We start from the raw sequence: 72,089 nt of genomic DNA, 5'->3' as shown, positions 1-72,089 counted from the left end.
TTCAATCATTTTACAAATTGCCTCCTGTATCATATATATATATATATATATATGACACAAGGAGTAAGGGAGACAATACAAAGCAATACATGTAACAATCAATACAATACATTGCCGATTCCCATTCTGACTGGACGTGATTACGTACTTGTACATCCCACAAAGCTAAACGCGTGACCCACTTCGATCAGGTTTTTACTGCCAGTCGGAAAAAGACTAACTGAGCGAACATATCTATATTTCCCAGTCACTCTTCACCATTTTTTTCATAGATAAAAAAAGATTTGGCTACAATGTAGAAAGTTTTTCTGTACTCGTGAGATCGTACATTTTCTCGATACTGTTGACTTATATATTTGGCAAGTTCGTGTGTTTTTATTACGTATTTATCTAAATCTGTTGGATATATATTGACTGATATTTTAGTCTCGTCTTGAATAACATGATTTACCTTTTAGTTGTAAGTTGTAATTTGCTATGAAATAACTCAGTTACTACAATATTGCTCTTCAAGTATTTCGCTGATATTTTATGTTTATTGTTTTTGTGTCTTGTACCCGCGATATTTTGAGTTGAGCCAATTGCAACTGTTAAGTCATCTTTTTAAAATGAGAAAAAAAATGTAGCGAACATCAATTTCTTTAAAAGAATAAAAGTAAGGCATGGACTGATGGCAAATTGTTCTAAATATTTGAAGAAATAAAACAAAATTCTGTCACTAGTATTCGATTTTAAAGGGTGTGAAATTAATCATACATGCAATTTAGGTACTCATAATCATGGATCGTTTGGAGGTTGGTTAAAACCATTTTTCTATGATTAAATACGGATTCAAAATCAAATTGATGGAACTATTGAACTACATGTATACGTAAAGTAGACTCTATAAGAATGCATCTACAATTTGTCAAATAAAAACAAAATGGAAACTTTAGTTAAAATCTTAAAAAGGTGAGAAAACTGTCAAAATGGCAATTTGGGTACCCTGGAGTTTTTATTGCCGGAAAATTTCTGTTGTATTTATTTTACTAACCCGACTTGAATGATCTTCATGCAAATAGTATCATCTTATAACGGTTATATAAGGGGGAGTCATATAAGTGTGTCAGTATCTAACGCTGTCAAAAGGTTAATTTGGTTCATAATATGTTTTATTGACACTTAAATTTCGGTTTGTGGTCTTTTAAGCTAAAAAGATCATGTGAAATTTTTTGACATGCAAGTTCACAAGAAAGTCCTAATGGTAATGTGTCACCCTATCCCAGACTCAATATTTCGAGTCCAAACACTAGCATTCGTAGCGTAAGAACCAGCATATACCAATTTAAGTCTAGTTCCACTTTGCTGTGCTTCAAACACTGACAGGAGCACTGAGGCTGTTTTTTTAAAGTTTAAAAGAGACTTGGATATAAAATGATGCATGCACTTATAGAACGGCTTAGTGACCCATTTGGTATTTTGCTTGTGATCTGCACCCTACACACTATTTCAGCAATCTAAGACTGATAAAACGCATATGATGATAATGAACTACAAACATGACAGCAAAGATACGGAAGAACAATTAGACCAAGAAATTTATATAAGACTGGAAAGCAAATGTTCTCAGAAATAAAAGAAACATTAATATAGTGTAAGTGTGCAAATCACTGCATCTATAACTGTGAGATAATGCTGTTAAAATTGATGCAAAGCTGCAACCCTATCAAGTCACTGAGAAGTGCTACAATGTTTATATATATAAGCAGCACATAATCAGTAACAAAAAAGGCTGTTAATTTGTTAATTTTTACAGTAGTACTTTTAGAAGTTAAAATGTTTACTTCATATTTTTGAAGAAAATAAGAACTACACAAGAGAAAAAAGAAAACTGCACTTCCATTAGACCAGTACATCAAGCCCTTATAAAGAAATTAACATTCTCTCCCTAACTACTTTACATACAACTCTCATTATTTACCCTCATCCTCCCTCCATTTCTCTCTTATCCATATCAACCTTAACCACCTATATTAGCCTACTCTGCGTGTTAAATACCCCAATGAAAGTGTTAGTTGATGAAAAGATTTTAATCATGAAGTACCAGGCATGGAAGAATGAAAAATTTCAATACTGAAAAGAAGATCTAAACTTTTCATGTTTTTTTTTAATATTGAGCTAATTTGGAGTTGTAGTTTCTATTTCAATATTAAATGGTTATCATTATTCTTAAAATTAAGGTAACAGCCAAAGTTACAATAAGCCAAATGTGTGATGTAAATTTTATTTAAAGAAATTATCCTTGGATAACCATTTTGCAGCCAAAATATGTATTTAATTGAAAGGTGTAAAAAATATTTAAAAAAAAAATGAAAACAATTATAAAAATTACAATAGAAAAAAGTTATCTGGACTTTAAGGTGCTAGTTCACCGAAACAAATGGCCGCAGTGACCACCAGTCTCTTCCTTTCGGAGTACCAATTTTAGAGTCTCTGATTTTACAAAAGCATGGCTTATACAGCCAATATGAAAAAAACCTGATCCATTTAACAAATTAAAAAACCCATCCCCAATTAAAATTTAAATAAAAAGTAAAAAACACACCCAATTAAAATATGGATAAAAATTTTAAACTTTCCCAATTAAAATTTGAATAAAAGATAAAAACATTCCCAATTAGAATTTGGATAAAAAGTTAAAAACATCCCCAATTAAAAAAAAATTGAATAAAAAATTAAAAAAACATCCTCAATTAAAATATAAATAAAAAGTTAAAAATATCCCCAATTAAAATTTAAATAAAAGATAAAAACATTCCCAATTAAAATATGGATAAAAACATAAAAACATATCCAATCAAAATTTGGATAAAAAGTTAAAAACATCCCCAATTAAAATTTGAATAAAAGATAAAAACACCCCCAATTAAAATATGGATAAAAATTGTTAACTTCCCCAATTAAAATTTGAATAAAAGATAAAAACATATCCAATCAAAATTTGGATAAAAAGTTAAAAACATCCCAAATTAAAATTTGAATAAAAGATAAAAACACCCCCAATTAAAATATGGATAAAAATTTTAAACTTTCCCAATTAAAATTTGAATAAAAGATAAAAACATTCCCAATTAGAATTTGGATAAAAAGTTAAAAACATCCCCAATTAAAAAAATTTGAATAAAAAATAAAAAAAATCCCTAATTAAAATATGGATAAAAAGATAAAAACATCCCCAATTAAAAAAATTGGAATAAAAAATAAAAAAAATCCCTAATTAAAATATGGATAAAAAGATAAAAACATCCCCAATTAAAATTTGAATAAAAGATAAAAACAGCCCCAATTAAAATTTGAATAAAAGATAAATACATCCCCAATACAAATTTGATTAAAAGATGAAAATATTTCCAAATAAAATATGGATAAAATGATAAAAACAACCCCTATAAAAATTTGAATAGAAGATAAAAACATTTCACAATAAAAATTTGAATAAAAGATAAAAACATCCCCAATAAGAATTTGATTAAAAGATAAAAACATTCCCAAATAAAATATGGATAAAAAGATAAAAACATCCCCAATAAGAATTTGAATAAAAGATAAAAACATCCCCAATAAAAATTGGATTAAAGATAAAAACATCCCCAATTAAAATATGAATGAAAAGATAAAAAAAAAACATCCCCAATAGAAATTTGAATAAAAGATAAAAACATCCCCAATAAAATTTTTATTAAAAGATGAAAACATTCCCAAATTAAAATTTGATTAAAAGATAAAAACATTCCCAATTAAAATATGGATAAAAAGATAAAAACATCCCCAATTAAAATTTGAATAAAAGATAAAAACAGCCCCAATTAAAATATGGATAAAAAGATAAAAACATTCCCAATTAAAATATGGATAAAAAGATAAAAACATCCCCAATAAAAATTTGAATAGAAGATAAAAACATTCCCCAATAAAAATTTGATTAAAAGATAAAAACATCCCCAATAAGAATTTGATTAAAAGATAAAAACATTCCCAAATAAAATATGGATAAAAAGATAAAAACATCCCCAATAAAAATTTGAATAAAAGATAAAAACATCCCCAATAAAAATTGGATTAAAGATAAAAACATCCCCAATTAAAATATGAATAAAAAGATTAAAAAAAAACATCCCCAATAAAAATTTGAATAAAAGATAAAAACATCCCCAATAAAATTTTTATTAAAAGATGAAAACATTCCCAAATTAAAATTTGATTAAAGATAAAAACATTCCCAAATAAGATATGGATAAAAAGATAAAAACATCCCCAATAAAAATTTGAATAAAAGATAAAAACATTCCCAATTAAAATATGGATAAAAAGATAAAAACATCCCCAATTAAAATTTGAATAAAAGATAAAAACAGCCCCAATTAAAATATGGATAAAAAGATAAAAACATTCCCAATTAAAATATGGATAAAAAGATAAAAACATCCCCAATAAAAATTTGATTAAAAGATAAAAACAGTCACGGTCCAACTGAGTGATCGATCTCACTCAGTTCATGCATGGTTGAAAGAAAAGGTTTAGACCACGACTCGGTCGCAGTCTGGCCAAGTCACCCTTGGTCTGACGGTCAGGGTCCAACTGAGTGATCTATCTCCCTCAGTTCATACCAGTACTATCAGATACTTGATATGTATGGCGGGGACGTTACTATACCTAAATGGAAGGTATAGTATCTGTGAACTCTAAACACAGATGGCGACTTAACTTCCCATACATGTAATCAAGTATACAATGCTATTACTGACAAGTTATATTATGTCTATAAAATAACTAATAAAAAACCTACAACAATAATAAGATAAAAACATAATGCATCCAAGTTTCCAGTGGCAAGAAGTGAAATATTTTTTTTAAACAAGTTCAAATGTACTAAGTAGTCCAGTTTTAGTTGGTTTCCTTGAAGGTTTTCAAAAGGCTCAAAGATGTCACCTTTTGGGTAAATGTGACAGTAACTCAACAATAGAGTAAAACCAAAAAAAGCTAAGAAAATTTCAAAGTACAGTCTTTCCCAATAAACGATAACAACTAATGGTATCTTAATCTTTTTGCCTTGCAAGTCTTTGCATGAAAAATGTCACATTTATGTCATACAAATGCTAGTCAAATTACCTCCACATAGCTTTGAAATAACTATCAAATATTGATCATTGTCTAATGACAATGTACCTTCATTTTAAAGGTATATTGTGCACAAAACATAACAGGTCACCATATTCTTGATCCGAGGTTACACAAGAGTCAGATGACAGACAGTGTTATTACTGCATAGAGAAATTTATCGGGAACAACGTAAAAGTGCTTTCTGTTGGTATTAACATTGACGGCAATGAGACAGATATTCTTTTCATTTCTATTGGTTAGATGTTAACTTTTAACATTAAATTTTAATTTTTAATTACTAAATAAAAAATATCACAATAAATCGTATTAATATGTCAATAATCATATTTCCGGTCAGTTTATGACACCTCGGGTGTTTCCGTTCTTACTCGGGTATGTAATTAGGACAAAATCTCCCTCTGTGACAGAGTCGATCTCAAGTAATTAACACCCACTCTCAGAATAGTCGGTAACATTTTATGTGTAATTATCTTCTTTCGTCCTCTCTCCTTCTAATATAACCTCCTTGCAGGAACGTTAATTTTTTATAAAATTTAAATTTAATTTTTGTTTGTTTGTTTTAATAGTTTAACCGTATAGCATCTACATATTTGTACTATATGTAACGGTTTTGAAAATTGTATTCATTGTGTTGACCAACTATCCTACACCTCTTGATTTATTCACATTATAGATCACATTTCAAAAGCACACTATCGGTTTGCGTTCTCAAAAAATCCGGATAAAATGTCAATGAATCCGGAGTCAAAACATTTATTGTAGGCCGTTTGGCATTCGAATTCAACTATCAGATTAAGATATGTGATGATGCAAATGCGTATTCTTTTCCTGAGTATCAGTGAGATGCTTTCTATTTAATATTTCGTGCGCTAAGATACTACTTGCATGCAATACTATTAAATTCACTCGTGAAAGCTTATTTTCGTTTTTGTTATCTAAATTCAGGACACGACAGAAAGAGCTTCACATGTGACTTTCAAGCACGGTCATCATTTTTAACGGTATTCTGACCTCGATTTGTTTCTCTTTTGTTTCTTTTTCGAGTCACTGTCCTATTATAAACTTTGACCTTTTCGAAAAGCTAAGGATTGTCTACCCAAGGAATAGATTCCTTAACTTTGTAATGTATTTAGCCTTTTAAACTGTTTCATTCGAGCGTCACTGATGCTTTTTTTTTTGTATCTACTGAACTCGTGTCTCGCGTACATCATTTTAATTCTGGTATCTTTTTATATCTACATACCTTTTTATATAAATTGGTTATTTTGAAAGTGTGTACAGGTATTCATAAACTTCTGAATTAAGAAATTCTTCGGCAAAACTAAGTTTCCCTGTAGAATGTTTGAATTGAGTAAAATCAGGAAATCCTTAAAAGATCTTAAAATTTGAGATGTTTTATTGGACCAAAATAAGTCTCTTCATGAGAGGTCCCAATCAATTGCATGCCACAGGTTTCACCGCATACAACATCTACCATGAGTAAAGACAGCTTCAAATACGAGTTGAGAATATAAAGGCATTCATCTAGGAAACCGTTGAAAAATATAAAGATATGATAGATAAAATAAATGCATCCAGATTTCCACATTATACGGCAAACTGAGTAGGTATGTGCAATTTGCATAAGTCATCCGGTTAGTAGAAATTAGGATTTGCCAAAGGGTTATAATCGGAAAAATTATGTACATTCCCAAGTAATAAATAAAATAGTCGAGCTTTAAAATAACTATTCAAATAGAAGCTGTAAATATATACTTTCCACTGGCTTCTTATATTCACAGTCAATTATTTCAATTTAAAAGCAAACACAAATTCAGCAACAATCTTTTGGTGACCCGACAGTCAGCGGTCTTAGGTTCATGTATTGCTTTTCTTTTTTTAAAAAGAAAGCAACTTGTTTTTTATTTGACCATCCCGAGTTTGTTCCGATTTACCAAGTTTGATATTTATGTACAAGGTGCGCAATTTTTGTATAAAAAAAACCAACATAATCGTGCCTGTGTTTAAAAGTTGTCGGAATGAAGAATGAAAGAGGAATGCATATACACGGCCGACACTCGGCTAACCGAAAGATTAGTCGGTTAATCTATATTGAGTATGCGGCTATATCGGCGGTTGATCTGTTAATCGGGTTGGCTAAAGTCTGTTAATCAGGTGTTATCGAGAAAATCATTACAAGTTCAGTATGTTTCATTGTATAACTTTTTAATTATAATTATAGTTATATCATAAAAACTATTCATGTCTAACAAAACGATTTGGAGTACTGAATCCAGTGGTGTAATTAATTTTTTTCTAGCTTCAATAAACGATCTATAAAAGGAAAAGGCGAGTTACTCATCAGTAAATTTATACACATTTTACACACACACAATGTACACAAAAATGACAAGTTGGTTGAGTTTACTTGCATGCAATATTTTGAACATCGAAAAAAGACAGGCATTATGTTTGTTTACCATAATATTAACATCAATATGTGAAAAATCTACACGAAAAACTGTATTTTGGTGACATAAATCAATTTTTGATAAAAATGTGGTCTGTTAATGGGTCGGATGTATAAAACCCGGTCTGTTAAGAGTTATGAATGACATTACAAGTATAATTTAATTTTTAAGTCATTATTTAAAATCAAGTGTGATCTAATCACTTCAAGTTGCTACTTGATCTTAATCTACAATAAACTATGGTGATATGTTGCCATTGATGAATCTGATATTACATGCATTGTATCATCACATTAAGTTCCCACACGTTTTCCTAAAGTACTGATAAATCGATTGGTAGTTACTTTGTAGTGATCATACATCGCGGAAAACTCAAATTAAACGTTTAATATTATAAGACCATGTGTAACAGATGCATAATTTAGTTTTCACTTTCTCTACACCACCGTGAAGGTCAGTCATTAGAAAAACAAGCACGTTCGCGGACTGCGAGTCGGCTAAATGACTTACGATATCATAGGAATACATCATTACTCGAAAAATAAAATTAATATTATGCATTTATTGTGATTTCCAGGAATATAAATTTTTCTTTTTGTTACACATTAAATCAGCACCCAACACAAATAAAAAAAAAATCTTACTAATGTCAATTTCTTGTTTAGAACCACGTCTTACCAACGATTAGAAAAGAACGGTCATTCCGTACTTGGTACAGACATTTCCTTAGGCGGCAGAAAATGAAAATGATGACTTGGTACAAAAGACAATATACATACCGGAAATAAACTCCTTATAGATACCAGGATTGAAATTATATATTTACGCCTTATATTTACGCCAGACACGCGTTTCGTCTACGAAAAAGTCATCAGTGACGCTCGAAAAAAATGTTTAAAAGGCCAAATAAAATACGAAGTTGAAAAGCATTGAGGAAACACAACTAATACCGGCGTCACACATCAGCGTATAACTCCGGCGTGTTCAAAATCATTTACGCTGCCAATACGCTAGTAATTTTGGATGCATTTAACCTGTCAATCATATTTGTAACGTGTGAAAAACGAGATTTAGGCGTGTATTGGGCGTACTAGAAGCGTACCTAAGCGTTTATCCGGCGTTCAAGAAACGTATGTTGGCGTATGTTGTCTGCTGCATAAAAATTTCCTCGGGTTGTAGGGTTCATCAAGCGTATTTACTTCATTGGCTAGAGGTATAGGAGGAGGGTTGATATCTCATAAACATGTTTATCCCCGCGGCAATTTTGCGCCTGTCCCACGTCAGGAGCCTCTGGCCTTTGTTAGTCTTATATGATTTTTAATATTAGTGTCTTAAGTATAATTCGGTGTTTATTATGACGTCTATTATAACTGATCTAATATACATATTTTTAAGGGGCCAGCTGAAGGACGCCTACGGGTGCGGGAGTTTCTCTCTACATTGAAGACCCATTGGTGGCCTTTGTCTGTTGCCTGCTCTATGGTCGGGTTGTTGTCGCTTTGACACATTCCCCATTTCCCAATTTCTCAATTTTACCTTTGTATTTCGACGTACTTCAAACTTATGCAACGCGCTTTGAAAGATTGCTAAGCGTTCATATGGCGTGCAACTAACGTATACCGACTTTGTCAATTTTCTCTGTACGTTTGGTGCACGCCGGTCTATACGCCAATGTGTGTGACGCCGGCATAAGGTAATCTATTTCTGAGGTAGAAAAGTCTTAGTATTTCAAAGAAAACGCATTGAATTTAATCAGCTGCATTGCAACACATGACAGATTCATAGATGTTACAGACTTTGAACAGACAAAAAAAAGGCTGATTGATAACTTGGCGTAAATAATAAATTCGTGCGAATTCGAGCGGCCAATCAGTCAATATAACGCTATATTGAAGTGACACACCCTTCAATGAAATGCAAAGAAATAAAATCAAAATAAAAGTGCTCTTTCTATAAGGATACTGTTGCACCGTATTGTAATTTTTTCGTCACAAGTACATCTCATTTTTTTCAATGTGAAAATATAAACTAAAGGTAGTAAGACTATTGTCGTGGCTAAATAACTCTCAACTGACACGATTTAAATTGTCCAACCCATTAACAGACTGTATTCCCCTAATATTCATTTACATTTGGTATTACTCAACTTATATAACAATTAGGAAATATTTATTAATGACAATTAATTTTTTAGAACCAAAATACTTTTTTGTGTCCTTTAAATCATATCTAAAAATGTTTTTTAGCCTTTTATTCAAAATATTGCTATGCGTACAAGCATAAAATTCACATACTTGCGAGACGCCTTTTCGTTTTACTTAAAACTGCGCAGGCTATGCATTTTGTTTACTGGTGGAAAATGTTCTATGATAGATATCATTTTGTCAGACACTTTTCTTTTTTTGAAGTGGTTCTCATAATATGCCAAAAATCTGTATATTTAACAGAGTTTAACATTAAATTGAGTTTTACTCTTAACAGACGTATAACCAACCCGATTAACAGACCAACCGCCGATATAGCCGCATACTCAATATAGATTAACAGACCAATCTCTCGGTTAGCCGAGTGTCGGCCGTGATATAGATAAAAATCAATTAACAGGAGATTTGAGAAAAGAGGTCGGACTAGGTTCTATTTATAATCACGGTATGACAGCTGTATTATAGTGCCTAACAAGATTTTGTGAGGTAGACGAAATTGACTTTAAAACGATCGTATTGACTTTTGATGTGCAGAAATAGGCAGATCGGACATATTTTGACTTTAGTTACTTACTTCTTAAGTTTGGGATTAATTGTAATCAACATATTCCAATGAGACTGAAAAATGTTTTTTTTTATTATGATAAATAATAATTTTACCTGCCGTAGTCGTGCGTAAAATATATTTCGGTATTTCTCTTACGAAAATGACTTGTTTAATGGAACAAAACGTATTATTTGTAAACTTTCTCTTTACTCTTCACAATAGGCTTTTAAAAAATAACCTTTCAACTGTATATTACGAAAATTTTGTGAAAATCGAATAAGTGGCAATTCTTACCTTTCATACCTTAACTTTCATTGATAAAACATAATATTGACTCGTCCAGTGTCCAGTTTGAAGGTCATTTTAGTTACCGTACACATTCATGCACGTTCTAATTAATCAATTGTCATGTATGAAAAGCATAAACAAGTTTGAAGGTAAACAAATAACAACTTAATCCAATCAAATTGCCTACGATTCAATAACAATGACCAGTCCACATCATAAAAATGTATAGGGGTAAACTGGGTAGGGAGAAAATGTCAGATATATTAAGTTCATTATTTTGCAATAACGAGTAAAAATTTGTTAACCAATAGATTTGTTATAATTTCATAAACATGTCGTTATGTATTGGTATAGTTTTTGGATCTTTCATTAGCGTATTTAAGGCTGTAGAAAGTTTGGCCTTCAAAAGTCAACATAATCATTGACTTTATAAAGAAAATTCGCCTTTTTAAAACATTGAATGTTTCACAAATAATACGCGACAACAAAGCAAAATCATTTCTTAAAACACTGCAAAAAAATAATTCTGATTGATGCAGTGGTATTGTCATAAATTGCACTGGAGTGAACAGTGGTACATCAAACGTCGAATTCCCTCACACAATGTTATCACACACTTTTTTTTTTTTATAGTATACATACTTAGACTGAGTTTTTAGCAACATTATGGAATACTTCGATATTCATATATGCCTAAGGATGAATGGTCAAAACATAAATTATGTTAATAAGACCCCATTAACACTTGCACGAAATTGAAATTAAATCGATCTTTGAAGAGCATCTCGTGTTTACGATCTTTGAAGAGCATCTCGTGTTTACGATCTTTGAAGAGCATCTCGTGTTTACGATCTTTGAAGATCATCTCGTGTTTACGATCTTTTTAAAACTTGTGCGTTTACATGTAGTCTACATTGCATACCTAAGATAATCGGTCTAACAATTTCGTTAACAAAAAACATGTATACTTCTGCATTTATTAATTTAATTTTTGATTAACATGTCATAAATCATTAAAAACCAAGAAAAGTCAGAACAAAGTTTCCTGTAACGGTCGTTCCGTTTGAAGATTAATAATTTACAGAAAATTAAAAAAAATAATGAACAAATACAATTGAAAAGATATATTGAAAGGTGCACCGATTAACACACGTAGAGTAAGCGAATAAGGAACGAATAAGTAACGGAGCATCAGTCGAGCACAGAAACGAGTATCTATGCCCTAGTAGAGTTATTTTACCTCTTAGAACCAATAGCTAGCATCAGAGGCAAGACAGCAATGGAAAAGATTTGTTTTAAAAGGTGCGACCTATAACACACATATTATAAGCGAATAAGTAATAGGTCATGGGTCTACTTTAGCGCTAAAAACTGGTACATACGCGCTTATAGGTAGGAACCCATAGCTACCACCAGAGACAAGAAACCAACTCTTAATACGTGCAATGTCACAAGTTTATAACGTATAAGCAAATAAGGAACGAATAAGTAACGGTATATATATCAGTCGAGCGCTAAAACGGGTCCTGTCTCAAATCAGGAGTCTGTAATAAAGTGGTTGTCGTTTGTAAAAGAGTTACATATTTGTTTTTCATTCATTTTTTTGATTATAGTCTCGTTTGAATTGTTTTACATTTGTCATTTCGGGACCTTTTATTGCTGTATATATGCGGTATGGGATTTGCTCATTGTTGTAGGCAGTACGGTGACCTATAGTTAATAATTTCCTGTGTCAATTGGTCTCTTGTGGAGAATTGTGTTATTAGCAATCACACCACATCTCCTTATTTTATTATTCATTTTAGAAGAATGACGCAAAAACTTCGAATACATCTATTTGTTTTTTTTTAATAATCTCCACGTTCTGTCAAATCATTTAAGAATTGAATGCTTTTTTTTGTAACTTTATTGGGGTGTAAAAGCATTGACCGAAGTACATTTTGTATGAAGCGCGGAAGCGATTCATTCTAAAAATGTACGCACGGTCAACGCTTTTACAACCCTATAAATGTACAAAAAGAAGCATTCAATACTTAAATTACATTTTTTAGCTTTGATCATGAAAACACGAATTTTATATTTTTTTTATTTAATTCACCTGTGCACTTTATTGTGGGACCACGTGTTATCATGAATGAAAAGTTTTATTGAGTAATGTAATTGCTTTAGGAATAACATGTGATGTGCAGTTAGCCAATCAGAATAAAGTATTATAACGAAACATACATCTAATGTAATTATTTGAGAATAAACACTGAAATCAGCTTTTTATAAGAATATTTTTAAACTAACCATGCGCAGATTTATTTTCATATCTACATAAAGCGAACACGGTACTATCACGTTATTCTACCATAGACGACACTACTACTATTTTCTAAATTTACCACTTTATATAAATATATTGTACCCTTACATCCAATCACAGCGCTTCTTATTTCCTTATTTGACTTATAGGCAACCTAATGCAAGGAAAATGTAATAGTATCGTTTTCCCTATTACACTTTGAGCTAAACACATTTATTTAAAAAAAACTGTTGTTGGCATGACACGGGTTATGTTCTTCTCACATAGTTTAAGATAGTATGACACTAAACACCTAACGGGAGGGATTGTGCCTAATATTCATATATGATGAAGATATAATCCATAGGCGGATTCAGGGGGGGGGGGGGGCTGGGTGAAAAATTTGGTTGATCTATATAGGGAATCATTGAAGCATGACTGGAGCGGGCCCCCCTTAGGTCAGTCAGCGGGCCCCTTTAGGAAAAGTTCTAGATCCGCCACTGATAATCCTTCAATCAGTTTAAATGAGGTCTGGAGCAGCTGGCATGTCAGTTAACTGCTATAGTAGTCTGTTGTTATTTATGTATTATTGTCATTTCATTTATTTTCTTTTGTTACATCTTCTGTCATCGGACTCGGACTTCTCTTGAACTGAATTTTAATGTGCGTATTGTCATGCGTTTACTTTTTTACATTGGCTAGAGGTATAGGGGGGGGAGGGTTGAGATATCATAAACATGTTTAACTCCGCCGCAATTTTGTGCCTGTCCCAAGTCAGGAGCCTCTGACCTTTGTTAGTCTTGTATGATTTTTAATTTTAGTTTTTTGTGTATAATTCGGAGTTTAGTATGACGTCCATTATCACTGTACTAGTATACATATTTTTAAGGGGTCACCTGAAGGACGCCTCCGTGTGCGGGATTTTTTCGCTACATTGAAGACTCATTGGTGGCCTTAGGCTGTTGTCTACTCTATGGTCGGGTTGTTGCCGCTTTGACACATTCCCCATTTCCTTTCCCTATTTTATGCTTTGACTGTTTTATCGATTGAAAAGACGATCGCGATGTATCTACGCGTTTTCACTTGAAGAAAGATCGGTTATTTTATTGTTGTTGTTACTTTTGTTTATGTCACAAGTATAATGTTACTTATATGACAAATAAAGATTATATATAACATATCGGGAAATGATGCATTTTTCGACTGATTTTTATCATTCAAACTGATTTAATTTGAAAACGAGTGCATGGACCCCTATTTTTTAAAACGGCAATTTGTTTCATTTTGCAAGGAGATTATGTGACCCAAATTTTATAAAACTGTAAATAGCGCAATTTTTTTAATTTTGATAAACATGCAGAAAAAAATGACGTTTTTTTTCCTCTATTCATGGACATTTGATAAATATGAGTTATTTCTGAATAAAAATTGCATAATTTTCAATGATACTTATATAATACAGAAATTACCGATTATTTAACAAAAAACAATTTGTGTTTATCTTTTAGAACAAAAAAGTTAGGTCTTTCTTTCGAAAAAGAAAATACGGCCACAAATCTAAATTTTGAGCGAATATAGTTAGACAATTTCGACCTCATTTTACTCAAAAAGTAGCACATGAAGGTATATTTTTTATTACATATTTGATTTAATCAGGTAAAAAATAGCCTATATGCAAATTTTCATCAACTTGTAAATACAGGTTCAAAACTGTATCGTATGCCCTTAAATACGTGGAATCAATGATTTTCTCGAGGGTAACTAGAGAAATATTATATTATTGGTAGATCTACGTATTACCAAAGATTTCGCGTATAGGTCTCTGAATCGAAGTTATCAGCTTTTGTTTTACCAAAAAAATTTATGCACCCCTACAAAACAAATGGTTGCTTCTTTTTTGGAGAAGTTCACTCTCCGGATAACGTGACGTAACGCCCAGTGACGTAAAATTAAATGAAAAAACAGACGTTGTAAACAGACGCTCTCCACGTTCTTCCTAGCACCAGCAATTAAAGCACTTTACTTTTCCCGCTGGATTAACATTTATATTTCACTAAAAATAATCGTAAGTAAACTTGATAAGTGACTAGACTGTAATAACATAATCCAATTGATAAAATTGAAGTACTAGAAACACAGAAATCAAAATAGTTATCGTAAAAGTATACTGTGAATCAGCTGATTTTGACACTGTACTGTTTTTAACAGGTCTCGTGCATATTTGCGTCAATAATTTATACAAATGTGATTTTGCTCTATATATTTATACGACCCTTAGCTCTTATATGCCATGGATTCATTTTGTATCTTCTGAAGAAAAAAAAAGCTTAACCATCAACATGAAAGTACGTATATTTGATCACTACTTTCAGACATTAAAGTATAATACGGATTTCCAATTTAATTTTATACTATTTCCAGATTCTTGTTTACATGTTTTATTGTTTAAAGAAAAAAATGTTAATTTTAATCTCTTATTTTCACAGCTTCTCACATGGAAAAGCGTTCGATTTCGTCTGATAGAGCAGGTGCTCGTCGGACAACAGCAGACGATAAGACAACATCATGGATTTTAGTTCAAGATAGTAGTGGCGAAACAAGATTGATGACACAGGATGAACTTGAAAGATGTCACAATGTTCCCAGTTTTATAGGGTATGCAAATAAATAATTATAATGTTTGACCTCGAAATTTTTTAGAAAGTTTGAGAGAGCATGATGTTGATCCGGTCGACGTGTTTTTTCAATATTACAACGTACCCTGTTACTGGCACATGTGGTATTGTACAGCTAGCATATCTATTTATCCTGTCTATTGGAAGTCAATGGACTTTGAATAAACACTTTATTCAATAAGCTTTCTTAACATTGATTCAAAATTATGGTTTTGATGTACATGTTTTAGTGAACTAAGGGAGATAATTTGCTTCTTCCAGATAACATGTGATATTTTGAACCCTAGGAAGAATTCACTCCTTTGGCGAAAATTAACTCATGGATAATTATGTTAAGAAGTGATAAGGTCAAGTAAAGAAAGGTAAAAAAGTATCATGTCGAAGCTGTCAAACTGAATTTTAGCTTAATAACATAAAATTGTCAATATTTAAGTTTAGAGCTGGAAGACTATTCTATGATTTTAATTTAGTTTGTCCCAATAGTTGACGGTTGTACAGCTAGTATACTTTCAAAATCTGAATTTATTGTCTAAAAGATTGCACTATGTCATAACTGGGTCAGTATGTGTATTAATTGTTTTCCATAGGCGGTAATGGTAATGTTTTCCTCTGTAGCTCAGTCCATATTTTATATTTGGCTTTTCAAGGTTGAAACGTTGACACTTTTAAAAAATTTAATTATGGTTTGTGCATTGTCTAATGTCTAATGATTGAATATTGCTTTTCTTCAAAAAGTTATAAAATAAAGTCTATAAATCCAACTCAAATATAGAAAAGTATCCAAACAACACATTAATTCAATGACCTTGACCTTCGACCAATTATTCCTTATTGTTTGACCAAGAACCTCAGATCAAAATACCCGTCTTTTTATCTTAAAGTTCATGAGTTGCACTTACATATCACTTATGTCAAATAACTCGATCATATGGAGTATGAATCACGTCAGTCAAATTGAACAGAACATCCAGAAGATATATATATGGCTAAATATTCAGTATAGTGCTGACAGTGTGTGACAAAATGTGTGATTTTAAAAGTAGCTGTTTCAATCATAATAACATAATTTTCTGAAAGGAGAATGATTCTAGTTTAGGGTTTTACATGTAAAAAGATAGTTATTTAATCAGAAAACATAAAATTAGACCTAAATAGCATGTTGGACACAGGTTATGTTGGACGTAACAGGACATTGAAAAATGAATATTTTCCTTTTATATGAAGGCTTTGTTAATAAATATATTAATTTTTCTCTGACAGTTCATAAGATCTTCAATTAAAGTATATCATTTTGTTAAATGTTTCAAAAACTAACTTATAAGTTTGAAAAATCTTAAAATATGTCGGACAAACGGGGACATTTTTGGATGAGAATTTGTTCCATTTGCATCATTCAAAGTCAAAAACAAAATCAAAACTTTGCTGTTTATACTAATATCTACAGCTGGTGTTCCTCAGCAAGAGGTAAAATGGTTCATTATTAAATAAATGGATAAAATGAAACCATAAAAAACTGTTGGATGAACAGCGTACAGAATTCATTCATGTAGGACAAACATAGGACAGATTATATTCCCTGTTGGACAAACATAGGACAGAATTCATTATTTTACTGATCCTAATGGCAATTTAAAAATGGGCACCTCTGTAGAAGAGACGAGGAAGGGTCTGAGAACTATTTTTAAATTTATGTGGACTTGCTAGTTGTTAACAAGTTTCTTTTTACTTTTAAAAAGCTGTTACGTCCGACATTAGAGATTTTGTCCTAAGGTTCATCCAACAGAACATTATAGGACTCTTGTTATGTCCTAATTTTCAAAATTATGTCAAATTTACGCTGTCAACAGTTTAAAACCTCTTTATTTTTCATATATACGGTAGTATTTAAGGTTAAGTTATTGTCAAAGTGGAAGTGAAATTGATTCCGTGACTTGTGGTAGCCATTGTAGAGAATATCTTGGATGTTGGATGTAACATTAATTCGAATGTAACTTCCATCTCTTGGTTGGACAGAAAGAGCGTTCACCCCTTCGATGTCGTTGACCTCGAATAAAAAGGAACAGTTGACAGCAATACCAAATGCACAATGCGATTGTCTTAAAATATGTTGTCATAAACATTAAAAAACTTAAACCGAGTTGGCAACTTGCAAATGAAAATTGAAATTTTCGCCCGTTACGGTTGGACAGATTTTTCAAGAGTAAACTTTAATGACAATTCCTGAAAAAAATAAAAGTTTCTGCTGTATCTTCATGATGAATTATCACATTTTAGTTAATAAGCTGAAGCCTCAAGATATTTTGTGCATTTAATTGCCCTCTATTGTTACATAACTTATATTTCATTTTCTCTTAGGAAGAAGACAGAAAATGTTAGTCCGACAACATGACCATTTAAAATTGTTTTTAATCCTTATTTTTCGAAGATTTTTCATGTTTTAGTGTCCTAAACCTTGCCAACCCTATTGTATTACCTGAAAATCCTTTTTACCTAGTTGCCATTCATAAAAAAAGGTTTTTAAAACAATTTTGATTTTGGGTCATTCAACCATGTCACAAAATAAGCATGCACAACAATTCAACACTTCATTTATAAAATAATTTTAATCAACAATAAACTTTTCATATGAGACTGTTTATATTATCTCTTCATCATACAGTGGATTGATTAGCTACCTGCATTTAAACTCAAAATAATTTAAAATATGAAAAAAATGCATTTTTCTGGGACACCCATTGAAACAGGACTTTACTGAATACTTAGCCATATAATAAGTAATTAAGAAAAATAAAATGATAAATATGTAACAAAAAAATTAAGATATTAAAATATAAATATATGGTTAGGAAGAAAAACAGTGTTTAGGAAAAAATGTATATCAAACAAAAATACTGAACTCCAATGCAAATTAAAAAATTACCAGACAAAATCAAATGCTGTCAATGCACTCAAAGAAAAGTGTTTGGTCATACAGGGTGAGATTGTTAATATCATTAACAGGATGATATCAGGCCTTGAAGTCACAAAACTTTTTAGTCAGTTTTTTTGTACTCAACAAACTCCAAAATCAACCAATCAAAATGCTGGATTATATGTTTCGAGCCTGATTTTTGTGCTCCTTGCACTGAGCAAAGGTTTATGACTTCAACCCCAGATCTTCTTCCTTATTTGTATTATTTTAGTACGTTTTCTCTTTACAAATTAGATTTTGAATAAAAAAATATTTCACTGCACTGAACATTCCTGTACGAAGTGTGACATTTGTATATGACATGGAAACAAGGCGTAAAAATCATACTATATGCGAGTGGCATTGCAATGTTTACAAAACGCATGTCCAGGCGTCAACCAGGCGTAAACCAAGTAATAGAACCCAGCAAGTAAACATTTGCAATGTTAATTCTGATAAAAAAGATGTGAAATTTGATGTCCCCCAAGGATCTATACTAGGTCCTCTATTATTTGTCTTATTTATAAATGACCTTCCCCTTTGCATTAAAAATTGTAAAACAGACTTGTATGCTGATGATACTACTCTTCATAAATCCAGGAAAAGTATTGAAGATTTACATGATGATGTTCAAGAAGAATTTTAATATGCAAAGTTGATTAATGGTGCAAAATGAATAATATGTTCATCAATACCAAAAAAACTAAATGTTTGGTTACTGGAACAACTGACAACCCAATCATTTCAACCAAATTTAGTAATAAATTTAGAAACACTACAAAATTCATCATGTGAGAAATTATTAGGTGTTAAAATTGACTTGACAGCACACTTAGCTGGAAAAATCAAATTGATCAAATTTGTGCTAGCATTTCATCAAGAATATACCTTCTTCCTAAATTAAAGAAATTTTTAGATATTAATGCCAGGAAAGCATATTATAATGGGTATATTCTGCCTCTCATCGATTAATGCTGTATTGTTTGGGGAGAATGCAAGCTCGTGCAATATAAAATTCTACTTGGGACAATATTCCCCAATATTCGTGCAATAACCCTATAATACTGCAATTATAATAATAATAATAATAAATTCTTTATTTAAAGAGGGTAAACACAGTTAGTTACAATTACTAATCTTCCCTGAGGCCCTCATATACATGTATGCAATACAATTAAAAATTAATTGATAATAATAAGAGAAAAAAAAGCAAACATACAACATATAAACACAATTGTATAGCCATAATAGTTCTATGTACATGTACCATGATTAAAAGATATAAAACAGTTACAGATTGCATGTAGTAAATAGACATAGTATATACAAATCATTAAAATCATACATTCTAAGAGTAATAGTTGCAATCATTTCAGACTGAAAATTCGGACTGTCTCAAGTATTGTTTTATAATTTGTTTAAAAGAATAAGTGTTTTGCACTTTACGCATTTCATAAGGTTACATAGTCCGTTCCATAAAACTGATCCAGAATAAGCAAAAGATTTTTTAAACAGTTCAGTTTTTGGCTTTGGAACTATCAAATTACCTTGAGTAACACCCCTTAAAGCATAAGGATTATTTACAGATATAAGTTGAAACTTTTGAATTAGGTACTGTGGTGCTTCTTTTCGCATACATTTAAATAGCAATAAATATTTGTGGTATTTGATTCTGTTTTTTACTGTCATCCATCCAAGTTCTTTAAATAAGGGGGCTGATGAGGATAATGGGTCTGCATCAAGAATTATTCTTGCTGCTCTTTTTTGAAGTTTTAATATTCTTACTATCCCTTCATTTTTACATTCTCCCCAAATAATACAGCAGTAATCGATGAGAGGCAGAATATACCCATTATAATATGCTTTCCTGGCATTAATATTTAAAAATTTCTTTAATTTAGAAAGAAGGTATATTCTTGATGAAATGTTAGCACAAATTTGATCAATTTGGTTTTTCCAGCTAAGTGTGCTGTCAATTTTAACACCTAATAATTTCTCACATGATGAATTTTGTAGTCTTTCTGAATTTATTACTAAATTTGGTTGAAAAGATTGGGTTGATAACTTCTGACTTGTTCCAGTAACCAAACATTTAGTTTTTTTTGGTATTGATGAACATATTATTCATTTTGCACCATTCTTCAACTTTGCATAAATCTTCTTGAACATCATCATGTAAATTTTCTATACTTTTCCCGGATTTATGAAGAGTAGTATCATCAGCATACAAGTCTGTTTTACAATTTTTAATGCAAAGGGGAAGGTCATTTATAAATAAGACAAATAATAGAGGACCTAGTATAGATCCTTGGGGGACACCAAATTTCACATCTTTTTTATCAGAATTAACATTGCAAATGTTTACTTGCTGTGTTCTATTACTTAGGTATGACCTGAAAAAACCTACTGCAGACTCACTGAATCCGTAAATAGCAAGCTTTAAGCAAAGAATGTCATGATCTTATTAGACTTTAATTAAAATTTTTAATGTTATTATCCAAGGATAAAGGTTTTTGGATTTCAAAATTTCTGAAAGAACATAAAACTTAATAACTTACATTCAATTATACTCACATAATTATTATTTACCATGTATACTACTACCCTTTATTTCACAATTTTCATTAATCAATTTAATTCCAATTTCAAATTCATCCAAAAAGCACAAAACAAGCTAGTTATCCCTGAATATGTGAAGCTGCCATTAGTCCAACTTTTGCACTAAAACCAAAGAGCCAAATTTTGAAAAAAAATCCCATGATCCTTTAAACAAAGCATTATGGTATTTTTATTTACGCATACCAACAGTTTTACGCCCGAAAGAAAATTTACACCTTGGTTATTTCAATTTACGCCAGGTTTATCACTTTTTTCTATGCCCGTAAGGACTTCAAATTTATGTTTCCTGCTCCCTTACGCCCTGATCTAGATGCGTAACTACCACTCACGCCTGGTTTACGCCATATTTCCAGGCGTAATACGCCTTATAATTTCGTACAGGTTTATACACGCTTTTACTTGTAGCTTGTAACAGTATGGTGAAATGGTTGATATATAATTGGCTTTGGTAATTACTAATTATTTGACATCAAATACATTTTTTTTTCTTGGAAATGGAATCAAACAGATAACTGTCTTAGTTTCTGTGAATATATGTTGTTTAGTTGACTTTAGAAAAATTGATATTCACCTCGACAGTTGACCTCTTTAATGCTTCCTCAACAAATGTACAACTCATTGTAATGTAAAATTACTAGTATGTTTTTCTGTATACCTTTGTTCAAGTTAGGTGATACCAGAATAAAATGATATATGCTGAACAGTAAGTGAATATGAATCGATCATTTTTTTCAAAAGTAATAAAAACACATATATTACCTCATCAAAAGATAGTAATTGCATAATATTAGGCCACAATTAAAAAAAAAATGGTTTGCCCAAACCCTACCCAAAGGTTGAGACAGTGGGTAGGTAGGTAGGCATTTTCTTTTTTTTTTTCAAAAAGAGAAATTGAAGTATCAGGTGTTAATTAGTCTTCATGCCTATCTGATTAAAAAAAAACTTCTTCAAATCAGGACAAAAAAAGAATTTGAGTAGGCAGCTTTTTTCTGGGTAGGTAGCGTTTGGGCAAACAAACCTATTCTTTTTTATGGCCTTATACATGTTTTTTGCAAGTGAAAAAAGCTATTTAAAATTAAAGTCTTTAAATATACAAATATAATATACTATAGATAATGTTATGTACTAGCCGATTGAGAACTGTTTTGGAGTACAAATGTATTTGATTGTGGTCTCAATGGGCTGATTAAGCTTTGCATATATATATATCTCAAATGGCAATACTTGTTTTTCAGTTCTGGCTTACCAGTGAATATAAGTTTACCAATACATGAACAAAATAATAACAGTGATTGTAATATTGAGGAACCATCAGAAAATGCACCAGATATCAACAATAACCACATCCATCAAATGGTCAGTACAACTTATACAGATGACAGCATTGAAACATTACGATCACAACAACACAATATGTCCATGGAAAGACCGTGCGAGACTGGGCTAAGTTACAAAAATCCACCCATAGAGCTTGTCATGGATGAGGATTTAGATTCCTCTTTAACACATGATGGAAGTTTGTTAGAGCATATATCTCGACAGATAGCTATCCAACAGCCCTATTTAAACCCCGATAACAAGTAAGCATATATATATATATATATACCGTCATTATACTGAACAAAACTGATTTCACGAAACAATTAAGATATAATTATGCATGTACATAAAGTTAACAGGTTAAATGGGTTAATTCTTGATGACATTGATATTTATTTTAATGTGTCTGCTCTAATGTGTTATACTTATTAAGTAGTAATAGATTATACACATAGAATTATTAAAAGATGTTGTATAATATAGTTCCTTATAATATATTGTTTGGAAAACTTGAAATATGAATTAAAATGTTCTGATCTATTAAAACATGATTCTTCTCTGAAACAAATGGAAAAAAACATGGCCACTGTGGTAAAAAATAAAACATGGTTAGATGGGAGTTAATAGATATAGGAAGATGTGGTATCTGATATATGGACCATAATTTGGTATTCGGCCTTTGGTTTCTTTTTGTATCCTTTTTTATAAGTTCTAAAACTTTAACTTTTATTCTGTGGGTTGTGTTGATGTTAGAATAGTATTAATGGAACAATTGAGTTTTTCGAGAAAAAATTAATACATTTTGATTCACCGTTTACGTGACAGGAAACAAAACAGGAAACCAATCTTTATTTTCTTTATTTTGCACAATATATTTCAAAAGACATAAATGAACACCATTACTAGTGTTACTTGCTTCATGTTAATATTTAAAATCTATTTTCAATGTTAAATTAAAGTTTTTTTTAAACGTGACAGGAAACCATAAGAAACCGAAAGCGTTTTTTTAGTTTTATTTTATTGCAAAATCTGCTTAAAATGATCTGAACAGTATACTTTTTCTTAAAATCCATCTTAAATGTAACAGTATTATAAAACTCCTAAATATGTGCTTGTTTTGAAAACAATTAGTACAATTTATTCAGGAATTTCCGTATTTTCTTCATTGATACAGGATACCATAATTGTTGTATCTTGATGTTTTAGCCAAAAAAATGTATTTATATTTGGTTTTGAAATTCCAGTTATATACAATTTATTTCCAAATCATTGGTAATGTAAAATTCTTTAAATCCAGTAAAGAAAACAACTTTTAACTTGGAATTAGCATCTTTAAAATAGGCACCATGTGATATTTGTGACCTGTACACCATCTACATGGTTTCCACATTTTAACCTACATTTACTTTAGTGGGCTAAAATCAATAAAGTACTTCCTTTCAAGTCATGCATGGTAAAAGTTTACTTTTCCTTTGACAAGTTTATTGCGTTTCTGATAAGTGTTTGCAGAACATGAATAAAAAAAATTAATTAAAAATTGTGACAAAGATACCAACTTTGTACATTCCAAGTGTAAAGTTACATTAACATTTATTTTTTATTAAATTATTTTTATTCACCTAAAATATCCAATAATATTTACTGTTGAAGCTAAATCAATCCAACGAACATCGGCAACATGATAGGAGACGTAATTTCGATTGAATTTTCCAAGGACCCTTTACATCGTTATTGGGAAACGAAGTGTGTTAAAACATCGGTCAAATCTGAAATCGATTTTGTCAAGTCATTGGGCATTTATTTTCACACAAGATCGTATGTAACATTATGCACATAGGAAAAATAATAGACCCCCGGCGCAATCTCTTTGAAAATTGTATTTTCCTTTTTTAAACAAGATGAAACAAGCCTACAGATTATGTTTGCTTACATCCCGTTGGAAACAAAAACAATGTTTAGACCTAGTATTTCGTATATCCGGCTGTAAGGGCGTGATCACATGTTAGTCACATGTTTCACGTATGACCGGAAATGATTAGAACTTAACGACAAAAACAATTTTAATAAATAAATGGACTTCTGTTACGTGTGAAATGTAACGCATAACGATAACGTCATTTTCTAACTTAATTATTACGAAGAACAAAACAAGAATGTAAATCATCTCTGATTTACCTGTTTGAACATCTCGCGAGAGTTCGTATTTGCATATTGTTGCAAAGAATTCTTTTACAACAAAGCAGATTAAACCATCTAAAATGTGCGTTACGAAATGGGAAACCAAAATAACAACAGTGTTCTTACACCTGCTACAGAAATACTTATAGTTCTCGGCATTTTCTTCTCACTATTCTTATTGGTCGATGTTCTTTGTTATTTTAAAGCAAAATTTATGAATTTGCCGGTGACGATTATCTATAAATTAGTCAGCGTTATGCACTTCGGACGCGAAAAGTAACGCGAGAAACGACACACAAATACGGTCGTATAATCTTTGAAATTTGTTAATTTCAATTTTTTTTTTTTTTTCTAGGGAAGAGTAGCATACACTTGTATGTTGATAAAAATAATGGCATCTTTAGATGTAGTTACAACTTTTCTTACAGTAATTCACATTTTATCACTTTTCTATAGTTATAGGAAACGGAGCCCAATAGCAAATTATGGTCCATATGCCAATGAGACAACTTAACATGTTCTTGTTATTAAGCCTCAAAACTACAACATAAAAAAAAAAGTTCCCCTCAAATCAATGTGAAGTTTTAATTTTAGAAGTTATTGTCCTTAAATGAATATTATTAACTATTAGATTTTTTTTAAACATTGGAAGACAGAAAAAGCTTTTCCTGCAAAATTGATCAGCAAAACATAAGCTTCAAAAATTCTAAATGTCAGACTGGACACATCAACAATGGGGGGGGGGGGGGTTCAATAAGGGTCCGTTATCATGTTAACAACACCTCAATTTTGGCAAAAACAGTTAACAAAAAATGCGAAAATGCTGATAACAATTAACAAAGTGGGTTGAAAACAGTAAACAGCTTAAATTGATCTCAGGTAAAAGTTAACAACACCTTGAAAAGGGCAATAACAGATTAACACAAAAAGATATTGCTCCCCTCATCAACTGAATCCCTATAGAAGTTTCATTCTTATAGCTAAAGAATGATAGAAAGACAGTGATTGCTAAAGCATTTGATGAACAATACAAAAGTGCTCTTTGAATGAAATAATCATCTGCCAGCCATATGAGGCTTCAACATGACAAATGCAAGACAATTCAACAAACTATAACAACTGAATTGCATGCTCCTGACTTGGAACATATATACATAATGTGGCAGGGATAAACATGTTAGTGGGTTTGAACAGGGACATACATAATGTGGCAGGGATAAACATGTTTGTGGGTTTGAACAGGCACACAGATAACGTTGGGGGGGGGGGGGGGAGAGGAGGGGATAAACATGTTTGAGGGTTGGAACAGGCACATACATAATGTGGCAGTGATAAACGGTTTGAACAGGTACATAGATAATGTGTGTGTGTGGGGGGAGGGGGGACATGTTTGTTGGTTGAAACAGGCACATAGATAATGTGGGGGGGGGGATAAACATGTTTGTGGGTAGGAACAGGCAAATACATAATGTGGCAGGGATAAACATGTTTGTGGGTTTGAACAGGGACATACATAAAGTGACAGGGATAAACATGTTTGTGGGTTTGAACAGGCACACAGATAACGTTGGGGGGGGGGGGGGGGGGGGGATAAACATGTTTGAGGGTTGGAACAGGCACATACATAATGTGACAGTGATAAACGGTTTGAACAGGTACATAGATTATGTGTGTGTGTGGGGGGGGGGGGGGGGGGGGGGGGGACATGTTTGTTGTTTGAAACGGGCACATAGATAATGTGGGGTGGGGGATAAACATGTTTGTGGGTTGGAACAGGGACATACATAATGTGGCAGGGATAAACATGTTTGTGGGTTAGAACAGGCACATACATTATATGGCTGGGATAAACATGTTTGTGTGTTAGAACAGGCACATACATTATAAGGATGGGATAAACATGTTTGTGTGTTAGAACAGGCACTTATAAAGTAATGTGGCGGGGATAAATATGTTTGTTGGTTGGAACAGGCACATACTTAATATGGCAGGGAAAAACATGTTTGTGGGTAGGAACAGGCACAAAGATAATGTGGCAGGGAAAAATATGTTTGTGGGTTGGAACAGGCACATAGATAATGTAGAAGGGGGTGGGAGGGTAAACATGCATGTTTGTGGGTAGGGACAGGCACAAAGATAATGTGGCAGGGATAAACATGTTTATGGATTCAACCCTTGGAACAGGCACATTCATAATGTGGCGGGGATAAACATGTAGAATCCTCATTTCCACAGAAGTTAACAACCCAACCCAAGAAAAAACTATAAAATCAGTTGAATAGGGCTAAACTAATCAGATAGTTTTAAAAAAAAAAGCCATTAAAAGTAGAGATCTGCATGAGAGTACCAACAGGCCTAGGTACTGAAAGCTAATTCAAAGCCTGGTATAACAACTAATAACATCATAAATCTAAGACTAAAATTTCAGTACACATCAAATTCAGTGTAAAACGTTCTTGATAATAAAAATTGTCGTAATGGTATCACATCATCGTCAGCGTCGTCCGAAGACGGATTGTTTCTGGATAATAACTTTTGAATAAGTAAAAGTAAATCAATAAAATTTTAACACAATGTTTATAACCACAAAAGGAGGTTTGTGATTGTATTTTTGGGTTATGGTCCCACAGGTTTAGGAACTAGGGGCCAAAAGGGGCCAAAAACAGCATTTATCTTGTTTCAGGACAAAAAGTTGTGTATTAGTATTTCAATTGTTCTGAAATTGTACCACATTGTTTAATACCATAAGTAGAAGGTTGGGATTTATTTTAAGGGGTTATTGGGCAAACAGTCTAGGAATAAAGGGCCAAAAAAGGGGTCAAATTAAAACAAGCATTTTTTTTTAGTTTCAAGACAATAACTTGTGTGTAACTGTATGGATCTCTCTGACATTGTACCACAAGTTTCCATATAACACAGGGAAGGCTGGGATCCAGTTTAGGGTTAATTTTCCCTTTATGTAGGAATAAGGGGCAAAAAAATGGCAAAAAAGCAGCATTTTTCTAGTTAACAGACAATAACTTTTGTTAAAGTATACGGATCTCCATACATTTTTACAAGAAGGTTCAATACCCCTCAAGGAAGGTTTGGATTGATTTTAGGGTTTATAGTCCCAATAGTTTAGGAATAAGGGGCCAAAAAGGAGGCCCAAAATAATAATTTTTGTAGTTTTCAAACAATAACTTATGTTTAAGTGTATGAATCTCTCTGAAATTAAACCCCAAGTTTACATACAATGAAGGGATGGTTAGTATTTAATTTGGGGGTTATGGCTCAAAATGTTTCGGAATTAGGGACAAAAAGGGGGGAGCTAGGTATTTCTGGTCAATGGACAATTAAGACAATTTAAAAGCAGTGTAAGGGAGGTAATTCTAAAATATATGACATACAATGTTGGGTATGTTCGGATTTACCTCCCTTACACTACTTGTTTATTATGTATAAAGAAATATCAGGTTTTGGACTAATTGCAAAATAAAGGGGGGTGGTAGTTTTATTTAAAAAAATTTTCTTCAAATTTCTCAAATTCCAAATTTTTGAAGAGTTAAAAGAAGAAATCTTTAATTGCACAATAGTGCGCAATGGATTTGTAAAAACTTGACATTTGTTTTGTGTCAGAAACTCATATTATGTCAAAAATTTGATCACAATCCAAATTCAGAGCTGTATCAAGCTTGAATGTTGTGTCCATACTTGCCCCAACTGTTCAGGGTTGGACTTCTGCGGTCGTATAAAGCTGCACCCTGCGGACTACCTGTTTTAATAAATAAATTTGAAATCCTTGACTTAATAATTAATATACATTGTGTACCAGTAATAATTAAGATTACTTTTATTGAAATCCAAGATATATATCCCTACTGTTCACTGCTGATATATATAAACATTAGGGAATGATCACTGGTTTGTCACTTTCAACATGATGATCCATACTGCGATCATCCGAACAAGGCCAACACAAATATAGGGAACTTTTAGAAGGTCCATTTCTGAACTGTAACAGCTTTTAAATTTTAATTTTGTAACATGTTGTAAATTTTCAAAGATTTGATTATTGGTATTTTTGATATACTAACAGTATTGCAAAGCAGGGGTTATCATTTGTTAATATAGCTTTTAGTTCTATTTTTTTCAGTGGCCAGCCTCTGACCTACCATATTGAAGAAATACCAATGGAAAATGTAGAAGCTTTAGGAGACAGTTTTACCATTGTTCCAAACATGATGAATCAACACCAGCACACATGGTTTGTACAAAATGTGTCTTATACTGGGGAGTCATTTATTTTTGTAAATTTAATCAAACAAAATTGAAGAATTCTTATGATAAATGCAAAAACAATTGTGTTGGTATAATGTTATCATGTCGTTATTGTTGTCTGAAGACATGTTTGGTTTCCGGGCAATAACTCCATTTAAAGTGAATTGATCTCTATGAAATTTTAATAGAATGTTCAATACCACAGACAGAAGTTGAGATTGATTTTGGGGGTTATGGTACCAACAGTTCAGGAATTGGTGCCAATGGGGGCAAAAAAGGGGTCCAAAACAAAAAATAATCTAGTTCCAGACAATAATTTGAGTTTTAGTGTATGGATATCTCTGAAATTGTACTAAAAATTTCTGTACCACAAAGGGAAGGTTAGGATGAAGTTTGGGGTAATTGCCCCAAACGTTTAGCATAGACTTGCTAGTGCGAAAAAGGGATCAAAACAAGCATTTTTCTAGTTTACAGACAATAAATTTCTTAAATTGTGCATTTGTCCTAAAAAAAAAAAAAAAAAAAGAAAAAAAAGAAATTAAGGATGAGAAATTAAGGTGATTTTTTTTCAAATTTATTATGGGTTTAATATTTTATTTCTTTCTAAATTTCTAATATTTTAAAGAATTGTTGCAAAGTTTAGAAAACCAACCACATAATTTCTACTAAAAAGTTAAGTTAAGTGTAAAAAAAATCTATATTTCCTGTAAACGATTTTTAACAATTCGGACGTAAAAAATATTTGGATAATTGGTGTCGCTTGCCGTTCATACATTCTATCATTAATGTGAACACCTCCCCTTACAGCTGTCATGAAAAATGTACAAACAAAATCGATCATTGTCGGCATACGTAAAATTTATTTGTCTCCGAGCTTTCTCGATTTTAGTATCGAGTACAAATACTTATTATAGTAGGCCTTACTTGTTATATTTCCTACAATGTACAAATAAATGTTTAGCCGACAATTTACAATTTACCCATGAAAACATGAACCTTTATTTTACCGCCGTTACTTTTCAATAAAATTGGCAATATTTTTACGTGAACTGCAAAGTAAGCTGCAACATTTATAATGATTCATATGTATCCGTTCACTTCAAACAGAAGCAGAATACATACGTATTTTGTATCTATAGTAAAATGGTCGACTGCAGGGCACAAGTACTTATTCCAGCACCCGAAAAAAACCAAACATATTTGCTTCAGTAGACAAAGTCCGATTTGGTTTAAGTCATAAACATTTGGTTTACAAGATGTTGATCAAATATTCTTAGAATTTATCTAAAGGCATGCACAATTTTGGTTTGTATAAAAGACTGCGTTTCTTACGTCTATACTTTCACAGACCATCTGACTTCAGCGTATGGAGGCATCACACTTTAGCGTGACCGTCGTACTTTAGAGTCCTACATATATGTAACACTCCCAAACATGTCCTTCCTCCCAAACGTGTCCGATTCCCCCAAACGTGTCCGTAATATTTAATATTCCCCAAACGTTTCAGATTTCATTACCCCAAATGTGTCCGATAATTGTTATTCGCCCAAACGTGTCCACTTTTAAACGCCAGAACGTTTCGCGTCTTTTAGCGCTAATACATGTCCTAAAAGCGACATCAATAACGTTCACGGGTATTCTATGACGCGGGACACAGTTGATGAAGTGGTCATTTATTAGTTAGTTTGTTCAATGCTGGTTGTTAATGATTATCATTACTGAAAATTTAATATGTAACATGAATTAACTTTTGACTGAATTTGCTTATTGTCCAGTTGCAAGTATTTCATGCTCATTTGGGTTAGAGTGAACATACAAATAATTTTAGTACAGTTGAATTGATCAATTACCATGTAAATTATTTTATACTAATAAACTCCGATAATGCCTTTTATATTAATCAGATTATTGCTCGGCGTGCTTTCAGTTGTATTGCCGGACCTACTTTCTTTATTTAACAGTTCTGATTTTTGATAAATTTTAAGTTAGGAGTATCACTAAAGATACACGAACAAGAGACATAACGTCCAGTACCAAATATTTCATTCGTTATTTGAACGACATCATATTAACGATATTTTCATACCCGCAATTTAAAATTGAGCCTTAATTTTTACGGTTATTTGGGATTACCACTAGTTAGGATTTTAATCCAAAAAAATAAATGCGAGTAAAGACCGATTTGTTTATGACTTCAGTGAGAAACTACTTCAATGTATGTTATGTAATATAGAGGCCGTTTTAAATAAAAGTTGCGGAAATTTAAAAAAAATTGCCTTCCAAAATACAACTAATGGCACATTATAAAGAATGAAATGCTACAAAGATTTTAATGCGCAGAGAAAAAGAATTTAACTAATTTATTTTTATCTTTTAATGAAATAGTAAAAATCGTAAAATAAGTATACAATAATAATTTTAAAAAAAATCAATGGCCACAAATAACCTACGTTTATATAATATGAACAGGAATGATAGTTCCAATAAAATAAAAAGCTTGATATGGACACGTTTGGGCGTTTACACAAATGACACGCTTTGGCGCCTATTGACAACTAGACATATTTTTGCAGTTCAGTGACGTCGATTAGGACACGATTGGGGGAATCGGACACGTTTGGGAGAAAGGACACGTTTCTGAGTGTAACATATATACACATAAAAAAAAAAAATCGTAAGACAACAACCTTTCGGCCAATTGCGTTAGTTGAACTAAAATTTCAAATACATTTCAGTCAGTTTGATGATCAATCCATTTTGAATAAGAAAATCTAATTTATTTATATGCATTTTCATTTACCAATTTGAGTCAAACATCTTGCGCCGTTTTAATGTTTCAACTAGGACTAATACACTAATTCAGTAGTCCACGGTTTCAACAAGGATCGCCGGAACTCGGCCTTCAATTAATTTTACAAATTGCACCAAAATACAGAAAACATGAATCAAAATTATTTAAGCGATATAACATCTGGTATTGGTTTTCACTGAAGTTATCTTTACAGACCAGCGGGTGTTCAACCCCTTAATTGTGCGTCTTATCGCACATGTCAAATTATCTAGTAATCCAATGTGGAGCGAGGATGGATTATCGTCTTTGTTGATACAAATAATTGTTATCAAATTGAGTTATCTCCCTTAAACCAGACAGATTCTTGGCAATGACTCCTATGTCATAACTGCGTTACTGAGACAATGGCAATTTAAACAATTTTTTTTGTGTTTTTGTCTTATATCTTAAAAGTTACAATCAATAGTAGGAAACATTAAAAAAAAAAGTGTTCTGCAAAAAAAAAGAGTTAAAATTGTCATTGTCTCAGTTGAGCTTAGTTTCCACCTGGACATTCATTCCCTAACACTGCAATGATATAGTTTGCTTATTTTCAACAGATATCAGTCTCATTTACAAACATCACTTTTCCCAAAGGGGTCACTCCAATACAGTTGAAAAAAGATCCAACTAGAATTTGTTGTTAAGCAGTTGAATACCTTTATTAATATGGGGACGAAGTCCCTCCCCTATAACAGTAGAAAATTCAACAACAACAAAAAAACAGGAAAATTTCCCGAATTTTTCATTGTACTAATGAACTCAAAATCGTTCAAAAACATTTTTGTCGCATTTTTGAATTTCCGGATCTGCGCAGATATCTACTTCCGTTTCCTGTCTTGTTTGCATGCGACTGAATAAAATGTAATTCATACAGACTTCGTCCCCATTCACAGGTAATGCCTGCCTTATATTATAAGAATTAAACAATGTTACTGCCTGTCTTGATAAATTGAATAGTTTTGATTTTTATGCCCCACCTACGATAGTAGAGGGGCATTATGTTTTCTGGTCTGCCTCCATTCGTTCGTTCGTCCGTCTGTGCGTCCGTTCGCCTCAGGTTAAAGTTTTTGGTCAAGGTAGTTTTTGAAGAAGTTGAAGTCCAATCAACTTGAAACTTAGTACACATGTTCCCCATGATATGATCTTTCTAATTTTAATGCCAAATTATAGTTTTGACCCCAATTTCGTGGTCCACTGAACATAGAAAATGATAGTGCGAAGTTCAGGTTAAAGTTTTTGGTCAAGGTAGTTTTTGATGAAGTTAAAGTTACATCAACTTGAAACTTAGTGCACATGTTCCCTATGATATGATTTTTCTAATTTTAATTCCAAATTAAAGGTTTAACCCCAATTTTCACAGTCCACTGAACATAGAAAATGATAGTGTGAGTGGGGCATCCGTGTACTATGGACACATTCTTGTTAATTTCTGAACTACTTAATTTTTAGATATTAAAAATGTGATTTTAAGCATATATCATAGATAATAAGCAATTGTTTAGATTTTACACATTAAATTTTAGATTATTTGAGAGAACTATTACAGCATTATGCAATACTCTTATAGCTGGTACTAATCTGAAATTAATTCTATTGAAATAATTTAAACAGGTTCCAAACACCACCTCAGCAAGTTGAACTTCGAGGATCATCACAGAATAAGATTTATGAACAAGCCACAATGTACAACCCAGCAAATCATCATAAACAGGCTGCAATGTACACTCCAACTAGTCATCATAAACAGGTGGATAATACAATGTACACTCCATCTAGTCATCATAAACAGGTTGGTTATACAATGTACACTCCAACTAGTCATCATAAACAGGTTGATAATACAATGTACACTCCAACTAGTCATCATAAACAGGTTGGTAATACAATGTACACTCTAAAAATTATTATAAACAGGTTAATACAATGTACACTCCAACTAGTCATCATAAACAGGTGGATAATACAATGTACACTCCAACTAGTCATCATATACAGGCTGCAATGTACACTCCAACTTGTCATCATAAACAGGCTGCAATGTACACTCCAACAAGTCATCATAAACAGGTGGCTAAAACAATGTACACTCCAACTAGTCATCATAAACAGGTGGATAATACAATGTACACTCCAACTAATCATCATAAACAGGTTAATACAATGTACACTCCAACTAGTCATCATAAACAGGTGGATAATACAATGTACACTCCAACTAGTCATCATATACAGGCTGCAATGTACACTCCAACTTGTCATCATAAACAGGCTGCAATGTACACTCCAACTAGTCATCATAAACAGGTGGCTAAAACAATGTACACTCCAACTAGTCATCATAAACAGGTGGATAATACAATGTACACTCCAACTAATCATCATAAACAGGTTAATACAATGTACACTCCAACTAGTTATCATAAACAGGTTGATAATTCAATGTTCACAGCAACCAGTCATCATAAACAGGTGGATAATACAATGTACACTCCAACTAGTTATTATAAACAGGTTGGTAATACAATGTACACTCCAAAAAGGCATCATAAACAGGTTAATACAATGTACACTCCAACTAGTTATCATAAACAGGTTGATAATTCAATGTTCACAGCAACCAGTCATCATGAATAGGTTGGCAATACAATGTACTCCAACTAGCCATCATAAACAGGTTGATAATTGGTTCTCATACCATCCTTATCTTCTTATTTATATTTTTTTTAATACATAAACATGTAGAATGATTTAAGTTCAAACAAGTAACAGATGCTGTTCACTATTTTTTTTTCCTTGGGAGTACACAATTTAATTAGATAACAATCACTCCAAAACAAATTGCCCTGTAGATGGACCATATATCATAACTGTTTATGTGAAATGCTGTCCACTTTCTTAGGGACAACATTTCATGGCAATGGACATTAGTTAATTAATACCAAAGTTCTATATTTTCTATTGCCTTTTTCTCATAATAAGTATAGTAAAGTTCTCCAATTTCAATTTTATACTATACACACTTCCTTCTTTCATTGTCATTAGCATTAACTTGGTATTTCTGAGAACTTAAGTATCTACATATTCACTTCCATCCATTATTTGTTTGTTTAAATTTGTATATTAATCACTTTCTAATCAATTGTTCAGATTTTATTAAAATTCAAGTATATTAAAACTTTTTAATGACCTCTGTATAACTTCCCTTTGAGGACACAATTTTATAGCAACTGCTTTGAAAACTTGTTTTATGGGTGGACACTATTTCATAGCTTTTGCAGTAAAAATCTGTTCACCCAAGGAACATTATTCCATGGCAATGGACATTATAAGATACCAAAATTCTATGAAAAACTGTCCAGGTGTACACTTTTTTGCAGGACACTATTATGTCTTACACTGGTTGATCTAATGGTACAATGCTAGTTCCCTATCAATTTGTATAACATTTCTGGTTGGTTGTTCCTGGGTTACAGCCTAGGACTTTAACTAACAGACTTTAGTAAATCATTTAACTTTGTACTATAATTGGTTGGTTGTTCCTGGGTTACAGCCGAGGACTTTAACTATCCGACTTTAGTAAATCTTTTAACTTTGTACTATAATTGGTTGGTTGTTCCTGGGTTACAGCCTAGGACTTTAACTATCCGACTTTAGTAAATCTTTTAACTTTGTACTATAATTTTAGTATGATTGATTATTGACTAGAAACCAATCTACTTGTTGTAATAGGTAAAAGTATAAGTGATACTCTATAAATGTCCAACAAAAATGAATGTTTATGTTGCATCTGATTTCAGCAACTTCAATATATTCCATCAGGAAATAGCAGTACTCCTATAAGAATGCACAGTATCTTGCAGCCATCTGGAACAAATGATTCAGGTCGACATGTCTACACACCACATCCAAAGACTGGTCAAGTAATATATGTGTCTGAGCCACAAATACAGTACATGTCACAGCCCCTCAATGCATCAACAGCAACAATAAAAACAAAGACTACCAACACCAGTACACCAAAGAATAAACACAAAACTAAGGTATTTTCTACTAATTTGACAGTAATTAATTTCCAGGGGTTTTTCATTGATATCAAACAATATTATTTAAGAAAGAAGTTATTTATTTTTTTATAACATATCACAATGGATGTGGTAATTGTCAATTTGGAAGTTTTAATAGTTTAGAATTTAATGGAACTTACAATCTTTTTATTACCCTAGTTCTTATAAAAAAAAGCAGAGGGCAAATATTTAGTATCCATTGGAAAAGGAGTAGGTCCGGTAAGGGCCGGTTTTGGCCTCAAATTTAAAGTTCATCTGACGAAAGATTTTGGACACTTTTTAAACACTTAAATGTCTATTTCAATTGATGCAATTATTTCTAGGTTAAATATGAAAAATCTATCAAATATGCCAAAAACTTTCACTTTTCAGATGGTTTTTGTCAAAAATGAAAGTGGCCGCATCCGTGTTCATCCTCGACCTTTATATATGTTATGTATTATCATTAAACACAACTTACATTTCAATATAATGAATGAACACGAATGCGGTCACTTTTATTTATGACGGAAACCGTCTAAAATTTAACTAAAATGCTGAAATTTTGAAGATTTCAGTAATTTAGCATGATTTACTGATGCAAGTACCCGATATATGTGTATGGTAATGCTAAAACAACCCATATTTATGTAGCAGAGGCATTATAATTTCCAAAAAATAACTAAAAGTTTACATTTAAACAATTTTGTAAAACTACTACATTTTGGGGCCAAAAAGGTGTCTTACTGAACCTACTCCTTTGCTTGCTATTACCCTCATAACCAGTTATTAAAATCGTGAACCTTCAAATTTAAAGATAAAGTTGAGCATGTTTTATATACTTGAATGACTAACTATAACTCTAAAAGAAGGGACAGTGAACTTATTTTAATAGAAAATCCATTATATTATCAAAATCTTTATAAATGTACTAATATTGAATTATTGACTTCCCAGACACTAATTTGCCAATATTTTTAGGCAGTTAAGGATGTTTGCTGCTCAGTTTCAAAATAAATAACTTTTCATAAAACTAGTATGTATTGATAGGGAATAAATTGAAGAGTCCAAAAAGCAAAAAAAATATAGGGGTCAATGTGCTTGTTTTCGAGATATTAGCCATTGTAATTTTGGCGGGAAATGTTCTCTCTTGATTTTTCATAGCTTTATCATTGACCAGTTAAAGTTCTCAAATTCTATTAAAAAATAAATAAAATTTTATAAGACTTTTACAAATGACTTATAATTATACACGTAAAAGATTTATAAAAAGAAAAATTGGGGTTCATGGGCAAAATTTTTTAAGGCATTCAAATGGCTAAAACCAGAGGATTCCGAAAATCTGACAAAAATTTCAAAACATGACAAGCAGACATCCTTAAGCTGCCTAAATATGCGAGCACCCTAGATTTGTCTTCTACCCAATAAATGCTGAAATACTTACCATTGTTATCATCTAGCTGGATATTATGTTATTTATAACTAATTGGACAGTTTTTTTCATACTTTTAATTCTAGATTACAAAAAATATGACCAAAAAAACCTTAAATGATCGTAGAATCACCCAAAAGTTTTGAGGTTGCACATATGAAGTAGAGCACATTAGAAATCCTTATGTAGTTTATTATCCCCTGAGCTTTTGGCTAAGATGTCAAAGAACAAATGTATGAAATATTTAATCGCCGAAAATCAAAAGTCAAGTGGTTTAGATTTCCCAAATGGCAAAAAACATAGGAATATTGTTTGTTGTCAATAAGTAGTCAACTATGTCAGTATATATTAAAATGAGTTCAACTGTTCATGCTGTTGGCGGCAATTTTAAATTAGAAGACGAAATTTTCGTATCTTTTCAATTTGGAGGCAGGGGTTCAAATTAACGGTGGCGTGAGGTCTGCGACCTTCCACTTTTGCAGTCGGACTTTCGACTTGGTTACTAGCTACGCCCGACAGACCTTCCACTTGAAAGAAAATAAAAAATAACTTTGCAAACCTTTTTACCAAAGTCTCCCCATAAACGATCTCAAAACTTATTTTCATCATTATTATTCATGACAGCGATATTCATTTTGTTCAACCGCTAGCTTTATACAGAAACTCGCCGACAAATAATGTGTAAATTCGAGTAAAATCGTATCTGACAAAAACAACATTGAAAACAAAATGATTGCCGTAATTACAATATCGATTCCAATTCCTGATGCGGATAAGGGTAATTCCCGTTTTTGGCGATCATCTAAAAAAAAAAATACAGACAGGTGACAAAATACATCTATGCATGAAAATATTTTGTACAGAAACTCAAAATTACTCTTTAACAAATTTAAATGTCAAAATCCAATACAATGTGACAGCTGGGAACAGTATATCTAACAATATATATGTTCCTAGTGACAGAATAATTTTTATGCCCCACCTACGATAGTAGAGGGGCATTATGTTTTCTGGTCTGTGCGTCCGTCCGTTCGTCCGTCCGTCTGTCCCGCTTCAGGTTAAAGTTTTTGGTCAAGGTAGTTTTTGATGAAGTTGAAGTCCAATCAACTTGAAACTTAGTACACATGTTCCTTATGATATGATCTTTCTAATTTTAAAGCCAAATTAAACTTTTGACCCCAATTTCACGGTCCACTGAACATAGAAAATGAAAGTGCATGTTTCAGGTTAAAGTTTTTGGTCAAGGTAGTTTTTGATGAAGTTGAAGTCCAATCAACTTGAAACTTAGTACACATGTTCCCTATGATATTATCTTTCTAATTTTAATGCCTAATTATCTTTTTTATCCAATTTCATGGTCCATTGAACATGGAAAATGATAGTGCGAGTGGGGCATCCGTGTACTTTGGACACATTCTTGTTCTTTGTCAGTGATAAATGTTGGTAATGCATGTTAGATGATTTTAAAGTATAAACATATTACTGCAATTTCAATGGGTATTTTTTTCTCAATTTTGATGGGTCAGTTAAAATAGCTGAAAGTTTCTTACTTTATTTTCACAAATAGTGCAACTACCCGTAGATTATATGATACCTGAATGTAAGCTAATCATATGATATATAGGTGGAGTCCTTTGGGCCACTCAACCCCCTCCTGTTTGATAACTTTTGAAACAGATGAGATCCCCACCCTCAACCATATACATTCATATGGGACAACATCCTAATGCGCCTCGAAATGAGGAACTCAAAAGTCACGTGTAAAGAAAAAATCTCTGTGTAGTGATATTGGACATGTTTCTATTTTTAACAAATGACTGAACTTAATTATTTGTGGTGATTAGGAAAGTAGAGGAACATAGAATAAATGTGTAAAAACTATGGAGCTATTGAATGTGTTCAAAGTATTAAATTTTCAAAGAACTTAATATTGTGTTAAAAAGGGGATATTTTACCACAAGGAGCCGCATCACAAAAGGATGTTCGGGGTTTGCTAATTAACGGAAAAAGTAATCTCACTTCGTACCCCGAAAATTTAACCACATATGTGAAAATGTCACAGCTTCGAAACGAGCTATCATACATATCCAAGTTTACAATATGGACTTAGCTACAGGAAAAAAACGTTACCATTACCGCCTATGTAAAAACAATTAAAGATATTGAGCCATATATGGGACTATATAACTAATCAAATGAAATACAGGGGAAGTCCCTAGGGTCATCCTACCCCCTCCTGTTTTAGAACTTGGAAACAGTCGAGATCCACACCTCTAAACCATATTTATTCATGTATGGGACAATATAAGTAATCAAATGAAATACAGGGGGAGTCCCTGGGGTCACCCCATCCCTCCTGTTTGGGAACTTTGAAACAGTCAAGACCCCACCCTAAACCATATATATTCATGTATAGTTCCATTAAATAAATCAAATGAAATATAGAGGGAGTCCCTGGGGGTCACCCCACCCCTCCTATTTGAGAACTTGGAAACGGTCGAGATCCCCACCCCTAAACCATATATATTCATGTATGGGACAATATAACAAATCATATGAAATAAAGGTGGAGTTTGTGGGGTCACTTCCTGTTTGAGAATTTGATAACGGTGGAGATCCCCACCCTTAAACAATATATATGCATATATGGGACAATATAACAAATCAAATGAATTATAGGGGAAGTCCCTAGGGTCACTGTACACTCTTCTGTTTGAGAACTTGGAACCATTGGAGATCCTCACCCCTTAACCATATATACTCATGTATCGGACTATATAACAAATCAAATGAAATATAGGGAGAGTCCCTGTTTGAAATATAGGGAAATATAGGGAGAGTCCCTGTTTGAGAACTTGGAAACAGTTGAGATCCCCACCTCTAAATTAAATGAAATATAGGGGGAGTCCCTGCGGTCACTCTACCCCTCCTGTTTGAGAATTTGGAAACAGTCATGATCCCCACCTTTGAATTAAACCATATATATTCATGTATGGGACAAAAGAACTAATCAAATGAAATATAGGTTAAGTCCTTAGGGTCACCCTACCACATCCTGTTTGATAACTTGGAAACAGATGAGATCCCCACCCTCAACCATATATATTCATGTATTGGACAATATAACAAATCAAATGAAATATAGGGGAAGTCACATCGGTCACCCCACCCCTCCTGTTTGAAAACTTGATAACAGTCCAGATCCCCACCCTTAAAACATATATATTCATGTATGGGACAATATAAAAAAATCAAATGAAATATAGGGGTAGTCCGTAGGGTGAAAACACATGCTTTTGAAAGGAAATAAAAATAACAGATTCTTAAAGATTAACATCAATACATCAAATCATTTAACAACTGTTAAGGAACAGTTTTTAGCTCACCCTGGCCCAAGGGCCCCATGGCAGAACTTTGCATCAGTCATCTGTTGATGTCTGTCTTTGTCATCAGTCGTAAACTATTTAAAAAATCTTCTCCTGAAACTACTGGGCCAAATACCAAATTATACTAGGAACTTTGTTATAAACAATGTCATAATATCTGTTCCTGTTGGAAAACAAAATTTTATACCATTTATTCCATTAGGAACAATTTATTCCTCATAGAAATAATATACCAGAATACTTTTTCTAGTTGAAAACTTACATGAAAAATAACTTAAACAAACTCCCTCACCAACAAAAATTAGTCCAGTCAATTTAGCAGAATATGGACCCTTTCTTTAAAGTAATTGCAACAGAAGACTTTTGAGTGTTAATCTTTAGCATTATAATCCAAATATTCAAAAAAATAGTCCAACAAAATATAACTTGATGTAGAGTAAAAAATAACAATTTTGAAATTCCTATGGAGATTTGCAATGAAATGGGAGATAACTCTGCACAAAAAGGCAGAAATATCAATAAAAATATATACAAAATTATAGCTTTACAGCTACTATTCAGCAGAATGTATTGATTCTTGATATTTTAGCTGTCTATAGAGTATAACAAACAACTCTAAATGTGTTTTCATATCTTTTATCAAGCTTCAACCTAGATTTCATAATTCATTACTTGACCACTTTTTACTGATCGTGCAAGAGCTGTCTAACCAGTCACGGTCGTTAAAAACTTCCATTTGTTGTTGACCATTCAATAAATTTTTCAACAAGTCAAGGTAAAAAATCTCAAATTTAATAAAAATAATAAAGCATATATATTTTTCTTTAAACAAGGAAGATGATGATTAAATATAATTTACAGATATAAACAATACTGAATTTTCACATTATTTTTTCAAAATGATCACTAAGTCACAAATTTGCAATTTCTTTAAAGAAAAATGTGGGGGAAAAAACAACAACAAAAATATAACACTCTGGTTTTGTACATTTCATGGTTGGGAGATCTAATATAATATGGTCAAATACTGACTTAAATCTCCATCAAAGTATCATGCTTTACGTGAATTTTAAGAAAATCAACCAAAAAAAAGACTCATTTTTGCGGAGTTATCTTCTCTTTCCAAATTGCTGATTTTGAGTTTTCATCAAGTTAGATTTTATGGGACTGTTCTATTTATTTGGGGCTTAATGCTATAGATTAGAACGTAAACATTTTCTGTTGCAATTAGTTTGAGGTTAAAATAACCTTAGTTTGACTGGACTATTTGCTGAAATATTCTTTATACATGTATTACCATATCTTTAGCTCTTCTACCAAAATATCAATTAGTAAGGGGAGGCACATATATGAAATCATGAAAATAGGCTGAAATAGGGGAAACTTTTTAGAAGAATCGATTAGAAAAAAAATCTATACCCATTTCAGGCTCATCTATTTAAAATTATGATGCAGATATACAATTGTTTTTAATTATAACTTCAAAAATAATACCGGTCAGTTTATCATCTCCTTTTAGCCAGAAGTACCAAATTGGTCGAAGAAATCTGAGTCAAACTTCGCCTTACAGCCAATACAGGTAAGTCTCATTTAACTGGTTAATATAGCAACACAATGTACATACACAAAGATTCACTCAAACAATCAAATTTAAAATACCAAACTTTTACAGAGCCATTTATTGTGGTTTCTGTCACTACTCGGTATACTCCTTTGAACCATCAGTATGATGTTTTACCAGATGACCCTGTGTAAGATTTCTTCTCCCCTTTTACAAACTATTTTCCTTTAATTGTTTTTTAACATGGTGTCTTCTTTGAGGATATCATGACCCTATTTGGACAATAGGTGCATCTCATCATGAAGTATCACCAGTGTTGTACGCACCTGGAAAACATTAATACATTTATTTGCATATATATTTTAGATTGTTACAAATAGAATTGATCTGAGGATGGCAACATGTACAGAAACACTATAGCTATGCAAATTATAAAAAAAAAAAAAGTATTTTGTTATCAACCCTTATAAGAGTTATTTCTCTTGAAGTCATAGGGACAAGGCACCTTCACCTTCACCTTGTGTATATCTGTAAGACTCTGAACTGCGATTGTACTCCAAACCCCGATGGTCAAGCTGCGATGTGATGGTTTGACACTGAAGTGCTTTTTTTATCACATCGAAGTGCGATGGTGTCATTATGACGCTATCTTCTTGATAGCTACGCCGAAGTGCGATGGTCTACACAAATCTGATGGAGACTGAAATGGGGAATGTGTCAAAGAGACAACAACTCACCAAAGGTCAATGTAGATTAAACAAAACATTTTAAAAATTACACACAATAAAACTCAGTTTAAAAGAAGTTAGTGTCCGGTGTCAGAATTGGTAATAAAATTAACTATAATTGTATAAGCAAAACGACAATGATAAACTCAATAAAAAAAGACTACTAACAGTTACTGACATGATACAGGTACGCGAAACAGGGAATATTTTTTGGTGGATAGGGAAAATCTACAAACGATTCTGTTTAACGTACGATGGTGCGTAACATTCTCTCAATACATTCTATTTTGCAGACATACATTTTTATTTAAAATGATTATGTATACACGAAACACTTATAGATAAACAACGTATAGGCCTAGATAAAATGATTATGTATACACGAAACACCTATAGATAAACAACGTATAGGCCTAGATAAAATGATTATGTATACACAAAACACTTATAGATAAACAAGGTATAGGCCTAGATAAAATGATTATGTATACATGAAACACTTATAGATAAACAACATATAGGCCTAGATAAAATGATTATGTATACACAAAACACTTATAGATAAACAAGGTATAGGCCTAGATAAAATTATTATGTATACATTAAACACTTATAGATAAACAACGCATAGGCCTAGATAAAATGTCCACATGTAGGAAATCAAAGAGTACAAACTCTCATTTAGTAATAGTAACTGAACTAAGGCCAGCCAGAGACAATAATGAATGTAAATTAAAAAAAGAAATATGAAAAAAAATACTTTTAATGATGAGTCTGTAGAAAGGAGGTTAACTAGCGATAGTGCGTCAAATAGACCATCGCACTTCAGCGTATGGACCATTTCATTTCAGTGTACTGACCATCACACTTCAGCGTACGGACCATCGCACTTCTGCGTAGACAATCACACTTCAGCGTGACCATTGTACTTCAGCGTCCCCATGGCACCTCCGAGTCCTACATATCTTTGAAACTAAAAAAGGTATGACGAGATAAATCTTTAAAGTTTTCTGTTTTGTATATATTTTTTAAAAAGTAACACAAAAAAAAACCAGGTCAGTTTATCATTTTAGCCAGAGGTAGCCAATTGGTCGAAGAAATCTGAGCCAAACTTCACCTTACAGGTCAGTCTCATTTAACTGGTTTAAGTATTAGCAATACATGCAAAATAGAGATGTATAAACTCAAAACAATTGAATTTAAAAAGAAACACATTTACAGAGCCATGTTACTTGTGGTAACTTGCTAATCTATCTCCTATAAACTGCAAAAATTATCAGTAATTTTTAAAAGACCTTAATTAAAATATAACTGACCTTTTGACCTGTTAAATTGTGGCAGTCCCATGTGACTTCCAGTTCTGTTCAAGTTCGGTATGTGACATTGGTTGTGCCCTTAATGAGCCATTGAAAAGCTCCTGGGATTATTTTTTATACGGGACATAATATCGTATACCTTATCCATCTGTTCTTCCGTCCTTTGTCAACATGTCAGACATTGACTCAAAATCATTTTAACTAATGTGCAAGAAACTTTGATGAATTGTTTATATCTATTGAAGTTTTATATAAAGTTTTGATTTTATGTTTCCGAGTTATGTTTTTTTTTTATTTATTAAAATAGGGGGGATTTTCCAGTTTTCAGACAATATCTCAAAAATGCTTTAAAAACCAATTTGCATTAAATTTGGTGAATAGTTTATATATATATTGATGTGAGCTCCCTTTCATTGTTTATAAATTTTTGATTATACGTTTCAGAGTTGTGAGTTTTTATTCATTGAAAAAGGGGGGATTTTCCAGTTTTCGGACAATCACTCAAAAATGCTTTCAGCAGGTCTCATTATACTTTGGTAAATAGTTTACATTTACTGACGTAAGATCTCTTTTTAACCAGATGTTTGTGACAAAAATGTTAGTTATTGATTTGGGGATGTACAGCGGGCTGGCTGTTCGACCAGCGGCAGGCAAATGTTGTCCATGCATTTACTCATGAACCATGTGACTAAAGCTATTAAAATTTTGATATGTTGTTACTGACAACAAAATGGAGGTCAAGTTCAATAATGATGATTTTGACTTATACCGTTCAGGAGTTATGGATCTTGAAAGATTGAAAAATGGTGTTTCCAGTCGTGTCAGTGCATTAACTCATGAACTGTTCAACCAAAGCTTTTCAAATGTTTAGAATATGTTGTTACTGATGACAAAATGGAGATCAAGAACAATAATGACAATTTTGACTTTTACCGTTTAGGAGTTATGGTTCTTGAAAGATTGAAAAACTGAGATTTCCAGTTGTGTCCGTGAATTTACTCATGAACTATTCAACCAAGGCTTTTCAAATTGAAATATATTGTTACTGATGACAAAATGGAGGTCAAATTTGATATTGAAGATTTTCACTTTCATCAGTTATGGTTCTTTTGATATTGAAAAATGCCAGGAAACAAATAAATGTTAATAAATCAGGTTTGCTGTCGCTCTGACAGCCTCTTGTTATTTTTATAAGTTTTAAGTTTTAAGTTTCTGAGTTTTGGGGTTTTATTCATTAAAAAGGGGGGATTTTCCAGTTTTTGGACAATAATTCAAAAATGCTTTCAGCAGTTTTCATGAATTGTTTGTATCTCTTCTGATTTCAGAAACAGATAGGATTTATATTACAACATACTGTTAATTTATACAAAATAACACAAATTTTTCAATGAATATGAAAAAAAATATCATGTTTCAGTAATCATTCAATATCAGCCTGATACTTCTGTGGAACAATACTTGAATTGTTTGATGAAGTGTATTTATTGTCACTAGATCATGTTATTCTAATATTTTGATAGAAATCAGATGCAAGTTCCAGTCAGTCACCCAAACCTGTGACAGACAAAACAGAAGAAAAGGAGAATATGTCACCTGACAGTTCTAAGTCTCCAGGAGAACTAGATTTAGATTTTCCACCAATGTTTATCAACAGTGGTAATGGGGAGGAGAGCAGAGAACAACATAATCTAAAAGAAAGAAAGAGAAGGTATTAAAGGTGCATTAACTCATCAATTAACAAGAATTCTTTAGGTATAGAACCACTAATTCAAGCCTGGTCGGAAAGAACATACAAGAAAGTAGTACATATTTTAAACAAAATAGTTCCTACGCATAGCTGTATCTTTGTCAATTGTGGGAATATTTGGGTAATTTTAGTATGAAATGAAAGCTTGGGGACTTGGGATCACTGTGAAAAGTTTTACTTGAATAAAAGAGAAGCATTCAGGTTGGTTCAATTTTGTCAATAAGCCTCAAAACTAGTTACCGTAAGGTGCAAGTCAAATATTTAACATCATTTAGATCCATATACCTTCAATTTTGGTGTGACCTCAGTTGATAAGGATTGCACATGTACTCATGAAGTTCAGTTATTAAAACACATATAGTCTTCTGTAAAAGTGAAACTTAGGTCCAACAGGAAGATGGATAGCATTGACTGTTTGAACTCCCGTAAAATAATTTCTTACAGGAGACACAATAATGTACTCAATGCTTTTTATGTGAATTGATGATCAGTTTCAAGACGTTGTACAATGATCTTTTTCTCTGCAAAGTTTCATAACTAACAATCAAACTCGATTGTAACTTTACTTGAAAATATAAGTTACTTGCATTCTTCAAATTGTTCATGTTCATCAAGTTCTGTTGCTGAAATGAATGTGAAATTGTATATTTGGAATGATTTTTGGGTACAGAAAATGCTGCATCTTTCAATGAAATTGACATAAATATAACAGAAAATATATACATCTTCCTGTATATTCTGCTGACTGGAATGAAATATTATCCTCTCAGTCTCAGATTGTTTCTGCAGAGATGGCATTAATTTTTAACTCAAACATTACTTTTGGTTCTCTGACTAATATTACCACCATTGTTTTTTGTAAACTAAGTTTACCTGCATAAATTTTGTCAGTGTCACAATTTTATGAAATTTTGTACAAATTTAGAACCATCAATGAAAACTTTCTGTGCCAAAGCATTGTCTGTAATTACTTGTTGTAAGTTCATTGTCCTTTAAATTATTGATTTTCTTTTATTGGTCTTCACCAGAGGGTGACATTCAAAAGAATTGTCTCCCGCTCATTCATGGGATAGAGTTAATTGTCTCCCTTGTATAAGCCAATCAAAATCTGGTATTTTAATTTTCCACAGATACAAGCATACTTTTAATGGAATCTACAAAAATTATAGAATTTTCATTTTAAAACAAAAAAGACCAATAAAGGGCATTTTATTCACTTACATTCTGAATTTATAAAAATTCCTTCAAGAAAACTAGTTTTAAAATAAAAAATGAAAAGTTATGGATGTGCAAATTTTTTATTTTTAGCTCACCTGGCCTAAAAGGCCATGTGAGCTTTTCTCATCACTTGGCGTCCGTCGTCGTTGTTAACAATTTTTCAAACATCTTCTCCTCTGAAACTACTGAATGGATTTGAATGAAACTTAACATGATTGTTCCTTAGTATATCCTGCACAAAATGTGCGCTTCGATTTTTGATCCGTCAAAAAACATGGCCGCCGTTACTTAAAATAGAACATAGGGGTCAAATGCAGTTTTTGGCTTATATCTCAAAAACGAAAGCATTTAGAGCAAATCTGACATGGGGTAAAAATGTTCATTAGGTCAATATCTATCAGCCCTGAAATTTTCAGATGAATCAAACAAACCATTGTTGGGTTGCTGCCACTTAATTGGTAATTTTAAGGAAATTTTGCAGTTTTTGGTCATTATCTTGAATATTATTATAGATAAAGATAAACTTTAAACAGCAAAAAAGATCAGCAAAGTAAGATCTACAAATAAGTTAATATGACCAAAATTGTCAATTGACCCCTTAAGGGGTTATTGTCCTTTAATGACAATTTTTCACAATTTGTTCATCATATTTGCTAACTTTAAAAAATCTTCTCCTCTGAAACTACTGAATGGATTTGGTTAAAACTTAGCATGGTTGTTCCTTAGATTATCCTGCACAAAGTGTGTGCTTTGATTTTTGATCCGTCAAAAAACATGGCCGCCGTTACTTAAAATAGAACATAGGGGTCAAATGCAGTTTTTGGCTTATATCTCAAAAACGAAAGCATTAAGAGCAAATCTGACATGGAGTAAAAATGTTCATTAGGTCAATATCTATCAGCCCTGAAATTTTCAGATGAATCAAACATCCAATTGTTGGGTTGCTGCCACTTAATTGGTAATTTTAAGGAAATTTTGCAGTTTTTGGTCATTATCTTGAATATTATTATAGATAAAGATAAACTGTAAACAGCAAAAAAGATCAGCAAAGTAAGATCTACAAATAAGTTAATATAACCAAAATTGTTAATTGACCCCTTAAGGGGTTATTGTCCTTTAATGACAATTTTTCACAATTTGTTCATCATATTTGCTAACTTTAAAAAATCTTCTCCTCTGAAACTACTGAATGGATTTGGTTAAAACTTAGCATGGTTGTTCCTTAGATTATCCTGCACAAAGTGTGTGCTTTGATTTTTGATCCGTCAAAAAACATGGCCGCCGTTACTTAAAATAGAACATAGGGGTCAAATGCAGTTTTTGGCTTATATCTCAAAAACGAAAGCCATACCTGCCAACTTTCACGATTTAGGCGTGTACTACACGATTTTGACCCTTTGTCACGATTGCACGATCGTGATCGTGAAAATCCCTGTAAAAGACGATTTTGTAAAAATCTACACGAAAAATATGATTGTTCCCGATTTTGAACTGTGTCCAATGTAATACAATTGTGTTCAGCCAATCAAATTCTATGTTTCTCATGATCAAATTAATCAGCCAATCAAAAAAGTTTTCTCTCAAGAATATTCTAACATCCTAGATTTTGAACTTGTGTTGTTTTCCTCTGTTAAAATCGTGAACATGGCAAATGATTTTTCACCTGCAAGGAGGTTTTTACACAGAACAAGAATAAAAGCATGACTGATAGACAAACTTTAATGATGCAGTACTACCATAAAGATAATAAATAGTAGTTTATTCACTAATTCATTGATATTACACTTGCTGTAACAAATGTTATAAAATTTGTATTCAATTAAATTACCAAATTATTTAAAGTACAATGTACTATTCTTTATTTTTTCACATGGACAAAACAAAACCCCCCACATGAGGAATCTTTTAAATGAGGGATTTCCCTTAGTAAAGGGGGCATTTTACTCTTTTAAAAAATAAAATAGAAAAATCACTAAATGTTGATTTTTTAACTTAAAAATGGGAAATTCTGACTTTATATTTAGAACAACTTTTCTAAATGAAGGGTCCAATTATTTTGAAAAATAAAGAAGATATATAAGGCCAAGAACATATAAAAATTCTTTGTGTTGACCATATAATACCAGATAGATCATAAGGTGTATTGTTCTTTGGGAAAAGTTTCTTCAAATAATATAAATATCATGTGCTCATTTTTACTTAAAAAGTGGTTTTTAATGTCCTTACATTGAGGGGTTACCACTAGGTGTTGTTCCCAACCTGATAAAGGTCCTTCTTTGTGCATAATTTTAATTTGGAAAAGTCAACAATTATTTAATATCCTTACACATGAAATTAATTCCTGGTCTTGCAGCCACATGTTCATCTTTTCTACTGATATATTATAACTAGAATGATGCAAATAAACTTAAGAAAAAGTCATGTAAGCTCATCTTACAAATATGACACTTTTTCTAGACCACAAAACAGCACGCGCAAAATAGTTGTCGCAAAGTATTGTAACCTTTGAAATTGTTTTCGCGCACAAAAACCCCCATGAGCACTTTCAAAAGTTGGCAGGTATGGAAAGCATTAAGAGCAAATCTGACATGGAGTAAAAATGTTCATTAGGTCAATATCTATCAGCCCTGAAATTTTCAGATGAATCAAACATCCAATTGTTGGGTTGCTGCCACTTAATTGGTAATTTTAAGGAAATTTTGCAGTTTTTGGTCATTATCTTGAATATTATTATAGATAAAGATAAACTGTAAACAGCAAAAAAGATCAGCAAAGTAAGATCTACAAATAAGTTAATATGACCAAAATTGTCAATTGACCCCTTAAGGGGTTATTGTCCTTTAATGACAATTTTTCACAATTTGTTCATCATATTTGCTAACTTTAAAAAATCTTCTCCTCTGAAACTACTGAATGGATTTGGTTAAAACTTAACATGGTTGTTCCTTAGATTATCCTGCACAAAGTGTGTGCTTTGATTTTTGATCCGTCAAAAAACATGGCCGCCGTTACTTAAAATAGAACATAGGGGTCAAATGCAGTTTTTGGCTTATATCTCAAAAACGAAAGCATTAAGAGCAAATCTGACATGGAGTAAAAATGTTCATTAGGTCAATATCTATCAGCCCTGAAATTTTCAGATGAATCAAACATCCAATTGTTGGGTTGCTGCCCTTAATTGGTAATTTTAAGGAAATTTTGCAGTTTTTGGTCATTATCTTGAATATTATTATAGATAAAGATAAACTGTAAACAGCAAATATGATCAGCAAAGTAAGATCTACAAATAAGTCAATTTGACCAAAATTGTCAATTGACCTCTTTAGGAGTTATTGCCCTTTAAAGACTTTTTTCACAATTTGTTCATCATGTTGACTTACTTTAAAAAATCTTCTCTTATGAAACTGCTGTATCAATTTCAGCCAAACTTAGGCTAAATGAGTTTCAGAGTTTCAGAGTATCTAGTATAAATTTTATATTTCATTTCCTTGTATGTCAAGAAACAGCTCCTATGGCTAAAATAGAACATAGGAGAAAATGATTTTTTTTTGCTTTTGAAGAAAATAGGACGATTCAAAGAACATTTAAATAAATTGAAAAGCCAAAATAATCATTGATGAGAGATTAAACCAAAAAAATTCAGGTGAGCGATTCAGGCTCTTGAGAGCCTCTTGTTTTTGTATGAAAATATTAGGGATCATCAGATTCACTTTTGCAATCTTAAACATGATAGTAAAACATGAACTATTAGTAATATAATTAATTGCAGCATAACGTTGTCACTGCCTTTTTTCATTTTACATACCAAGACTATAATTGATTTTTCTAGCAACTTATCCTTGGAATTTCAAATTGTTTTCACGGCAAGTGTCTTGCAAGAAACAAGTTCTCTTCACTCTCTCATGTCACCCCTGCATGTAATTATTGATCCATGTTTCTATTTTACTTTTAGATTTCAGTGTAGATGCTCTATTGTTTGTGTCTTATTTGTACCCTGGTTTGTCTTTTGTTCATTTATTGTCCTACTTTATGACGTAATTGTTTCATTTTTCCATCTAAATCTTAAATATTTTTTTATCACTTTCTTGTATCAGCACACTATAATACTCACAAGTCAACTGAAGCCATATATTGCAGTGTTAATCCAATAAATCCACACGATTTTTAAGCCAAAAAATACAACAGATAAAAATGTCAAAAAACTCGGACAACAATGTGACTGCAATAACCTTGGACAGAGCCACCTGGCTGTCCTCTCATGGGAAATCGTCTATATCACCAGTTTAATAAAATGTGTGGTTTGGCAATGTTGCATGTCCACTGATGTCCAGACATTGTGCTAGAAAATATTTTAAGAAGATACAATGCTACTAAACACAAACAAAATTGACGTTTCTTCATGGAAAATTGAACTTAATATCAAAGAACACAAAACTGGCTCTTTTTTTGTAAATAAAGATAAAACTAGATAGCTGGCATGTTTTTAAATTGAAGGGTTAAACTTGCTTTAAGTCGTGTTCAGACCCTTTAACAGAAAATAAAGGAAAATGGAATAAACGTGCATGGGACTTAATGGCACACAAAGTCAATGCATAGAAAAAAATACATATTATCAACGGTCAGGGTTTTTATTCCTGTTCTTCATCTTGATAGTCCCTGAAGGGTCTTCAACAATGAAAGAATCAATAATACCATAAAACAAGGTCAATATGGTCCCTAGTGTCGACTATAGCATTACTAGTACTCAATAATACTGCACTGTCACTATACTAGTGTATAAATCTAGTCATAAAAAAAATCACCAAAGTCTAAAGACAATACAGGCAGATCCGGTATTAATGATTGTGAGAATTATGATTTTTGCTTTGCCCAACATATCAGTCTTTTAATGTTGTCCTTAAAACCTAAAAGTCTTAAATTACAATGAATCTATATATTTGCTTTGAGACCAGAATATTGTCCCAAAAAAAAAAAGCTAAAAATTAATTGTGTTTCAATGTAAGAAAGAGTCTGGGAAACGCTCAGAATACATGATTTTCAGTGATTTTTCTTGGAGCTGTTGGGGGCCTTGAGTGGCCCCCAGGCCCCTCTCCGAAATGTTTATGGCTAGCTATGCTTTGCTAATATATTTTGCCTCAATTTTAAAAGAGGCTGCTTAAGGCCCTTAACTCCAATTAAATGCATTTAGTGATGATTTCACATACATTATATTATAGTTGAGTTCCTTTTCCAATTTTTAATTTGGAAAAAAAAGAATTGAACAGTATTACTTTTAAATTCATATGCAGTTTAATGAGTTCTGAAAGTTTTATAAAAATCTGAAATGGTGGTCAATGATTATGTAGAATTAGATTTGATTTTGATAGTGGCCACAGATGTATTTCAGTTCCTATTGATAAGACTGTTGTACATAGAATTTCAGCTTGAAAACAGTTAATATGTTTGGAAGAAAACACTTTTCCAGAGAAAAGAGAAAATGCTGAGGAAGCATTTTAAATATAAAACTATAAGTGCTATCACAAATAAGAACAAAATTATGACTTTGAGAGAACTCATAATGATAAAACTAATAATGTCCATTATGTCTTCAACAAACTTGAAAAAAACAAATGCTTAAAAGGAAAGAGAAACTCACATCAATTAGGTGGAACTCTCTGACTTGAACATGCACATACAGAATATGTGATTTGAATTTTTCTGAATTACGGTAGATGCATGTATTATATATTATGAAAACTTTACTTTAGATATACAGCATATATATACTGACATGACTGACACATTCCCCTTCTAAAATATATTAGGGCTGTCCCAAAAATAAATATATGGGAGGAAGGAAGGCACTTTTTATTTGACCCCACCTGATGATGCATACATTTTAAATTGGATATTTCATTTAAATGTTCCAGCAATCTTTCTTAAATAACAACCACCCATCAAATTTTAATAAAGTGCCTTCCTTCCCCCATACAATTAATTCTGGAAAATCCCTTAGCCAAAAACTATATAATAAGATATATCTTTAATACAGGCATGACAAAATGTGATCTTTTTTATTCTCTCAGGGCCAGAATTAAAGATGCCTGTGAAGTGATGAGAAAACTAGTTCCTGGTATGTCTGATAAAACTGATAAAGCAACAGTATTTGAGTTTGCTGCAAGATATATTCATTTCCTGAAAGGCTTTACAGGAAACAAACATGACAAGGTCAGTCACTTATTCAAACAAACATGACAAGGTCAGTCACTTATCCAAACAAACAAACATTAGTAATCAGGTTAAGTATCTATACTGGTATATTATTCACATTTTATGAAAAAATAAAAATAATCAAGAGACTTGCATGATAATGTTTACAAAAATATTGACACAATTTTCAATAAAAAGAAAAATTAATATTCTCAAAGAATGCTGCAAAAAAAAAAAACCAACACTTAAATTAATATTTCATGACAGTCTACAGACATTTTTGTGATATCAATACATATTTGTTATAATGATTGATAAAGTTACCATACAAATTTTTTGCTTTTCGGGTTTGTTGTTCCGTAGGTATTGGACATTGCAATTAGAGTAAAGGCAATTATTGATGTATGACACTGCTCCAGGGTTCTCAGCGAGTCTATGAGTCCTGATCTCTTAAAAGTCTGTCTGGACGCACCATTTTCAAAACTGTCGAGTCCAAAGATGCATCAAGTTTGAAATATTTTGAATACTGTGGATTCATTATGACTCGTTGGTTACCATTTTTCGTGGGTTTTGTGAGTACAGTTGAACCAAGAATTCAAATATTTAACAAATGTTCTATAGGTTTGGAATGCAGAGATTGGCAAAACCAAGAAATAAAATATCCACGAAAATTCAAGTTTTCCTCAATCCATGAAAATTGATACCCATGAAAATATATGAATCCACAGTAAGGCCAGGATTTTTTAATTTATTGGTTTACGGATCCGCCGACCCGATTTTTCCGATTTCCAGAATAAAAATAAAATTGACTTTTCATGCTTTTTTATTCCCACCGACCCTAACAAATGCATTATCCCTGAAAAATAATTAAATATTTTTTTTTTATGAAATGAAATGCATTAATCACTAACAAAATTGATAACACTTTCTGTTGTGAAAAAATAAAACTTCCAGTTTACGTTTCTAAAAATCAAGGATGTGTAGCATGGGTTCGAATCCCGGCGAGGGAAGAACCAAAAATTTGCGAAAGCAAATTTACAGATCTAACATTGTTGGGTTGATGTTTAGACGAGTTGTATATACATTATGTACACAGCCATGTATCACCATCATTGATGGCGATCCGATGGATACATCCGTTGTAGGGTTGTCACTGACTCAGACGTACTAACTAACATAATATACGTCCTTGTAAAAATAGACAAATCAATTATAACTGACCTTGAAATGTCGTTTGCGCAAATAATATTGCGGAACGAAACTTGTTTTTAAAACCAATTACACAATAAGTTCGTTTCCCTTATTTGTCATCAGTCCGTAAGATCATCATCTCATAGAAATAGACTTGTCCAAATGTGGACAGGGTAAAGGCATCAAGTTGAAGTACTGAATATTAACAAATCATTTGGAATTTTCTTGTTTCATAGATAATAAAAAAATTATCGTCCATTTGGATAAAAAACGGGAATGCGAGACAACAGATTAACCCGATAATCTCGTTTTCCAGTGGACGAGTCTATTAGGTTTTTAACACGTGTGTTGAAACTTATTTTCGTACGACGTTTTTACATTTTTATCTTCATCAGTTTTCGTGCTTGAAGATCATTATTCACCAAGTTTTCTGGAATTGATAAAGAGCTACGCGAATTTATTTTACTTGTTTCTGATATGACGATTTAATTTCGTCTTTGTCCGTGCACCCCCCTTTTTTTACTGTAATTTATTAGACAATGTCATGCGATGTTTATAACATTTGAGCAATAATATTTCATCGAACTAAAATTTAAGAAATGATGATAAAATAGCATAACAAACATATTGTTAGAAAGGTGAAATATATATTGATTTTGCATATTTTTCTGTCTTCAAAGATGATTTTTTTTCTTCTTTTTTTTCCCGACCGACCGACCCGACTTTTTCATGGAGAAAATTCATAAACCATCAAATTAAAAAACCGTGGCCTAAACTGAACACACATATCATCATCTTATAGCAAAAGTTTAAAAGTTATCTGAATTTAATGACATTTCATTGCCCTATTAGGTCATGGAGACTAAAATAATAAAGTATATTGCAATAAGATATCTTCTTCTTACTATTCTTACTATTCACCATGGCCAAAAATAAAACAAGTTCAAAAATCCATAGTGAGATCCTGTATTCCTGGATTGATTTTTGCAACCTTTACATTATTTTTATGCCCCACCTACGATAGTAGAGGGGCATTATGTTTTCTGGTCTGTGCGTCCGTCTGTCCGTTCGTTCGTCTGTCCATCCGTCCGTTCGTTCGTCCGTCTGTCCCGCTTCAGGTTAAAGTTTTTGGTCAAGGTAGTTTTTGATGAAGTTGAAGTCCAATGGACTTCAAACTTAGTATACATGTTCCCTATGATATGATCTTTTTAATTTTAATGCCAAATTAGAGGGTTTACCCCAATTTCACGGTCCACTGAACATAGAAAATGATAGTGCGAGTGGGGCATTCGTGTACTGGGGACACATTCTTGTTTGGATATACATTAATATTCCATATTAGAAAGTAAAGTACCTATGACTTTGTTAGGACAGGTTGGAAATTTCAAATGCCACTAGAAAATGAGGGTTCAGTGATAGCAACTGAAATTATGACTTGAGAAAGCCCACCAACAGATAGTACCAAGTATTTTGTATTTACATAGTACAATAGGCAAATTAGTTGAAATGAAACTTATCTGTATGAAGTATAATTTTGAGGTGTACAGAATACTCAGACAGTGATGTAGACTATGGAATGCACTTCAAAATGTCAGAGGACTTAGTTTAGTATATATGCATGCTTTTCTTAAATGATTTTTTTATAATTATTATAACCAGAAACTCAAATTATATGACTTACCAGTGATGCATATATTTCATTTATTGAAAACTTAAATGCCACTACAGACAATTGGTTATAGATATTGGGGTGGGAAATATAAATACCTTTAAAATGGCCAGGGTCCAAATTAACACTAGAGAATGAAAACTTCTCGTTTTGATGTGATTTTTTTTTTTTTTAGATTTTCACGTGTCAAACTGAAATTTTAAGAAAATTAAGGACAATCAATGCTGTTAATATAAGATTTATCTAAAGGAAATTCACATGGAAATTTTTAGCAGTATAGTAAGATGATTCTCCATTATTTAAAAATTTTAGCAGTATAGTAAGATAATTCTTGATTATTTAAAAAAAAATATGAGTGTTATTAAATTTATCTATTAAGTGGAACATTTTACTAAGTTTTATAGATAATAGGTCACTTTTGGATTTCCCTATCAATATTTCATAATATTTACCACCTTCAATAAGTCTGTAATACACGATTCTATCGTTCTACTTATTATTTCTATTTTAAATGGTGGTTCTTATGCAGAATATTGATATGGCCACTTAATATTCTTCCCAAATTATTTGATTGTATCAAGGTGTATTACCACCATTGATTTTCCAGAATAAGTCTTTGTTGAATTTGCACTTTTCAAAAAATTTTGTGCAGAATTTGTCTCTAAATAAAGAAATACTTTGCATTAAGTTTTATCCTGTCCAGTACTATAAACAAAATTTTACATAACATATATATGAAGAAAAAAACATCACTGGAATTGAACCAATGAAACTTTCACCCCTTTTTTAATAACCATGTGACCTCAAGTTTCCAAAATAATTTATAGAAAAACAAATCAAAATATAATGGTGCTTTGAAATACCAAAAGGCAAAAGATATATGTTTACTACTCAGAAATTTGTTACTGCAATGAAATATAGGATTAATTTCCTACAACTGTCAATGTCAAGGGGAAAAAAAATTCCAACCTATTTTGTATTCAACCAGATGTGACATACTATGTAAGATTTGCTGGTATTACACTTCAAGTGTCATGCAGCAAATAGCCACACCATCAAAGAATTACTATTTCTTAAGAAAAAGAAATATTTACAGAGACAATGCAGTCTCATGGTTTACAACTAAACCTGACAATAAATGGCGAAGTATCACTCCAAACAAGCACAGATGTACAGTAACTGTTGCACGGGACATGGACGTTACCTCTCTACATTCCAGCAAAAAGGGAAAACAATTATTTACCATCAATTAATGTATATACATTGTATGAATTTTATCAAATAGATTTATGTTCGAAGAAAAAATTAAGAATATCGAAAGACGCTTTTAAATTAATTTTCATGCTCAGCAGTAATTTCAAATCTGAAACCTTGTATAAAATAAAGCTGTGGTTATAATAAAATGAATAGCATTTAAGGAGGCTCAAGGGAACAAAAAATTTCAGAAAAAAAAAAATATAAAAAAATCTTAAAATTTTTATTTATTTCACTATTGATAATTGTTACTGAATGATATGGTACAAAAATCAACTGAAAAAATAGATTTGTTTTGGACCCAGATGACTTTTAAAATGTTTATATCATTGAAAAAGCTCCAAATTATCTCCCTTTAGTGCAACAATGTGACCTATATTTTTTATTTTTATTTTCAAATAAGCTGTACTTAAACTAAACAATTGTAAAATTTAGGCATTTTCTGTAATTTAGTTCTTTGTTTATTTCAATATAACCTTTATTTCTCCTATTTGTTCAACAGAAAAATATACCTTAACAAAAATGCATGCTTCTTTCGAAGGTAGATTGTGAGCTTAAATGAACAGTGACCCCATTTTTTATGCCCCATTTATGGGCATTATGTTTTCTGGTCTGTGCGTCTGTTCGTTCCTTCGTCTGTTTGTCTGTTAATGTTTTTGGTCTAGGTAGTTTTTGATGAAGTTGAAGTCCAATTAATCAACTTGAAACTTAGTACACATGTTTCCTATGATTTGATCTTTCTAATTTTAATGCCAAATTAGAGTTTTTCCCTATTTTCACGGTCCACTGAACATAGAAAATGATAGTGTGGATGGGGCATCTGTACTGGGGACACATTTTTGTTTATTGTATATTCTATTAAGTATATGATAAAGTTCATTTAAAGAAAAAAATAGCGAAATCCTATTTTTAAAAAGAAATCGATTTATGCTTGCGAGCTCCATTAAGCATTTATTTATATAAAAAAAATGTAGCAAGCAATACATTTTTTTCCATAGACATAAACTTTTGCTATGCTATTATTTTGCAATTGAACATATTTCAGGACTTTTGGTTTGTTTTAAACAATATTTTGATTGTTCATATATCTATACTCTTTTGCTTTAAAATGACCTTGAAATGTAGGTAATGAATGATTTCAGACTCTATTGATTTATAATGACTCTCCCTGTTTATCATGTGAAGACATTCTGGACCTTAAAATATCAAACATATTTTCATTGTTAAAACATCTTTTTACTTATGTAATCTGTGCACATTCACAATTTCTTATAAGAGAATATTGCTTCTCCACAAAAAAAAGAAAATTGCTCCTCTACAAAAGAAACTATTTTGGGATTCACAATTTTCATAGACTGAATATAACAAAGAAAATGAGATCACAATAACTAAGTTATCCTTCCACTCAGTCATCAATTATTTTTATGTCATTTTTTGGCAGGATTTCTTACTGAAGTATAGTCCATACTGAGAGGATGAGTCCATACTGAGAGGATGCACATTTTTGTGATGGTCATCACACTGGAGACATCAATGGATTGCAGGACAAGTTTAGATGTTTTAGAGTTGTATGTCACTACAGTTTGGTCTACTGATAATACTTGTTAATATATCTGTGATTGATTCGTCAACAGAATTTGTTAAAAATAATGTAGTTTTTTAATGATATTTGTTTTGACTAAATCATTTTGAAGAATATTGTTACATACTTAATGTGATAGCTGTTTGCGGTAATATAGAAAGAAGGTAACAATTACATTTTTGACTGTTATCTTTTATATATTTCAACCTTTTTATATATAATAATGATCTAATAAAATAATATAAACTTCTAGTATGTATTTTTGTTCATATAATTTTATTTGTATTGTGTATATATATATATATATATATATTGAACCCCAGGTGGTCTAGCGGGACGGTTACAGTGCAGGCGATTTGGTGTCACAATATCTCAGTAGCATGGGTTCGAATCCTGGCGAGGGAAGAACAAAAAATTTGCCAAAGCGAACTTACAGTCTAATATTGTTGGGTTGATGTTTAGACAAGTTGTATATATACATACAAGTCTAAATTGAAAACAACATTCAAACCTTTGAATGCGTTGGATAAAAACCGCAATTTTTATTCGTGTGCATGTAACAAATTTGTAGAGGTGTTCATTTCTGCAAATTTGTTGGTTAGTTTAGGTGAACAATGACATCAAATGCACTATTTTTTGTCCGAGTAGGCCTACTTTCACATACCTTCTAAATTTGAGGGAGTAATTGGTGGTATGACACCTAAAGAGACAAAAAAAGTTGATTAGAAATCTTTTGTTTTGCTTTATTCTTAATCCTTTAGTCAATTTGAAGTTAAAAACAGCCTTTCTGAGCATAATGCGACTTATATTAAAAATTTCACAGCTCAATTTAAACTGAATGTAATGTATGACTTTGATAGAAAATACTTGAAAATTTCATTTTTGGCTACAGGAACATAAACTTTCAATATCAAGATCAGTTTTTGCTGATTTTTCCTTGTTTGTTCTACTACTTTAAAGACTTTCAACAAATTTTGCAATGCATTTAGTAAAAAATACAAGGTATTGAAGTGTCAAGGAATATTGACCCCCTTTTTTCTCATCTGGTGTCAGTAAAGTACTTCAAATTGATCAAAAGTGCAGTCATGGTCATTTAACTGTTTTTATGTACATCAGTTAATAAAATTTAAGATATGAAAATTTCAAAACGTTCTAAATTTGAGGGAGTAATTGGTGGTATGACACCTATATATAAACATTGTTGGGTTGATGTTTAGACAAGTTGTATATATATAAACAAGTCTAAATTGAAAACAACATTCAAACCTTTTGAATGCGTTGGATAAAAACCGCAATTTTTATTTGTGTGCATGTAACAAATTTTGTTGTAGAGGTGTCTAAATACAGCACAAACAACATTTTCCAAAAGACCAAAAGAGTGAAAAAATATAATTTAACTAAACGCATTTGACTAGCAGGTCGAACAACTGATGTTATTAAACCCTGCTGACTGCCATTGATGATTGCCAAATAACTTGATCACAAGATGTAACAAAAAGGATCTCTATATTAATTTAATACCAAGTAGAAAACAATAATCTTGGGACAAAGATGGTAAACCACAACATGAGGTGCTAAATTTTTTACACAATATCCAAATTTCTACAATTAATATCTCTTCAGTGATGTTAGGGATTGAAACAGTATTTTTTATATAATCTGGTCATCATATTTTGACTCTTTAAAATTCAAGAGTCTATCCTAAATTGAATGGCTTTCCAAATACTTTTTGACCTAAAAAGTGTAACATTCAACACCAAAACTAAAACTAGAGGCTCTAAAGATCCTGTGTCGCTCACCTTGGTCTATGTGAATATTAAACAAAGGAAGCAGATGGATTCATGACAAAATTGTGTTTTGGTGATGGTGATGTGTTTGTACATCTTACTTTACTAAACAGTCTTGCTGCTTAAAATTATCTCTATCTATAATGAACTTGGCCCAGTAGTTTCAGGGGAAAATGTTAATAAAAATTTACAAATTTTATGAAAATTGTTAATAATTGACTAGAAAAGGACAATAACTCCTTAGGGGGTCAATTGACCATTTGGGTCATGTTGACTTATTTGTAAATCTTACTTTGCTGAACATTATTGCTGTTTACAGTTTATCTATATCTATAATAATATTCAAGATAATAACCAAAAACAGCAAAATTTCCTTAAAATTACTGATTCAGGGGCAGTAACCCAATAACGGGTTGTGTGATTCATCTGAAAATTTCAGGGCAGAAAGATCCTGACCTGATAAACAATTTTATTCATGTCAGATTTGCTCTAAATGCTTTGGTTTTTGAGTTATAAGCCAAAAACTGCATTTTACCCCAATGTTCTATTTTTAGCCGTGGCGGCTATCTTAATTTGATGGCCGTGTCACCAGACACATTTTTTTTTAAAATACCCCCAACATGATTGTGGCCAAGTTTGAATTAATTTGTCCCAGTAGTTTCAGAGAAGATTTTTGTAAAAGATAACTAAGATTTTATTCCATGTCAGATTTGCTCTAAATGCTTTGGTTTTTGAGTTATAAGCCAAAAACCCCATTTTACCCCTATGTTCTATTTTTAGCCATGGCGGCCATCTTGGTTGGTTGGCCGGGTCACGCCACACATTTTTAAACTAGATACCCCAATGATGATTGTGGCCAAGTTTGGATTAATTTGGCCCAGTAGTTTCAGAGGAGAAGATTTTTGTAAAAGATAACTAAGATTTACGAAAAATGGTTAAAAATGGACTAAAAAGGGCAATAACTCCTAAAGGGGTCAACTGACCATTTCGGTCACGTTGACTTATTTGTAAATCTTACTTTGCTGAACATTATTGCTGTTTACAGTTTATCTCTATCTATAATAATATTCAAGATAATAACCAAAAACAGCAAAATTTCCTTAAAATTATCAATTCAGAAGCAGCAACCCGACAACGGGTTGTCCGATTCATATGAAAATTTCAGGGCAGATAGATCTTGACCTGATAAAATTTTTTACCCCGGTCAGATTTGCCCTAAATGCTTTGGTTTTTGAGTTATAAGCCAAAAACTGCATTTTACCCCTATGTTCTATTTTTAGCCATGGCGGCCATCTTGATTGGTTGGCCGGGTCACGCCACACATTTTTTAAACTAGATACCCCAATGATGATTGTGGCCAAGTTTGGATTAATTTGGCCCAGTAGTTTCAGAGGAGAAGATTTTTGTAAAAGATAACTAAGATTTACGAAAAATGGACTAAAAAGGGCAATAACTCCTAAAGGGGTCAACTGACCATTTCGGTCATGTTGACTTGTTTGTAAATCTTACTTTGCTGAACATTATTGCTGTTTACAGTTTATCTCTATCTATAATAATATTCAAGATAATAACCAAAAACAGCAAAATTTCCTTAAAATTATCAATTCAGGGGCTGCAACCCAACAATGGGTTGTTCGATTCATCTGAAAATTTCAGGGCAGATAGATCTTGACCTGAAAAAACAATTTTATTCGTCACATTTGCTCTAAATGTTTTGGTTTTTGAGTTATAAGCCAAAAACTGCATTTTACCCCAATGTTCTATTTTTAGCCGTGGCGGCCATCTTGATTTGATGGCCGTGTCACCAGACACATTTTTTTCAAAAAATACCCCCAACATGATTGTGGCCAAGTTTGGATTAATTTGTCCCAGTAGTTTCAGAGGAGAAGATTTTTGTAAAAGATAACTAAGATATTATTCCATGTCAGATTTGCTCTAAATGCTTTGGTTTTTGAGTTATAAGCCAAAAACCCCATTTTACCCCTATGTTCTATTTTTAGCCATGGCGGCCATCTTGGTTGGTTGGCCGGGTCACGCCACAATTTTTTTAAACTAGATACCCCAATGATGATTGTGGCCAAGTTTGGATTAATTTGGCCCAGTAGTTTCAGAGGAGAAGATTTTTGTAAAAGATAACTAAGATTTACGAAAAATGGACTATAAACAACTGACCATTTCGGTCACGTTGACTTATTTGTAAATCTTACTTTGCTGAACATTATTGCCAAAAACAGCAAAATTTCCTTAAAATTATCAATTCAGAGGCAGCAACCCAACAACGGGTTGCCCGATTCATATGAAAATTTCAGGGCAGATAGATCTTGACCTGATAAATTTTTTTACCCCTGTCAGATTTGCCCTAAATGCTTTGGTTTTTGAGTTATAAGCCAAAAACTGCATTTTACCCCTATGTTCTATTTTTAGCCATGGCGACCATCTTGACTAGTTGGCCGGGTCACGCCACACATTTTTTAAACTAGATTCCCTAAATGATGATTGTGACCAAGTTTGGATTAATTTGGCCCAGTAGTTTCAGAGGAGAAGATTTTTGTAAAAGATAACTAAGATTTACGAAAAATGATTAAAAATGGACTAAAAAGGGCAATAACTCCTAAAGGGGTCAACTGACCATTTCGGTCACGTTGACTTATTTGTAAATCTTACTTTGCTGAACATTATTGCTGTTTACAGTTTATCTCTTATCTATAATAATATTCAAGATAATAACCAAAAACAGCAAAATTTCCTTAAAATTATCAATTCAGAGGCAGCAACCCGACAACGGGTTGTCCGATTCATATGAAAATTTCAGGGCAGATAGATCTTGACCTGATAAATTTTTTTACCCCGGTCAGATTTGCCCTAAATGCTTTGGTTTTTGAGTTATAAGCCAAAAACTGCATTTTACCCCTATGTTCTATTTTTAGCCATGGCGGCCATCTTGATTGGTTGGCCGGGTCACGCCACACATTTTTTAAACTAGATACCCCAATGATGATTGTGGCCAAGTTTGGATTAATTTGGCCCAGTAGTTTCAGAGGAGAAGATTTTTGTAAAAGATAACTAAGATTTACGAAAAATGATTAAAAATGGACTAAAAAGGGCAATAACTCCTAAAGGGGTCAACTGACCATTTCGGTCATGTTGACTTGTTTGTAAATCTTACTTTGCTGAACATTATTGCTGTTTACAGTTTATCTCTATCTATAATAATATTCAAGATAATAACCAAAAACAGCAAAATTTCCTTAAAATTATCAATTCAGGGGCTGCAACCCAACAATGGGTTGTTCGATTCATCTGAAAATTTCAGGGCAGATAGATCTTGACCTGAAAAAACAATTTTATTCTGTCACATTTGCTCTAAATGTTTTGGTTTTTGAGTTATAAGCCAAAAACTGCATTTTACCCCAATGTTCTATTTTTAGCCGTGGCGGCCATCTTGATTTGATGGCCGTGTCACCAGACACATTTTTTTTCAAAAAATACCCCCAACATGATTGTGGCCAAGTTTGGATTAATTTGTCCCAGTAGTTTCAGAGGAGAAGATTTTTGTAAAAGATAACTAAGATATTATTCCATGTCAGATTTGCTCTAAATGCTTTGGTTTTTGAGTTATAAGCCAAAAACCCCATTTTACCCCTATGTTCTATTTTTAGCCATGGCGGCCATCTTGGTTGGTTGGCCGGGTCACGCCACAATTTTTTTAAACTAGATACCCCAATGATGATTGTGGCCAAGTTTGGATTAATTTGGCCCAGTAGTTTCAGAGGAGAAGATTTTTGTAAAAGATAACTAAGATTTACGAAAAATGGACTATAAACAACTGACCATTTCGGTCACGTTGACTTATTTGTAAATCTTACTTTGCTGAACATTATTGCCAAAAACAGCAAAATTTCCTTAAAATTATCAATTCAGAGGCAGCAACCCAACAACGGGTTGCCCGATTCATATGAAAATTTCAGGGCAGATAGATCTTGACCTGATAAATTTTTTTACCCCTGTCAGATTTGCCCTAAATGCTTTGGTTTTTGAGTTATAAGCCAAAAACTGCATTTTACCCCTATGTTCTATTTTTAGCCATGGCGACAATCTTGACTAGTTGGCCGGGTCACGCCACACATTTTTTAAACTAGATTCCCTAAATGATGATTGTGACCAAGTTTGGATTAATTTGGCCCAGTAGTTTCAGAGGAGAAGATTTTTGTAAAAGATAACTAAGATTTACGAAAAATGATTAAAAATGGACTAAAAAGGGCAATAACTCCTAAAGGGGTCAACTGACCATTTCGGTCATGTTGACTTATTTGTAAATCTTACTTTGCTGAACATTATTGCTGTTTACAGTTTATCTTTATCTATAATAATATTCAAGATAACCAAAAACAGCAAAATTTCCTTAAAATTATCAATTCAGGGGCTGTAACCCAACAATGGGTTGTTCGATTCATCTGAAAATTTCAGGGCAGATAGATCTTGACCTGATAAACAATTTTATTTTCATGTCAGATTTGCTCTAAATGCTTTGGTTTTTGAGTTATAAGCCAAAAACTGCATTTTACCCCAATGTTCTATTTTTAGCCGTGGCGGCCATCTTGATTTAATGGCCGTGTCACCAGACACATTTTTTTTAAAATACCCCCAACATGATTGTGGCCAAGTTTGGATTAATTTGTCCCAGTAGTTTCAGAGGAGAAGATTTTTGTAAAAGATAACTAAGATATTATTCCATGTCAGATTTGCTCTAAATGCTTTGGTTTTTGAGTTATAAGCCAAAAACCCCATTTTACCCCTATGTTCTATTTTTAGCCATGGCGACCATCTTGGTTGGTTGGCCGGGTCACGCCACACATTTTTTAAACTAGATACCCCAATGATGATTGTGGCCAAGTTTGGATTTATTTGTCCCAGTAGTTTCAGAGGAGAAGATTTTTGTAAAAGATAACTAAGATTTACAAAAAATGGTTAAAAATGGACTAAAAAGGGCAATAACTCCTAAAGGGGTCAACTGACCATTTCGGTCACGTAGACTTATTTGTAAATCTTACTTTGCTGAACATTATTGCTGTTTACAGTTTATCTCTATCTATAATAATATTCAAGATAATAACCAAAAACAGCAAAATTTCCTTAAAATTATCAATTCAGAGGCAGCAACCCAACAACGGGTTGTCCGATTCATCACCAATGATGATTGTGGCCAAGTTTGGATTAATTTGGCCCAGTAGTTTCAGAGGAGAAGATTTTTGTAAAAGTTAACGACGACGGACGACGGACGCAAAGTGATGGGAAAAGCTCACTTGGCCCTTCGGGCCAGGTGAGCTAAAAAAGAAAAAAGTTAATCAATAAATGATTTGGATAGCATATATATCCTTCATCAATTCGAGTTAAAATTAATTCATATAAAACTTATTTTCATAATAATCTTCAGCTTTATAAAAAAAACTTGTATTACTCTAACTTAGTATATTCTGGTGTTGGACACACTTTGACATATGTTAAATCTATTTATTGTGTACATTATCATTATTTTACTACAATCTGAAAATTAACTAAATAAGATAAAATAGTTAACTGCTATCTTAACATTTTAATATTACAATATTAGCACTAGTGTGGATCTAGCCGTCGATAGCAGCCGGCGTTAATATTCATGAGGCCAGCCTTCAATAATATTCATGAGCCGGCAATAATATTCATGAGATGACTTGCGTTCGAAGAAGTGTTGTTAGAAACTATGAACGATAACTATGATTAAATAACGTTCCTATTTATATGTGATATTACTTCAAACAGGCATGTCAATGTGTGTCTTCTTCGAGGTCCGCGTTTACTAAATTAACTTTTGGTCTTCTTCAAGGACTTCTAGGTCTGCGTCTTTAAATAACATTGTAAATGTAATAAAAACAATGCAAATGCTTCCATAAATATAAAACATATGTATTGTATATTTTAGTTTTAGAATTGGACTATATTTGTAGACAACGAACAGATTATGGAATGCCCATATGACAATTAATTCCATTTAATTACCCTATATTTAATCATCTTGTTTTAATTACTATAGATTCAATAATAACAACATTTTAATGTTCATAATTGTTTTGTGTTGTGTGAGGCAATGCAATTAAGCTTTTCATTTACTTTCATTTTAAATGACGCGGACCTTGCAGAGGACACCTATTTGCTTACTTTTTCCTAATTACTTTATATTGCTATAAATAGCATAACCATATTGGATATTAACAGCAAAAGTTATTTTATTGTCACAATCTAATAACTACCCAAAACATTTCATCGAACGCGGTTTTGATCTCATGAATATTATTGACGGCTAGCCTCATGAATATTAACGCCGGCTAGATCCACACTAGTAATATTAGCAAAAGTCTAAAGATTTATCTTTAAACTTTAATATTTTTTTTATTCAATATACAGGTCTTACTTATGAGCAACAAGAATAATAATTTAGAAACAAGAAAACTAATTTACAGACAAGAAAGTAGATTAAATTTAGCATCAAATTATCAAATTATCTAAATAATGATTATGTGAAATAACATTGAATGAAAGTTGCACTTCGTAATTACAGCTCTTGTGTCTAATTGTTGAACTTTTGAGGTGCTTTTATTCTTTTTAAAAGTTTTCTGAAAAGACTAATTTTAAACCATATTGGAAGACATCAGAAAATTTCCACAAAATTATTGGCAGTGATAACATAATAAGGTTTCGTAGGTCGTGTTAAGCCTTTACATGTACAAGAAGAAAACCTTTCGATGAACTTGAATTAGGGAAAAAACAATATAGATGTGTGATGCTGAATCAACTTTCGTTAAAACACGCTTCATTACATTACCATGACTGGTAAAAATGTCTATTCTGGAGACAAAAGCCATACAACAAGCTAAGCAATGAAAGGTTTGTCAAATCATTTGAGCGTACTGATATTGTTTTAAGTGGCGGAAATTATCCGGCAGGCCATCCTGTGGTGAAATTACTCCTCAGAAATAATTTCAAGGACAAGCTAGCTGCTTCAACATTCAGAATGCATTGTTAACTATACTTGATGAAATTAGAAAAAAAATGCTTCTGATGGTTTAAGATTAGTCGGGGCATGATGTTGATTTAAAAAAGATAATCGAAAGTCTACATTATGATCTGTTTGCGAAAGAAAGAAAAAACAATTTTCGTTGTCGTATAGTTTGCCAGTTACATTTGTTTACAAATCTTCCATATGTTGTGAAAAAAATGTGAAAAGCTGTTTACGATTGTTCGAAATTTCAAATCATTTGTATCTTTACAGTGTATTCAAAACTCTCTGATAAATATTTTGTCTGGTTTGAAGATGACAATGATTTTCATGGATAATGATTACAATGCACTATCATGTGATACGGAACGGAAATGTATACTTTTGCTGAGTGTGTGATATCCCTTTATGAAAAACCAGTACACCCCTGATCTGATGTCAGCAATTAAAGGTCCAATATTGACAAATGTAAAACAATTAAACAAGAAAACAACGGCCTAATTAATGTACAAAATAATTAATAAACGAACAACAAAAATGTAACACAGCACAACAAATGACAACAACTGAAAACAGGCTCCTGACTTGGGAAAGGCACATATTGACGGTAGCCAATGGAAGACTCGGAAACGACAACACGGTAATTTCACTTTCTGTACATCTAACCATGGAAGTACTTTGCAATTACTACAAAGGTGATAAATTTTATTATATACAGCCTCCTCCATTAATAACTACTGTTTCCTTTGAATCTTAAATAATACTTCCATGATCTAACGGAAGAAGTGTTAATGATTATTTACTTGTTTCTCAAGTTGTGATTACGAGTTAATTGAGTTAGTAATTTTGAAGTGTTGCTTTCACTAGTGAATGATATTTCTACGGTTACACGCCATTATTCCGACAGCACATTGATCCGACAACCCAATAGTCCGACAACCCATTGCTCCGACAGCCCAATAATCCGACAGCCCATAAGTCCGACACTTATCAGGGTATCAGGGTAAAATAAAATGTGTCTGTCTGTATTATTCCCGGGAGGAGGGGTTACGGGTATAACTGTGCCGATAGCTTAATTTTGCCAAATCATACCCTGTTCTAACCAGAAAACATTGAAAAACATACCCTGTTCTATACATGCTCAGAAAATGTATACCCTGTTCTAGACTGTATAAAATAAGATGCAGTTCTAGACCAGATTTCTAGACTGTACCTTCAACAGTTGAATAAGAGATCCTGTTCTAGACAAATACTTTTTGTTAAAAAAAGAAAAACCTTGTTCTCACCAGCAGGGCATAAAAAGCGACCCTGTTCTAATCAACAGGACTTGAAAAAGAAACCCTGTTCTAACCAACAGGACTTGAAAAAGAAACCCTGTTCTAACCAGGACATGAAAAAGTGACCCTGTTTTGCGGCACACCTATACCACTAAAAATATAGTAAGTATCCCCGGGGTGTTATTACGTTTATGTTATAACATATTTTAAGAAATAACTAGTTTATGAGAAAGATTCAACCAAAATATTCATGGGATTGGCGGACAGTAACCCCCCGCCCACACACACACACACACACACACACTTTTTTAGAAGCGGCGGTATAATGATTACATGACAAGTCTGCACGGACTCTAAGTCTGGGACTAGCTCTTGTAACAAAAGACGACTCTGGTTAGCGCGATGTATAATTTAATAAGTTCAGCATGGAATACAATTGTACAGAGTTGGAACTGCTCAGTGTAATACTAAATCCAATCTGCCACATTAAAATAACAACAAAGTTTATATAACAAACCAAAAACTACTTGAATGAATGAATATTTTATTTGCGAAAGCATAAATAATACATAAACAAGTATATACAATGTGACAAAACAACAGATAGCAGAGAACAATACATAATATAATTAAAAACCAATTGTTCAGAGAACAATTGAAGGTCTTTCCATCAAAACAATGTATTTTGATATGAAAGTTGTGAAACTAAGTTTAAAATGTCATTTCAATCGTCAAATGATAGCTTCTAGTACGCTGATTCCAAAAATATTTGGTTTCCATACATTTTTTTTTAAATAAGGGAGATAATTTGTTACTTCCGGTTTGAAAAATGTTACTTACGATTATATTTGTATATTTACTTGACACTGATTCCAAAAATATCTGGTTCTATATACTTTTATATTAATAAAGTACAAAAAATAGCTACTTCCGGTTTACAAAAGGTCACTTCCGGTTGTTTCTTTCAAGGTTAAATGGTTTGATACCTTTTTCCAAGTTTCATAGCTTTATCATGTATACATATAAAATAAAAGCAAAGGTCAAAATCTAGAACGTCAAATTAAGCTATGACCTTGAGATCAATTTCAAGGTCATGAACTAAGGACCTCAAATCAAAAGACCATAGGTCTTAATTATATTTGTTTAATGACTTATATCACCAAACGCGTATTTTTAAATACAAGAGGGGAGAAAACTCCCTTTTACGTTCAACGTGCCCTTGCAATAAAAATTTACGTGTTATGACATGTCGCAACTAACAATTTAGTAAAAATAATTTGTTGATATCTTATACGGTCTTTGGATATAAGTGAAAATAAGCCAAATTCAAATGTTAGAATATGACCTTGACCTAATTTTCATTTTTTTGGACCAAGGACCTCAAATCAAAAGATCCTAGGTCTCTATCACTTATGGTTTATAAGATAGAAATGCATATCACTTATATCAGATGCATAAGGGGAAATAACTCTCATATAGAGCGGTCATATTGCTTCGGTCAAAATAGAACAAATCATGCAAAGGATATAACGAGCAATTTTGTAAAATAAATTTGTCGTTATCTTTTACGGTTGCAAAGGAGTTGTGAGCACAAGGAAAACAGTGTTTGGGGAGATAACTCCTACAAAGAAAAGTATTCGGTTACGCAGGGTAAATTTCAAAAGCGCATAAACTGTTCGATATCATATACCAAATATCAAAGCGACATATTGCGAAACAAATGTTTATTGCAAGAACAAAATTAGGCGGAAGAAGAAAAAAAAAAAAAAAAAATAATCAGAAGAAAAACAATAGGTCTTTCCACAGAAAAGTGGAAAGACCTAATAATCAGAAGAAAAACAATAGGTCTTTCCACAGAAAAGTGGAAAGACCTAATAAAGGTACAATTAATTCACAATACATGATCTAATTTTCCAAGCATATTTCAGATAGTAACACAGTTTAATTGTGATTGATTTTGATTTTGCTTGAAGTAAATGAAAAAGTAAAAAAAATTTGGCCAAGAACAATAATATTTTGGCAAATGTTCTTGTCTCACAGTTCTGTATGCTGGACATACAAGTACGACATGGTATTCATTTTCAATACAAGCCATATTGCAGCATTTTTATATCGCCCTAATTCCAAATTTAGTTTCAAAGTACCACTTATCAATTTTGTAAGTAACCCAAGTAGCACAAAAACATTTTATTGATATTTTTTAAATATATTGCAAAATATCACCAAAATATCATTCAAAAACATGTTTTTGACGTGATATGTCTGGCTGTACTCATGTGAATAGCATATTTTCTGGAAATATTTGTTCTGAATGTTTAAAGAGCATTAGTTTTAAATATCTTGATTTTATATTGAAATAACATAATTTTGATATAATTCAGTTTCAATTGAAAATATCCAGACGTGTACAACATCTTTCAAACATCTGGACAAAGTATTCTTCTAATGTCTAGGATATGTTTTATTGATGTCTACCTAATGTTTTTTTTTAAATACAGTCTGTCAACCTTATTCTCATTTTAATAAAAAGTTGAGACATTGATTTGAATGATTAAAAGTCAATTCATAAATTCTACTGGTTGATAATTTAATATATAAATTCAGTAGATTAACAACTATCTATTGGAGAGTAAGACAATTCACTCGTGTCAATGATGTGTTGTAAAAAATATTTTCTTTTTCATATCAAACATCATGGACTTCACACAAATATCACTAACAAACATAAGAAAAACATTTGTCGTACATCTTACAAATATCAATTAAAAATATTATGTAAAAATGTTTATAAAATATTTCTTTTTTTCATATCAAACATGTGCTTCACTCAAATATCACTGACAAACATTTGGAGAACATTTCTAGCATACATCTTACAAATATCTATTAAACATATTATCTTAAA

General features: G+C 32.1%; 1 protein-coding gene across 5 annotated transcripts; it reads left to right on the top strand.

Moving 5' to 3' along the window:
• Positions 1-14,865: 14,865 nt before the first annotated feature.
• LOC139482322 (uncharacterized) lies at positions 14,866-59,339 on the top strand. Of its 5 annotated transcripts, none has more exons than XM_071266142.1 (11): positions 14,866-15,001; positions 15,423-15,591; positions 22,416-22,760; positions 28,814-28,924; positions 33,383-33,560; positions 35,569-35,811; positions 42,152-42,211; positions 43,995-44,045; positions 45,758-45,945; positions 53,268-53,409; positions 58,947-59,339. In XM_071266142.1, exons 2-11 carry the CDS (start codon positions 15,431-15,433, stop codon positions 58,974-58,976), a joined length of 1,509 nt encoding a protein of 502 aa, XP_071122243.1. In that variant the 5' UTR covers positions 14,866-15,001; positions 15,423-15,430; the 3' UTR covers positions 58,977-59,339. The 5 variants fall into 5 exon arrangements, with proteins under 5 accessions (XP_071122243.1, XP_071122245.1, XP_071122246.1 ...); XM_071266144.1 differs by having other exon boundaries at positions 53,268-53,440; XM_071266143.1 differs by lacking the exon at positions 14,866-15,001 and adding an exon at positions 15,184-15,281.
• Positions 59,340-72,089: the final 12,750 nt, after the last annotated feature.

The sequence above is a fragment of the Mytilus edulis genome, chromosome 7 (assembly GCF_963676685.1).
Source record: "Mytilus edulis chromosome 7, xbMytEdul2.2, whole genome shotgun sequence".
Taxonomy (NCBI): Eukaryota; Metazoa; Mollusca; class Bivalvia; order Mytilida; family Mytilidae; genus Mytilus; species Mytilus edulis.
This window is presented reverse-complemented; position numbering and strand designations above follow the sequence as displayed.

Bases quoted from the DNA above. Each gene is read 5' to 3' on its own strand.
- LOC139482322 (XM_071266142.1), top strand. From the start codon at position 15,431: ATGGAAAAGCGTTCGATTTCGTCTGATAGAGCAGGTGCTCGTCGGACA. The intron at 35,812-42,151 runs GTATTTTCTACT...ATCTCCTTTTAG, and splicing joins AGAATAAACACAAAACTAAG to CCAGAAGTACCAAATTGGTC. The intron at 44,046-45,757 runs GTCAGTCTCATT...ATATTTTGATAG, and splicing joins AGCCAAACTTCACCTTACAG to AAATCAGATGCAAGTTCCAG.